Source organism: Heptranchias perlo, chromosome 1 (assembly GCF_035084215.1).
Source record: "Heptranchias perlo isolate sHepPer1 chromosome 1, sHepPer1.hap1, whole genome shotgun sequence".
Lineage (NCBI taxonomy): Eukaryota > Metazoa > Chordata > Chondrichthyes > Hexanchiformes > Hexanchidae > Heptranchias > Heptranchias perlo.
In genome coordinates this window covers 3,409,933-3,480,523 of record NC_090325.1, presented here as the reverse complement: position 1 = coordinate 3,480,523, position 70,591 = coordinate 3,409,933, and the positions used below count along the sequence as shown (strand labels likewise).

Here is a 70,591-nt window from a genome sequence, read left to right as displayed (position 1 = left end):
AGAGCCCGGCGCTCTCCTCGCCGTGCACCTTCCTGAGGAAGGCGATCTCCTCCACCAGCGAGCTGATGCCGCCGCCCAGCCCGGCGTTGGCCAGCGCCGCCCGGCCGGCCGCCTCCCTCGCCTTCAGCAGCCGCCCCTCGGCCTCCAGCCGCAGCCGCGCCTCCTCCTCGCAGCGGCCCTTGGCCCGGCCGTAGGCCTCCCGCAGCCGGTCCCGCTCGGCCTCCAGGCGGGCCTTGTCCCCGGCCTCCGCCTCCAGCAGGGCCCGCAGGCCGCGGATCTCCTGCTGGTAGAGGAGGTGGAGGCGGGAGGGGTCGGCCTGCCGCCGCCGCAGGGCCCCCAGCTCGGCCAGCAGCGCCGCGTTGCGCTGCTCCAGCCGCCGCACCTTGTCGATGTAGCTGGCGAAGCGGTCGTTGAGCTCCACCAGCTGCTCCCGCTCCCGGGCCCGCAGGGTCAGCAGCTCGGCGTTCAGGCTGCTCACCTGGCTCAGGTCCACCCGCTCCCCGGGCTCGGACCGGGCCTGGGCCTGGGCCTGGAGGGGGCGGTGGGCCGAGTACAAGGAGGGGAAGCCGGGCTTGGCGGGCCGCGGGCACCGGTACTCGTCCCAAGGCTTCCGCAGCGGGCTGAAGGGGTCGTAGGCGCTCATCTCGCAGGCCGCTGTGCTGTGGGGTTTTTATTTATTTTTGTTTTTATTTTTATTTTTTTTTTCCCCCCACTCACTCACACACCGGCACTGCGGTGAATCCGGCTCCGCAGTACGGTACGCCCCGCCCGGGCCGCCGTTTATATAAGGAGCCGAGGCCCAACCTCTTCTCCCTCCCTCCCTCCCCCTGGGCGGGCGGCGACTCCCACCAATCACAGGAAAACGCCGCAATCTCAGAGCCGGCCTCACAGGTTTTCTCCATCTTCACCCGCGGAGAAAAGCGGCGAGGGAGGGTGGTGGTGGGGGGAAAAAAAAAACACACACACAAAATTTTAACAAAAAAAGCAACTGGGAATCGAATCTCAGGCCGATCCCCCACCCCCACCCCCACACATACACGCCCGTCTGTTCTGGAAAAGGTAGAATGGGCGGTGCAGGGTGTCAGAATCAAGTGTAACAGGTTCGAGGGGCCGATTGGCCTCCTCCTGTTCAACAGGCTCAAGGGGCTGAATGGCCTCCTCCTGTTCCTGTGTAGCAGGCTCCAGGGGCTGAATGGCCTCCTCCTGTTCCTGTGTAACAGGCTCAAGGGGCTGAATGGCCTCCTCCTGTTCCTGTGTAGCAGGCTCCAGGGGCTGAATGGCCTCCTCCTGTTCCTGTGTAGCAGGCTCGAGGGGCTGAATGGCCTGTTCCTGTGTAGCAGGCTCCAGGGGCTGAATGGCCTCCTCCTGTTCCTGTGTAGCAGGCTCCAGGGGCTGAATGGCCTGTTCCTGTGTAGCAGGCTCCAGGGGCTGAATGGCCTCCTCCTGTTCCTGTGTAGCAGGCTCCAGGGGCTGAATGGCCTGTTCCTGTGTAGCAGGCTCCAGGGGCTGAATGGCCTCCTCCTGTTCCTGTGTAGCAGGCTCGAGGGGCTGAATGGCCTCCTCCTGCTCCTGTGTAACAGGCTCCAGGGGCTGATGTGGCAGTGATGGTGTCTGTGGTGATGTGCAGCCTCCAGCGCTCCCGCGTCAACCGTAGGCAGGAAGACAGAGCAGAACGAACCGCCAATCTAATCTAAGACTGTGGAAAGTGTGAATGTTAGGCCAGGACTGTGTGTTTCTCCTGCTGCCTGCACTGAATGCTCAGAGCCCTCTGATCTTGGAGATGCATTTAAGGAAAAAGCTGAGGGAGAAAGGAAAAGAAGGATATGTTGATAGGGTGAGATGAAATGTGGAGGGAAGAGGCTCACGTGGAGCATAAACACCGGCACAGACCTGTTGGGCCGAATGGCCTGTTTCTATGCTGTACATTCTACATAGAATATAGCACAGAAACAGGCCATTCAGCCCGACTGGTCTATGCCGGTGTTTATGCACCACAAGAGCTTACTTCATCTAACCCGATCAACATATCCTTCTATTCCTTTCTCCCTCGTGTGCTTATGAATGTAATTCTATGCGGTGCCTCTGTCAAACTCCACACGCTGAGATTCAGAGCAGAGCGGGAGGGAGCTGACAAACAAAGTATCTGTGCATCATCTCACACTCCTCACTGATGCTGCAGAGAGCCCAACCCCATCCCCACCTCAAAGGAATGCTGATTCTCCCGATTCCCACTGGCTGGCTTCTCACTGCGCTGTTCATTCCCTGGTCGCTCCCCTTGTTCCTCTGTGCTATTCATTAATAAAATGCAATGAGGCAAGGTGTCCAGTTCCCTGTGCTGCTTCATTCTGCTGAGTTCATCTCTATTGCTGTCTGTCTCTGTGCTTTCTGACCCTTCATCCTTCAATGGTCCTAAGCATCTCTCTCTCTCTCTCTCTCTCTCTGTCGCTGTCCATCTCTCAGTGCTGCACCCATGGATATTTCCACTTTCTCTTAATCTCTCGCTATCAATCCATCTATTTTCCTGTCTTCTATTTGTCTCTTTCTGTTTCCAGCTTTCTATTTATTCACCCAATTCAGTCCATTTCTATTTCTCTGCATCTAATTGTCACTCCTCTATCTCTCTATTTACATTCCATTCATCTCTGCATTTCTTCCTCCAATTTTTCCTCGTCTATTTTTCTCTCTGTTTCGTTCTTCCTCCTCTCTATATATTTCTGTCTCGCTATTGTCTCCCTCTTTCACTCTCACCATTTCATTCCCTTCAATCCCTGTTGACAATCAGATCCATTTTATATTCAGGTGAACAGACTGTACACAAGCAGATCTGGGTGATTCTGCAAAGCTGCCAACCCCGAGCAGAGCCATTTCCCCCTCGATTGGATTTTAATAATTCAGTCAGCGTCAGGGGGAACACAGTCTGCCAGCCTCGCTCTATGTCTGTGTCACACATTTAGAACACAGCTCGTTCAGGCCGGTCACACTGACCGCTGAGCAAGGTCCAGTGGGTGAAGGTGAGGCCAGTCTGCAACTGAGTCACGCAGACAGAAAGTTCCAGAAATCGGCACTGCTCAATTACTGACATCAGCTGTAATAGAAGAATATGCTGATAGGGTTAGACGAAGAGGGGCGAGAGGAGGCTCATGTGGAGCATAAACACCAGCATAGACCCATTGGGCTGAATGGTCTGTTTCTATGCTGTAAAATTCTATGTAATTCAATGTAATTGGCCACAATATCCTGGGCCTAGGGAGCAGGAACAAGCAAAGAAATCTGCCCCAATCACAGTAACAAGGGAAATAAGCATTAAGAAAGTGGCTTGGGAGTGTTTGATGGGACAGTGTAGAGCGAGCTTTACTCTGTATCTAACCCGTGCTGTACCTGCCCTGGGAGTGTTTGATGGGACAGTGTAGAGGGAGCTTTACTCTGTATCTAACCCGTGCTGTACCTGACCCTGGGAGTGTTTGATGGGACAGTGTAGAGGGAGCTTTACTCTGTATCTAACCCGTGCTGTACCTGCCCTGGGAGTGTTTGATGGGACAGTGTAGAGGGAGCTTTATTCTGTATCTAACCCGTGCTGTACCTGCCCTGGGAGTGTTTGATGGGACAGTGTAGAGGGAGCTTTACTCTGTATCTAACCCGTGCTGTACCTGCCCTGGGAGCGTTTGATGGGACAGTGTAGAGGGAGCTTTACTCTGTATCTAACCCGTGCTGTACCTGACCCTGGGAGTGTTTGATGGGGTGTGGAGCGGGTTTGAATGCGCGGACGCAAAACAATGGGCTCCCAATGGCGCAGGGCGGCCTTTAATTGAAAATCAATACCAGGAGTGTGGTGTCGGTGTGATCCTGGAGCTGGACGGTCAGTTTCAGAGCGGGTGAAGAATTAAACAATGTGGGGAGATTTGAGGCCTCCCTGTCAGCCTGGTGAGAATGGTGAGCGATCGACTTACTGCCTCGTGCCCAGTGTCACCGAGAATAGCAGGTAGGAAGGCAAATGGTATGTTGGCCTTCATTGCAAGAGGATTTGAATACAGGAGCAGGGATGTCTTACTGCAGTTATACAGGGCCTTGGTGAGACCACACCTGGAGCATTGTGTGCAGTTTTGGTCTCCTTACCTAAGAAAGGACATACTTGCCATGGAGGGAGTGCAGCGAAGGTTCACCAGACTGATTCCTGCGATGGCAGGACTGTCGTATGAGGAGAGATTGGGTCGACTCGGCCTGTATTCACTCGAGTTTAGAAGAATGAGAGGGGATCTCATTGAAACATATAAAATTCTGACAGGGCGAGACAGACTGGATGCAGAGAGGATGTTTCCCCTGGCTGGGGGGTTCAGAACGAGGGGTCACAGTCTCAGGATATGGGGTAGGACATTTAGGATTGAGATGAGGAGAAATTTCTTCACTCAGAGGGTGGTGAACCTGTGGAATTCTCTACCACAGAAGGCTGTGGAGGCCAAGTCACTGAATATATTTAAGAAGGAGCTGGATAGATTTATAGACACAGCGGGAATATGGTATTGAGATAGAGGATCAGCCATGATCATATTGAATGGCGGAGCAGGCTCAAAGGGCCGAATGGCCTACTCCTGCTCCTATTTTCTATGTTTCTATGAGAATGGTGAGGGATCGACTTACTGTCTCGTGCCCAGTGTCACTGAGAATGGTGAGGGATCGACTTCCTGTCTCCGTGCCCAGTGTCAGTGAGAATGGTGAGGGATCGACTTACTGTCTCGTGCCCAGTGTCAGTGAGAATGGTGAGGGATCGACTTACTGTCTCGTGCCCAGTGTCACTGAGAATGGTGAGGGATCGACTTACTGTCTCGTGCCCAGTGTCACTGAGAATGGTGAGGGATCGACTTACTGCCTCGTGCCCAGTGTCAGTGAGAATGGTGAGGGATCGACTTACTGTCTCGTGCCCAGTGTTACTGAGAATGGTGAGGGATCGACTTACTGTCTCGTGCCCAGTGTCACTGAAAATGGTGAGGGATCGACTTACTGTCTCGTGCCCAGTGTCACTGAAAATGGTGAGGGATCGACTTACTGTCTCCGTGCCCAGTGTCACTGAGAATGGTGAGGGATCGACTTACTGTCTCCGTGCCCAGTGTCAGTGAGGATGGTGAGGGATCGACTTACTGTCTCCGGGCCCAGTGTCACTGAGAATGGTGAGTGATCGACTTACTGTCTCCGTGCCCAGTGTCAATGAGAATGGTGAGGGATCGACTTACTGTCTCGTGCCCAGTGTCACTGAGAATGGTGAGGGATCGACTTACTGTCTCCGTGCTCAGTGTCAGCGAGAATGGTGAGGGATCGACTTACTGTCTCTGTGCCCAGTGTCACTGAGAATGGTGAGGGATCGACTTACTGTCTCCGTGCCCAGTGTCACTGAGAATGGTGAGGTATCGACTTACTGTCTCCGTGCCCAGTGTCACTGAGAATGGTGAGGGATCGACTTACTGTCTCCGTGCCCAGTGTCAGTGAGAATGGTGAGGGATCGACTTACTGTCTCCGTGCCCAGTGTCACTGAGAATGGTGAGGGATCGACATACTGTCTCCGTGCCCAGTGTCACTGAGAATGGTGAGGGATCGACTTACTGTCTCCGTGCCCAGTGTCACTGAGAATGGTGAGGGATCGACTTACTGTCTTGTGCCCAGTGTCAGTGAGAATGGTGAGGGATCGACTTACTGTCTCCGTGCCCAGTGTCACTGAGAATGGTGAGGGATCGACTTACTGTCTTGTGCCCAGTGTCAGTGAGAATGGTGAGGGATCGACTTACTGTCTCCATGCCCAGTGTCAGTGAGAATGGTGAGGGATCGACTTACTGTCTCCGTGCCCAGTGTCACTGAGAATGGTGAGGGATCGACTTACTGTCTCCGTGCCCAGTGTCACTGAGAATGGTGAGGGATCGACTAACTGTCTTGTGCCCAGTGTCACTGAGAATGGTGAGGGATCGACTTACTGTCTCCGTGCTCAGTGTCAGCGAGAATGGTGAGGGATCGACTTACTGTCTCCGTGCCCAGTGTCACTGAGAATGGTGAGGGATCGACTTACTGTCTCCGTGCCCAGTGTCACTGAGAATGGTGAGGGATCGACTTACTGTCTCCGTGCCCAGTGTCAGTGAGAATGGTGAGGGATCGACTTACTGTCTCCGTGCTCAGTGTCAGCGAGAATGGTGAGGGATCGACTTACTGTCTCCGTGCCCAGTGTCACTGAGAATGGTGAGGGATCGACTTACTGTCTCGTGCCCAGTGTCAGTGAGAATGGTGAGGGATCGACTTACTGTCTCCGTGCCCAGTGTCACTGAGAATGGTGAGGGATCGACTTACTGTCTCCGTGCCCAGTGTCAGTGAGAATGGTGAGGGATCGACTTACTGTCTCCGTGCCCAGTGTCACTGAGAATGGTGAGGGATCGACTTACTGTCTCGTGCCCACTGTCAGTGAGAATGGTGAGGGATCGACTTACTGTCTCCGTGCCCAGTGTCACTGAGAATGGTGAGGGATCGACTTACTGTCTCGTGCCCAGTGTCAGTGAGAATGCTGAGGGATCGACTTACTGTCTCGTGCCCAGTGTCACTGAGAATGGTGAGGGATCGACTTACTGTCTCCGTGCCCAGTGTCACTGAGAATGGTGAGGGATCGACTTACTGTCTCGTGCCCAGCGTCACTGAGAATGGTGAGGGATCGACTTACTGTCTCCGTGCCCAGTGTCACTGAGAATGGTGAGGGATCGACTTACTGTCTCGTGCCCAGTGTCACTGAGAATGGTGAGGGATCGACTTACTGTCTCCGTGCCCAGTGTCAGTGAGAATGGTGAGGGATCGACTTACTGTCTCCGTGCCCAGTGTCACTGAGAATGGTGAGGGATCGACTTACTGTCTCGTGCCCAGTGTCAGTGAGAATGGTGAGGGATCGACTTACTGTCTCGTGCCCAGTGTCACTGAGAATGGTGAGGGATCGACTTACTGTCTCGTGCCCAGTGTCACTGAGAATGGTGAGGGATCGACTTACTGTCTCGTGCCCAGTGTCAGTGAGAATGGTGAGGGATCGACTTACTGTCTTGTGCCCAGTGTCACTGAGAATGGTGAGGGATCGACTTACTGTCTTGTGCCCAGTGTCACTGAGAATGGTGAGGGATCGACTTACTGTCTCCGTGCCCAGTGTCAGTGAGAATGGTGAGGGATCGACTTACTGTCTTGTGCCCAGTGTCACTGAGAATGGTGAGGGATCGACTTACTGTCTCCCTGCCCAGTGTCACTGAGAATGGTGAGGGATCGACTTACTGTCTCCGTGCCCAGTGTCACTGAGAATGGTGAGGGATTGACTTACTGTCTTGTGCCCAGTGTCACTGAGAATGGTGAGGGATCGACTTACTGTCTCCGTGCCCAGTGTCACTGAGAATGGTGAGGGATCGACTTACTGTCTCCGTGCCCAGTGTCACTGAGAATGGTGAGGGATCGACTTACTGTGTCATGCCCAGTGTCACTGAGAATGGTGAGGGATCGACTTACTGTCTCCCTGCCCGGTGTCACTGAGAATGGTGAGGGATTGACTTACTGTCTTGTGCCCAGTGTCACTGAGAATGGTGAGGGATCGACTTACTGTCTCCGTGCCCAGTGTCACTGAGAATGGGGAGGGATCGACTTACTGTCTCCGTGCCCAGTGTCAGTGAGAATGGTGAGGGATCGACTTACTGTCTCCGTGCCCAGTGTCACTGAGAATGGGGAGGGATCGACTTACTGTCTTGTGCCCAGTGTCACTGAGAATGGTGAGGGATCGACTTACTGTCTCCGTGCCCAGTGTCACTGAGAATGGGGAGGGATCGACTTACTGTCTCCGTGCCCAGTGTCACTGAGAATGGTGAGGGATCGACTTACTGTCTCCGTGCCCAGTGTCACTGAGAATGGTGAGGGATCGACTTACTGTCTCCGTGCCCAGTGTCACTGAGAATGGTGAGGGATCGACTTACTGTCTCCGTGCCCAGTGTCACTGAGAATGGTGAGGGATCGACTTACTGTCTCCGTGCCCAGTGTGACTGAGAATGGTGAGGGATCGACTTACTGTCTCCGTGCCCAGTGTCACTGAGAATGGTGAGGGATCGACTTACTGTCTCGTGCCCAGTGTCAGTGAGAATGGTGAGGGATCGACTTACTGTCTCCGTGCCCAGTGTCACTGAGAATGGTGAGGGATCGACTTACTGTCTTGTGCCCAGTGTCACTGAGAATGGTGAGGGATCGACTTACTGTCTCCGTGCCCAGTGTCACTGAGAATGGGGAGGGATCGACTTACTGTCTCCCTGCCCAGTGTCAGTGAGAATGGTGAGGGATCGACTTACTGTCTCGTGCCCAGTGTCAGTGAGAATGGTGAGGGATCGACTTACTGTCTCCGTGCCCAGTGTCAGTGAGAATGGTGAGGGATCGACTTACTGTCTCCGTGCCCAGTGTCACTGAGAATGGTGAGGGATCGACTTACTGTCTCCGTGCCTGGTGTCACTGAGAATGGTGAGGGATCGACTTACTGTCTCGTGCCCAGTGTCACTGAGAATGGTGAGGGATCGACTTACTGTCTCCGTGCCCAGTGTCACTGAGAATGGTGAGGTATCGACTTACTGTCTCCGTGCCCAGTGTCACTGAGAATGGTGAGGGATCGACTTACTGTCTCCCTGCCCAGTGTCACTGAGAATGGTGAGGGATCGACTTACTGTCTCCGTGCCCAGTGTCACTGAGAATGGTGAGGGATCGACTTACTGTCTCCGTGCCCAGTGTCAGTGAGAATGGTGAGGGATCGACTTACTGTCTCCGCGCCCAGTGTCACTGAGAATGGTGAGGGATCGACTTACTGTCTCCGTGCCCAGTGTCAGTGAGAATGGTGAGGGATCGACTTACTGTCTCCGTGCCCAGTGTCACTGAGAATGGTGAGGGATCGACTTACTGTCTCGTGCCCAGTGTCAGTGAGAATGGTGAGGGATCGACTTACTGTCTCCGTGCCCAGTGTCAGTGAGAATGGTGAGGGATCGACTTACTGTCTCCGTGCCCAGTGTCAGTGAGAATGGTGAGGGATCGACTGACTGTCTCGTGCCCAGTGTCAGTGAGAATGGTGAGGGATCGACTTACTGTCTCCGTGCCCAGTGTCAGTGAGAATGGTGAGGGATCGACTTACTGTCTCCGTGCCCAGTGTCAGTGAGAATGGTGAGGGATCGACTTACTGTCTCCGTGCCCAGTGTCACTGAGAATGGTGAGGGATCGACTTACTGTCTCCGTGCCCAGTGTCACTGAGAATGGTGAGGGATCGACTTAATGTCTCCGTGCCCAGTGTCAGTGAGAATGGTGAGGGATCGACTTACTGTCTCGTGCCCAGTGTCACTGAGAATGGTGAGGGATCGACTTACTGTCTCCGTGCCCAGTGTCACTGAGAATGGTGAGGGATCGACTTACTGTCTCGTGCCCAGTGTCACTGAGAATGGTGAGGGATCGACTTACTGTCTCCGTGCCCAGTGTCACTGAGAATGGTGAGGTATCGACTTACTGTCTCCGTGCCCAGTGTCACTGAGAATGGTGAGGGATCGACTTACTGTCTCGTGCCCAGTGTCACTGAGAATGGTGAGGGATCGACTTACTGTCTCCGTGCCCAGTGTCACTGAGAATGGTGAGGGATCGACTTACTGTCTCCGTGCCCAGTGTCACTGAGAATGGTGAGGGATCGACTTACTGTCTTGTGCCCAGTGTCAGTGAGAATGGTGAGGGATCGACTTACTGTCTCCGTGCCCAGTGTCACTGAGAATGGTGAGGGATCGACTTACTGTCTTGTGCCCAGTGTCAGTGAGAATGGTGAGGGATCGACTTACTGTCTCCATGCCCAGTGTCAGTGAGAATGGTGAGGGATCGACTTACTGTCTCCGTGCCCAGTGTCACTGAGAATGGTGAGGGATCGACTTACTGTCTCCGTGCCCAGTGTCACTGAGAATGGTGAGGGATCGACTAACTGTCTTGTGCCCAGTGTCACTGAGAATGGTGAGGGATCGACTTACTGTCTCGTGCCCAGTGTCAGTGAGAATGGTGAGGGATCGACTTACTGTCTCCGTGCCCAGTGTCAGTGAGAATGGTGAGGGATCGACTTACTGTCTCCGTGCCCAGTGTCAGTGAGAATGGTGAGGGATCGACTTACTGTCTCCGTGCCCAGTGTCACTGAGAATGGTGAGGGATCGACTTACTGTCTCGTGCCCAGTGTCACTGAGAATGGTGAGGGATCGACTTAATGTCTCCGTGCCCAGTGTCAGTGAGAATGGTGAGGGATCGACTTACTGTCTCGTGCCCAGTGTCACTGAGAATGGTGAGGGATCGACTTACTGTCTCCGTGCCCAGTGTCACTGAGAATGGTGAGGGATCGACTTACTGTCTCGTGCCCAGTGTCACTGAGAATGGTGAGGGATCGACTTACTGTCTCCGTGCCCAGTGTCACTGAGAATGGTGAGGTATCGACTTACTGTCTCCGTGCCCAGTGTCACTGAGAATGGTGAGGGATCGACTTACTGTCTCGTGCCCAGTGTCACTGAGAATGGTGAGGGATCGACTTACTGTCTCCGTGCCCAGTGTCACTGAGAATGGTGAGGGATCGACTTACTGTCTCCGTGCCCAGTGTCACTGAGAATGGTGAGGGATCGACTTACTGTCTTGTGCCCAGTGTCAGTGAGAATGGTGAGGGATCGACTTACTGTCTCCGTGCCCAGTGTCACTGAGAATGGTGAGGGATCGACTTACTGTCTTGTGCCCAGTGTCAGTGAGAATGGTGAGGGATCGACTTACTGTCTCCATGCCCAGTGTCAGTGAGAATGGTGAGGGATCGACTTACTGTCTCCGTGCCCAGTGTCACTGAGAATGGTGAGGGATCGACTTACTGTCTCCGTGCCCAGTGTCACTGAGAATGGTGAGGGATCGACTAACTGTCTTGTGCCCAGTGTCACTGAGAATGGTGAGGGATCGACTTACTGTCTCGTGCCCAGTGTCAGTGAGAATGGTGAGGGATCGACTTACTGTCTCCGTGCCCAGTGTCAGTGAGAATGGTGAGGGATCGACTTACTGTCTCCGTGCCCAGTGTCAGTGAGAATGGTGAGGGATCGACTTACTGTCTCCGTGCCCAGTGTCACTGAGAATGGTGAGGGATCGACTTACTGTCTCGTGCCCACTGTCAGTGAGAATGGTGAGGGATCGACTTACTGTCTCCGTGCCCAGTGTCACTGAGAATGGTGAGGGATCGACTTACTGTCTCGTGCCCAGTGTCAGTGAGAATGCTGAGGGATCGACTTACTGTCTCGTGCCCAGTGTCACTGAGAATGGTGAGGGATCGACTTACTGTCTCCGTGCCCAGTGTCACTGAGAATGGTGAGGGATCGACTTACTGTCTCGTGCCCAGTGTCACTGAGAATGGTGAGGGATCGACTTACTGTCTCCGTGCCCAGTGTCACTGAGAATGGTGAGGGATCGACTTACTGTCTCGTGCCCAGTGTCACTGAGAATGGTGAGGGATCGACTTACTGTCTCCGTGCCCAGTGTCAGTGAGAATGGTGAGGGATCGACTTACTGTCTCCGTGCCCAGTGTCACTGAGAATGGTGAGGGATCGACTTACTGTCTCGTGCCCAGTGTCAGTGAGAATGGTGAGGGATCGACTTACTGTCTCGTGCCCAGTGTCACTGAGAATGGTGAGGGATCGACTTACTGTCTCGTGCCCAGTGTCACTGAGAATGGTGAGGGATCGACTTACTGTCTCGTGCCCAGTGTCAGTGAGAATGGTGAGGGATCGACTTACTGTCTTGTGCCCAGTGTCACTGAGAATGGTGAGGGATCGACTTACTGTCTTGTGCCCAGTGTCACTGAGAATGGTGAGGGATCGACTTACTGTCTCCGTGCCCAGTGTCAGTGAGAATGGTGAGGGATCGACTTACTGTCTTGTGCCCAGTGTCACTGAGAATGGTGAGGGATCGACTTACTGTCTCCCTGCCCAGTGTCACTGAGAATGGTGAGGGATCGACTTACTGTCTCCGTGCCCAGTGTCACTGAGAATGGTGAGGGATTGACTTACTGTCTTGTGCCCAGTGTCACTGAGAATGGTGAGGGATCGACTTACTGTCTCCGTGCCCAGTGTCACTGAGAATGGTGAGGGATCGACTTACTGTCTCCGTGCCCAGTGTCACTGAGAATGGTGAGGGATCGACTTACTGTGTCATGCCCAGTGTCACTGAGAATGGTGAGGGATCGACTTACTGTCTCCCTGCCCGGTGTCACTGAGAATGGTGAGGGATTGACTTACTGTCTTGTGCCCAGTGTCACTGAGAATGGTGAGGGATCGACTTACTGTCTCCGTGCCCAGTGTCACTGAGAATGGGGAGGGATCGACTTACTGTCTCCGTGCCCAGTGTCAGTGAGAATGGTGAGGGATCGACTTACTGTCTCCGTGCCCAGTGTCACTGAGAATGGTGAGGGATCGACTTACTGTCTCGTGCCCAGTGTCACTGAGAATGGTGAGGGATCGACTTACTGTCTCCGTGCCCAGTGTCACTGAGAATGGGGAGGGATCGACTTACTGTCTTGTGCCCAGTGTCACTGAGAATGGTGAGGGATCGACTTACTGTCTCCGTGCCCAGTGTCACTGAGAATGGGGAGGGATCGACTTACTGTCTCCCTGCCCAGTGTCAGTGAGAATGGTGAGGGATCGACTTACTGTCTCGTGCCCAGTGTCAGTGAGAATGGTGAGGGATCGACTTACTGTCTCCGTGCCCAGTGTCAGTGAGAATGGTGAGGGATCGACTTACTGTCTCCGTGCCCAGTGTCACTGAGAATGGTGAGGGATCGACTTACTGTCTCCGTGCCTGGTGTCACTGAGAATGGTGAGGGATCGACTTACTGTCTCGTGCCCAGTGTCACTGAGAATGGTGAGGGATCGACTTACTGTCTCCGTGCCCAGTGTCACTGAGAATGGTGAGGTATCGACTTACTGTCTCCGTGCCCAGTGTCACTGAGAATGGTGAGGGATCGACTTACTGTCTCCGTGCCCAGTGTCAGTGAGAATGGTGAGGGATCGACTTACTGTCTCCGTGCCCAGTGTCAGTGAGAATGGTGAGGGATCGACTTACTGTCTTGTGCCCAGTGTCACTGAGAATGGTGAGGTATCGACTTACTGTCTCCCTGCCCAGTGTCACTGAGAATGGTGAGGGATCGACTTACTGTCTCCGTGCCCAGTGTCACTGAGAATGGTGAGGGATCGACTTACTGTCTCCGTGCCCAGTGTCAGTGAGAATGGTGAGGGATCGACTTACTGTCTCCGTGCCCAGTGTCACTGAGAATGGTGAGGGATCGACTTACTGTCTCCGTGCCCAGTGTCAGTGAGAATGGTGAGGGATCGACTTACTGTCTCCGTGCCCAGTGTCACTGAGAATGGTGAGGGATCGACTTACTGTCTCGTGCCCAGTGTCAGTGAGAATGGTGAGGGATCGACTTACTGTCTCCGTGCCCAGTGTCAGTGAGAATGGTGAGGGATCGACTTACTGTCTCCGTGCCCAGTGTCAGTGAGAATGGTGAGGGATCGACTTACTGTCTCGTGCCCAGTGTCAGTGAGAATGGTGAGGGATCGACTTACTGTCTCCGTGCCCAGTGTCAGTGAGAATGGTGAGGGATCGACTTACTGTCTCCGTGCCCAGTGTCAGTGAGAATGGTGAGGGATCGACTTACTGTCTCCGTGCCCAGTGTCACTGAGAATGGTGAGGGATCGACTTACTGTCTCCGTGCCCAGTGTCACTGAGAATGGTGAGGGATCGACTTACTGTCTCCGTGCCCAGTGTCACTGAGAATGGTGAGGGATCGACTTACTGTCTCCGTGCCCAGTGTCAGTGAGAATGGTGAGGGATCGACTTACTGTCTTCGTGCCCAGTGTCACTGAGAATGGTGAGGGATCGACTTACTGTCTCCGTGCCCAGTGTCAGTGAGAATGGTGAGGGATCGACTTACTGTCTCCGTGCCCAGTGTCACTGAGAATGGTGAGGGATCGACTTACTGTCTCCGTGCCCAGTGTCACTGAGAATGGTGAGGGATCGACTTAATTTCTCGTGCCCAGTGTCACTGAGAATGGTGAGGGATCGACTTACTGTCTCCGTGCCTGGTGTCACTGAGAATGGTGAGGGATCGACTTACTGTCTCGTGCCCAGTGTCACTGAGAATGGTGAGCGATCGACTTACTGTCTCCGTGCCCTGTGTCAGTGAGAATGGTGAGGGATCGACTTACTGTCTCCGTGCCCAGTGTCACTGAGAATGGTGAGGGATCGACTTACTGACTCCGTGCCCAGTGTCACTGAGAATGGTGAGGGATCGACTTACTGTCTCCGTGCCCAGTGTCCTGAGAATGGTGAGGGATCGACTTACTGTCTCGTGCCCAGTGTCACTGAGAATGGTGAGGGATCGACTTACTGTCTCGTGCCCAGTGTCACTGAGAATGGTGAGGGATCGACTTACTGTCTCCGTGCCCAGTGTCAGTGAGAATGGTGATGGATCGACTTACTGTCCCCCTGCCCAGTGTCACTGAGAATGGTGAGGGATCGACTTACTGTCTCGTGCCCAGTGTCACTGAGAATGGTGAGGGATCGACTTACTGTCTCGTGCCCAGTGTCAGTGAGAATGGTGAGGGATCGACTTACTGTCTCCGTGCCCAGTGTCAGTGAGAATGGTGAGGGATCGACTTACTGTCTCGTGCCCAGTGTCACTGAGAATGGTGAGGGATCGACTTACTGTTTCCCTGCCCAGTGTCACTGAGAATGGTGAGGGATCGACTTACTGTCTCCGTGCCCAGTGTCACTGAGAATGGTGAGGGATCGACTTACTGTCTCGTGCCCAGTGTCACTGAGAATGGTGAGGGATCGACTGACTGTCTCCGTGCCCAGTGTCACTGAGAATGGTGAGGGATCGACTTACTGTCTCGTGCCCAGTGTCACTGAGAATGGTGAGGGATCGACTTACTGTGTCGTGCCCAGTGTCACTGAGAATGGTGAGGGATCGACTTACTGTCTCCGTGCCCAGTGTCACTGAGAATGGTGAGGGATCGACTTACTGTCTCCGTGCCCAGTGTCACTGAGAATGGTGAGGGATCGACTTACTGTCTCGTGCCCAGTGTCAATTAGAATGGTGGGGGATCGACTAACTGTCTCGTGCCCAGTGTCAGTGAGAATGGTGAGGGATCGACTTACTGTCTCCGTGCCCAGTGTCAGTGAGAATGGTGAGGGATCGACTTACTGTCTCCGTGCCCAGTGTCACTGAGAATGGTGAGGGATCGACTTACTGTCTCCGTGCCCAGTGTCAGTGAGAATGGTGAGGGATCGACTTACTGTCTCCGTGCCCAGTGTCAGTGAGAATGGTGAGGGATCGACTTACTGTCTCCGTGCCCAGTGTCACTGAGAATGGTGAGGGATCGACTTACTGTGTCGTGCCCAGTGTCACTGAGAATGGTGAGGGATCGACTTACTGTCTCCGTGCCCAGTGTCAGTGAGAATGGTGAGGGATCGACTTACTGTCTCCATGCCCAGTGTCACTGAGAATGGTGAGGGATCAACTTACTGTCTTGTGCCCAGTGTCACTGAGAATGATGAGGGATCGACTTACTGTCTCCGTGCCCAGTGTCACTGAGAATGGTGAGGGATCGACTTACTGTCTCCGTGCCCAGTGTCAGTGAGAATGGTGAGGGATCGACTTACTGTCTCGTGCCCAGTGTCAGTGAGAATGGTGAGGGATCGACTTACTGTCTCCGTGCCCAGTGTCAGTGAGAATGGTGAGGGATCGACTTACTGTCTCCGTGCCCAGTGTCACTGAGAATGGTGAGGGATCGACTTACTGTCTCCGTGCCCAGTGTCACTGAGAATGGTGAGGGATCGACTTACTGTCTCCGTGCCCAGTGTCAGTGAGAATGGTGAGGGATCGACTTACTGTCTCCGTGCCCAGTGTCACTGAGAATGGTGAGGGATCGACTTACTGTCTTGTGCCCAGTGTCACTGAGAATGGTGAGGGATCGACTTACTGTCTTGTGCCCAGTGTCAGTGAGAATGGTGAGGGATCGACTTACTGTCTCCGTGCCCAGTGTCACTGAGAATGGTGAGGGATCGACTTACTGTCTTGTGCCCAGTGTCAGTGAGAATGGTGAGGGATCGACTTACTGTCTCCGTGCCCAGTGTCACTGAGAATGGTGAGTGATCGACTTACTGTCTCCGTGCCCAGTGTCAGTGAGAATGGTGAGGGATCGACTTACTGTCTCGTGCCCAGTGTCACTGAGAATGGTGAGGGATCGACTTACTGTGTCGTGCCCAGTGTCACTGAGAATGGTGAGGGATCGACTTACTGTCTCCGTGCCCAGTGTCACTGAGAATGGTGAGGGATCGACTTACTGTCTCCGTGCCCAGTGTCACTGAGAATGGTGAGGGATCGACTTACTGTCTCGTGCCCAGTGTCAATTAGAATGGTGGGGGATCGACTAACTGTCTCGTGCCCAGTGTCAGTGAGAATGGTGAGAGATCGACTTACTGTCTCCGTGCCCAGTGTCAGTGAGAATGGTGAGGGATCGACTTACTGTCTCCGTGCCCAGTGTCACTGAGAATGGTGAGGGATCGACTTACTGTCTCCGTGCCCAGTGTCAGTGAGAATGGTGAGGGATCGACTTACTGTCTCCGTGCCCAGTGTCAGTGAGAATGGTGAGGGATCGACTTACTGTCTCCATGCCCAGTGTCACTGAGAATGGTGAGGGATCAACTTACTGTCTTGTGCCCAGTGTCACTGAGAATGATGAGGGATCGACTTACTGTCTCCGTGCCCAGTGTCAGTGAGAATGGTGAGGGATCGACTTACTGTCTCGTGCCCAGTGTCAGTGAGAATGGTGAGGGATCGACTTACTGTCTCCGTGCCCAGTGTCAGTGAGAATGGTGAGGGATCGACTTACTGTCTCCGTGCCCAGTGTCACTGAGAATGGTGAGGGATCGACTTACTGTCTCCGTGCCCAGTGTCACTGAGAATGGTGAGGGATCGACTTACTGTCTCCGTGCCCAGTGTCAGTGAGAATGGTGAGGGATCGACTTACTGTCTCCGTGCCCAGTGTCACTGAGAATGGTGAGGGATCGACTTACTGTCTTGTGCCCAGTGTCACTGAGAATGGTGAGGGATCGACTTACTGTCTTGTGCCCAGTGTCAGTGAGAATGGTGAGGGATCGACTTACTGTCTCCGTGCCCAGTGTCACTGAGAATGGTGAGGGATCGACTTACTGTCTTGTGCCCAGTGTCAGTGAGAATGGTGAGGGATCGACTTACTGTCTCCGTGCCCAGTGTCACTGAGAATGGTGAGTGATCGACTTACTGTCTCCGTGCCCAGTGTCAGTGAGAATGGTGAGGGATCGACTTACTGTCTCGTGCCCAGTGTTACTGAGAATGGTGAGGGATCGACTTACTGTCTCCATGCCCAGTGTCACTGAGAATGGTGAGGGATCGACTTACTGTCTCGTGCCCAGTGTCACTGAGAATGGTGAGGGATCGACTTACTGTCTCCGTGCCCAGTGTCACTGAGAATGGTGAGGGATCGACTTACTGTCTCGTGCCCAGTGTCACTGAGAATGGTGAGGGATCGACTTACTGTCTCCGTGCCCAGTGTCACTGAGAATGGTGAGGGATCGACTTACTGTCCCGTGCCCAGTGTCACTGAGAATGGTGAGGGATCGACTTACTGTCTCGTGCCCAGTGTCAGTGAGAATGGTGAGGGATCGACTTACTGTCTCCGTGCCCAGTGTCACTGAGAATGGTGAGGGATCGACTTACTGTCTCCGTGCCCAGTGTCACTGAGAATGGTGAGGGATCGACTTACTGTCTCCGTGCCCAGTGTCAGTGAGAATGGTGAGGGATCGACTTACTGTCTCGTGCCCAGTGTCACTGAGAATGGTGAGGGATCGACTTACTGTGTCGTGCCCAGTGTCACTGAGAATGGTGAGGGATCGACTTACTGTCTCCGTGCCCAGTGTCACTGAGAATGGTGAGGGATCGACTTACTGTCTCCGTGCCCAGTGTCAGTGAGAATGGTGAGGGATCGACTTACTGTCTCCGTGCCCAGTGTCAGTGAGAATGGTGAGGGATCGACTTACTGTCTCCGTGCCCAGTGTCACTGAGAATGGTGAGGGATCGACTTACTGTCTCCGTGCCCAGTGTCACTGAGAATGGTGAGGGATCGACTTACTGTCTCGTGCCCAGTGTCACTGAGAATGGTGAGGGATCGACTTACTGTCTCCGTGCCCAGTGTCAGTGAGAATGGTGAGGGATCGACTTACTGTCTCGTGCCCAGTGTCACTGAGAATGGTGAGGGATCGACTTACTGTCTCCCTGCCCAGTGTCACTGAGAATGGTGAGGGATCGACTTACTGTCTCCGTGCCCAGTGTCACTGAGAATGGTGAGGGATCGACTTACTGTCTCCCTGCCCAGTGTCAGTGAGAATGGTGAGGGATCGACTTACTGTCTCCGTGCCCAGTGTCACTGAGAATGGTGAAGGATCGACTTACTGTCTCCGTGCCCAGTGTCACTGAGAATGGTGAGGGATCGACTTACTGTCTCCGTGCCCAGTGTCACTGAGAATGGTGAGTGATCGACTTACTGTCTCCGTGCCCAGTGTCAGTGAGAATGGTGAGGGATCGACTTACTGTCTCGTGCCCAGTGTCACTGAGAATGGTGAGGGATCGACTTACTGTCTCCATGCCCAGTGTCACTGAGAATGGTGAGGGATCGACTTACTGTCTCGTGCCCAGTGTCACTGAGAATGGTGAGGGATCGACTTACTGTCTCGGTGCCCAGTGTCACTGAGAATGGTGAGGGATCGACTTACTGTCTCGTGCCCAGTGTCACTGAGAATGGTGAGGGATCGACTTACTGTCTCCGTGCCCAGTGTCACTGAGAATGGTGAGGGATCGACTTACTGTCTCGTGCCCAGTGTCACTGAGAATGGTGAGGGATCGACTTACTGTCTCGTGCCCAGTGTCAGTGAGAATGGTGAGGGATCGACTTACTGTCTCGTGCCCAGTGTCACTGAGAATGATGAGGGATCGACTTACTGTCTCGTGCCCAGTGTCACTGAGAATGGTGAGGGATCGACTTACTGTCTCGTGCCCAGTGTCACTGAGAATGATGAGGGATCGACTTACTGTCTCCGTGCCCAGTGTCACTGAGAATGGTGAGGGATCGACTTACTGTCTCCGTGCCCAGTGTCACTGAGAATGGTGAGGGATCGACTTACTGTCTCCGTGCCCAGTGTCAGTGAGAATGGTGAGGGATCGACTTACTGTCTCGTGCCCAGTGTCACTGAGAATGGTGAGGGATCGACTTACTGTGTCGTGCCCAGTGTCACTGAGAATGGTGAGGGATCGACTTACTGTCTCCGTGCCCAGTGTCACTGAGAATGGTGAGGGATCGACTTACTGTCTCCGTGCCCAGTGTCAGTGAGAATGGTGAGGGATCGACTTACTGTCTCCGTGCCCAGTGTCAGTGAGAATGGTGAGGGATCGACTTACTGTCTCCGTGCCCAGTGTCACTGAGAATGGTGAGGTATCGACTTACTGTCTCCGTGCCCAGTGTCACTGAGAATGGTGAGGGATCGACTTACTGTCTCGTGCCCAGTGTCACTGAGAATGGTGAGGGATCGACTTACTGTCTCCGTGCCCAGTGTCAGTGAGAATGGTGAGGGATCGACTTACTGTCTCGTGCCCAGTGTCACTGAGAATGGTGAGGGATCGACTTACTGTCTCCCTGCCCAGTGTCACTGAGAATGGTGAGGGATCGACTTACTGTCTCCGTGCCCAGTGTCACTGAGAATGGTGAGGGATCGACTTACTGTCTCCGTGCCCAGTGTCAGTGAGAATGGTGAGGGATCGACTTACTGTCTCCGTGCCCAGTGTCACTGAGAATGGTGAAGGATCGACTTACTGTCTCCGTGCCCAGTGTCACTGAGAATGGTGAGGGATCGACTTACTGTCTCCGTGCCCAGTGTCACTGAGAATGGTGAGGGATCGACTTACTGTCTCCGTGCCCAGTGTCAGTGAGAATGGTGAGGGATCGACTTACGGTCTCCGTGCCCAGTGTCAGTGAGAATGGTGAGGGATCGACTTACTGTCTCCGTGCCCAGTGTCAGTGAGAATGGTGAGGGATCGACTTACTGTCTCCGTGCCCAGTGTCACTGAGAATGGTGAGGGATCGACTTACTGTCTCCGTGCCCAGTGTCACTGAGAATGGTGAGGGATCGACTTACTGTCTCCGTGCCCAGTGTGACTGAGAATGGTGAGGGATCGACTTACTGTCTCCGTGCCCAGTGTCAGTGAGAATGGTGAGGGATTGACTTACTGTCTCGTGCCCAGTGTCACTGAGAATGGTGAGGGATCGACTTACTGTCTCCGTGCCCAGTGTCACTGAGAATGGTGAGGGATCGACTTATTGTCTCCGTGCCCAGTGTCAGTGAGAATGGTGAGGGATCGACTTACTGTCTCCGTGCCCAGTGTCACTGAGAATGGTGAGGGATCGACTTACTGTCTCCGTGCCCAGTGTCACTGAGAATGGTGAGGGATCGACTTACTGTCTCGTGCCCAGTTTCACTGAGAATGGTGAGGGATCGACTTACTGTGTCGTGCCAAGTGTCACTGAGAATGGTGAGGGATCGACTTACTGTCTCCGTGCCCAGTGTCACTGAGAATGGTGAGGGATCGACTTACTGTCTCCGTGCCCAGTGTCAGTGAGAATGGTGAGGGATCGACTTACTGTCTCCGTGCCCAGTGTCAGTGAGAATGGTGAGGGATCGACTTACTGTCTCCGTGCCCAGTGTCACTGAGAATGGTGAGGGATCGACTTACTGTCTCCGTGCCCAGTGTCACTGAGAATGGTGAGGGATCGACTTACTGTCTCGTGCCCAGTGTCACTGAGAATGGTGAGGGATCGACTTACTGTCTCCGTGCCCAGTGTCACTGAGAATGGTGAGGGATCGACTTACTGTCTCGTGCCCAGTGTCACTGAGAATGGTGAGGGATCGACTTACTGTCTCCCTGCCCAGTGTCAGTGAGAATGGTGAGGGATCGACTTACTGTCTCCGTGCCCAGTGTCACTGAGAATGGTGAGGGATCGACTTACTGTCTCCGTGCCCAGTGTCACTGAGAATGGTGAGGGATCGACTTACAGTCTCCGTGCCCAGTGTCACTGAGAATGGTGAGGGATCGACTTACTGTCTCGTGCCCAGTGTCACTGAGAATGGTGAGGGATCGACTTACTGTCTCCGTGCCCAGTGTCAGTGAGAATGGTGAGGGATCGACTTACTGTCTCGTGCCCAGTGTCACTGAGAATGGTGAGGGATCGACTTACTGTCTCCCTGCCCAGTGTCACTGAGAATGGTGAGGGATCGACTTACTGTCTCCGTGCCCAGTGTCACTGAGAATGGTGAGGGATCGACTTACTGTCTCCCTGCCCAGTGTCAGTGAGAATGGTGAGGGATCGACTTACTGTCTCCGTGCCCAGTGTCACTGAGAATGGTGAAGGATCGACTTACTGTCTCCGTGCCCAGTGTCACTGAGAATGGTGAGGGATCGACTTACTGTCTCCGTGCCCAGTGTCACTGAGAATGGTGAGTGATCGACTTACTGTCTCCGTGCCCAGTGTCAGTGAGAATGGTGAGGGATCGACTTACTGTCTCGTGCCCAGTGTCACTGAGAATGGTGAGGGATCGACTTACTGTCTCCATGCCCAGTGTCACTGAGAATGGTGAGGGATCGACTTACTGTCTCGTGCCCAGTGTCACTGAGAATGGTGAGGGATCGACTTACTGTCTCCGTGCCCAGTGTCACTGAGAATGGTGAGGGATCGACTTACTGTCTCGTGCCCAGTGTCACTGAGAATGGTGAGGGATCGACTTACTGTCTCCGTGCCCAGTGTCACTGAGAATGGTGAGGGATCGACTTACTGTCTCGTGCCCAGTGTCACTGAGAATGGTGAGGGATCGACTTACTGTCTCGTGCCCAGTGTCAGTGAGAATGGTGAGGGATCGACTTACTGTCTCCGTGCCCAGTGTCACTGAGAATGGTGAGGGATCGACTTACTGTCTCCGTGCCCAGTGTCACTGAGAATGGTGAGGGATCGACTTACTGTCTCCGTGCCTGGTGTCACTGAGAATGGTGAGTGATCGACTTACTGTCTCCGTGCCCAGTGTCAGTGAGAATGGTGAGGGATCGACTTACTGTCTCGTGCCCAGTGTCACTGAGAATGGTGAGGGATCGACTTACTGTGTCGTGCCCAGTGTCACTGAGAATGGTGAGGGATCGACTTACTGTCTCCGTGCCCAGTGTCACTGAGAATGGTGAGGGATCGACTTACTGTCTCCGTGCCCAGTGTCAGTGAGAATGGTGAGGGATCGACTTACTGTCTCCGTGCCCAGTGTCAGTGAGAATGGTGAGGGATCGACTTACTGTCTCCGTGCCCAGTGTCACTGAGAATGGTGAGGTATCGACTTACTGTCTCCGTGCCCAGTGTCACTGAGAATGGTGAGGGATCGACTTACTGTCTCGTGCCCAGTGTCACTGAGAATGGTGAGGGATCGACTTACTGTCTCCGTGCCCAGTGTCAGTGAGAATGGTGAGGGATCGACTTACTGTCTCGTGCCCAGTGTCACTGAGAATGGTGAGGGATCGACTTACTGTCTCCCTGCCCAGTGTCACTGAGAATGGTGAGGGATCGACTTACTGTCTCCGTGCCCAGTGTCACTGAGAATGGTGAGGGATCGACTTACTGTCTCCCTGCCCAGTGTCAGTGAGAATGGTGAGGGATCGACTTACTGTCTCCGTGCCCAGTGTCACTGAGAATGGTGAAGGATCGACTTACTGTCTCCGTGCCCAGTGTCACTGAGAATGGTGAGGGATCGACTTACTGTCTCCGTGCCCAGTGTCAGTGAGAATGGTGAGGGATCGACTTACTGTCTCCGTGCCCAGTGTCAGTGAGAATGGTGAGGGATCGACTTACTGTGTCGTGCCCAGTGTCACTGAGAATGGTGAGGGATCGACTTACTGTCTCCGTGCCCAGTGTCACTGAGAATGGTGAGGGATCGACTTACTGTCTCCGTGCCCAGTGTCAGTGAGAATGGTGAGTGATCGACTTACTGTCTCCGTGCCCAGTGTCAGTGAGAATGGTGAGGGATCGACTTACTGTCTCCGTGCCCAGTGTCACTGAGAATGGTGAGGGATCGACTTACTGTCTCCGTGCCCAGTGTCACTGAGAATGGTGAGGGATCGACTTACTGTCTCCGTGCCCAGTGTCACTGAGAATGGTGAGGGATCGACTAACGGTCTCCGTGCCCAGTGTCAGTGAGAATGGTGAGGGATCGACTTACTGTCTCCGTGCCCAGTGTCAGTGAGAATGGTGAGGGATCGACTTACTGTCTCCGTGCCCAGTGTCACTGAGAATGGTGAGGGATCGACTTACTGTCTCCGTGCCCAGTGTCACTGAGAATGGTGAGGGATCGACTTACTGTCTCCGTGCCCAGTGTCACTGAGAATGGTGAGGGATCGACTTACTGTCTCCGTGCCCAGTGTCAGTGAGAATGGTGAGGGATCGACTTACTGTCTCGTGCCCAGTGTCACTGAGAATGGTGAGGGATCGACTTACTGTCTCCGTGCCCAGTGTCACTGAGAATGGTGAGGGATCGACTTACTGTCTCGTGCCCAGTTTCACTGAGAATGGTGAGGGATCGACTTACTGTGTCGTGCCAAGTGTCACTGAGAATGGTGAGGGATCGACTTACTGTCTCCGTGCCCAGTGTCACTGAGAATGGTGAGGGATCGACTTACTGTCTCCGTGCCCAGTGTCAGTGAGAATGGTGAGGGATCGACTTACTGTCTCCGTGCCCAGTGTCAGTGAGAATGGTGAGGGATCGACTTACTGTCTCCGTGCCCAGTGTCACTGAGAATGGTGAGGTATCGACTTACTGTCTCCGTGCCCAGTGTCACTGAGAATGGTGAGGGATCGACTTACTGTCTCGTGCCCAGTGTCAGTGAGAATGGTGAGGGATCGACTTACTGTCTCCGTGCCCAGTGTCAGTGAGAATGGTGAGGGATCGACTTACTGTCTCGTGCCCAGTGTCACTGAGAATGGTGAGGGATCGACTTACTGTCTCCCTGCCCAGTGTCAGTGAGAATGGTGAGGGATCGACTTACTGTCTCCGTGCCCAGTGTCACTGAGAATGGTGAGGGATCGACTTACTGTCTCCGTGCCCAGTGTCACTGAGAATGGTGAGGGATCGACTTACAGTCTCCGTGCCCAGTGTCACTGAGAATGGTGAGGGATCGACTTACTGTCTCCGTGCCCAGTGTCACTGAGAATGGTGAGGGATCGACTTACTGTCTCCGTGCCCAGTGTCACTGAGAATGGTGAGGGATCGACTTACTGTCTCCGTGCCCAGTGTCACTGAGAATGGTGAGGGATCGACTTACTGTCTCCCTGCCCAGTGTCACTGAGAATGGTGAGGGATCGACTTACTGTCTCCGTGCCCAGTGTCAGTGAGAATGGTGAGGGATCGACTTACTGTCTCGTGCCCAGTGTCACTGAGAATGGTGAGGGATCGACTTACTGTCTCCCTGCCCAGTGTCACTGAGAATGGTGAGGGCTCGACTTACTGTCTCCGTGCCCAGTGTCACTGAGAATGGTGAGGGATCGACTTACTGTCTCCCTGCCCAGTGTCAGTGAGAATGGTGAGGGATCGACTTACTGTCTCCGTGCCCAGTGTCAGTGAGAATGGTGAGGGATCGACTTACTGTCTCCGTGCCCAGTGTCAGTGAGAATGGTGAGGGATCGACTTACTGTCTCCGTGCCCAGTGTCACTGAGAATGGTGAGGGATCGACTTACTGTCTCCGTGCCCAGTGTCAGTGAGAATGGTGAGGGATCGACTTACTGTCTCCGTGCCCAGTGTCAGTGAGAATGGTGAGGGATCGACTTACTGTCTCCGTGCCCAGTGTCACTGAGAATGGTGAGGGATCGACTTACTGTCTTGTGCCCAGTGTCACTGAGAATGGTGAGGGATCGACTTACTGTCTCCGTGCCCAGTGTCACTGAGAATGGTGAGGGATCGACTTACTGTCTCCGTGCCCAGTGTCAGTGAGAATGGTGAGGGATCGACTTACTGTGTCGTGCCCAGTGTCACTGAGAATGGTGAGGGATCGACTTACTGTCTCCCTGCCCGGTGTCACTGAGAATGGTGAGGGATCGACTTACTGTCTCCGTGCCCAGTGTCACTGAGAATGGTGAGGGATCGACTTACTGTCTCCGTGCCCAGTGTCAGTGAGAATGGTGAGGGATCGACTTACTGTCTCCGTGCCCAGTGTCAGTGAGAATGGTGAGGGATCGACTTACTGTCTCCGTGCCCAGTGTCACTGAGAATGGTGAGGGATCGACTTACTGTCTTGTGCCCAGTGTCACTGAGAATGGTGAGGGATCGACTTACTGTCTTGTGCCCAGTGTCAGTGAGAATGGTGAGGGATCGACTTACTGTCTCCGTGCCCAGTGTCACTGAGAATGGTGAGGGATCGACTTACTGTCTTGTGCCCAGTGTCAGTGAGAATGGTGAGGGATCGACTTACTGTCTCCGTGCCCAGTGTCACTGAGAATGGTGAGGGATCGACTTACTGTCTTGTGCCCAGTGTCAGTGAGAATGGTGAGGGATCGACTTACTGTCTCCGTGCCCAGTGTCACTGAGAATGGTGAGGGATCGACTTACTGTCTCCGTGCCCAGTGTCACTGAGAATGGTGAGGGATCGACTTACTGTGTCGTGCCCAGTGTCACTGAGAATGGTGAGGGATCGACTTACTGTCTCCGTGCCCAGTGTCAGTGAGAATGGTGAGGGATCGACTTACTGTCTCCGTGCCCAGTGTCACTGAGAATGGTGAGGGATCGACTTACTGTCTCCGTGCCCAGTGTCACTGAGAATGGTGAGGGATCGACTTACTGTCTCCGTGCCCAGTGTCAGTGAGAATGGTGAGGGATCGACTTACTGTCTCGTGCCCAGTGTCACTGAGAATGGTGAGGGATCGACTTACTGTGTCGTGCCCAGTGTCACTGAGAATGGTGAGGGATCGACTTACTGTCTCCGTGCCCAGTGTCACTGAGAATGGTGAGGGATCGACTTACTGTCTCCGTGCCCAGTGTCAGTGAGAATGGTGAGGGATCGACTTACTGTCTCCGTGCCCAGTGTCAGTGAGAATGGTGAGGGATCGACTTACTGTCTCCGTGCCCAGTGTCACTGAGAATGGTGAGGGATCGACTTACTGTCTCCGTGCCCAGTGTCACTGAGAATGGTGAGGGATCGACTTACTGTCTCGTGCCCAGTGTCACTGAGAATGGTGAGGGATCGACTTACTGTCTCCGTGCCCAGTGTCAGTGAGAATGGTGAGGGATCGACTTACTGTCTCGTGCCCAGTGTCACTGAGAATGGTGAGGGATCGACTTACTGTCTCCCTGCCCAGTGTCACTGAGAATGGTGAGGGATCGACTTACTGTCTCCGTGCCCAGTGTCACTGAGAATGGTGAGGGATCGACTTACTGTCTCCCTGCCCAGTGTCAGTGAGAATGGTGAGGGATCGACTGACTGTCTCCGTGCCCAGTGTCACTGAGAATGGTGAAGGATCGACTTACTGTCTCCGTGCCCAGTGTCACTGAGAATGGTGAGGGATCGACTTACTGTCTCCGTGCCCAGTGTCACTGAGAATGGTGAGTGATCGACTTACTGTCTCCGTGCCCAGTGTCAGTGAGAATGGTGAGGGATCGACTTACTGTCTCGTGCCCAGTGTCACTGAGAATGGTGAGGGATCGACTTACTGTCTCCATGCCCAGTGTCACTGAGAATGGTGAGGGATCGACTTACTGTCTCGTGCCCAGTGTCACTGAGAATGGTGAGGGATCGACTTACAGTCTCCGTGCCCAGTGTCACTGAGAATGGTGAGGGATCGACTTACTGTGTCGTGCCCAGTGTCACTGAGAATGGTGAGGGATCGACTTACTGTCTCCGTGCCTAGTGTCACTGAGAATGGTGAGGGATCGACTTACTGTCTCGTGCCCAGTGTCACTGAGAATGGTGAGGGATCGACTTACTGTCTCGTGCCCAGTGTCAGTGAGAATGGTGAGGGATCGACTTACTGTCTCCGTGCCCAGTGTCACTGAGAATGGTGAGGGATCGACTTACTGTCTCCGTGCCCAGTGTCACTGAGAATGGTGAGGGATCGACTTACTGTCTCCGTGCCCAGTGTCAGTGAGAATGGTGAGGGATCGACTTACTGTCTCGTGCCCAGTGTCACTGAGAATGGTGAGGGATCGACTTACTGTGTCGTGCCCAGTGTCACTGAGAATGGTGAGGGATCGACTTACTGTCTCCGTGCCCAGTGTCAGTGAGAATGGTGAGGGATCGACTTACTGTCTCCGTGCCCAGTGTCACTGAGAATGGTGAGGGATCGACTTACTGTCTCCCTGCCCAGTGTCAGTGAGAATGGTGAGGGATCGACTTACTGTCTCCGTGCCCAGTGTCACTGAGAATGGTGAAGGATCGACTTACTGTCTCCGTGCCCAGTGTCACTGAGAATGGTGAGGGATCGACTTACTGTCTCGTGCCCAGTGTCACTGAGAATGGTGAGGGATCGACTTACTGTCTCCGTGCCCAGTGTCAGTGAGAATGGTGAGGGATCGACTTACTGTCTCCGTGCCCAGTGTCACTGAGAATGGTGAGGGATCGACTTACTGTCTCCGTGCCCAGTGTCACTGAGAATGGTGAGGGATCGACTTACTGTCTCCGTGCCCAGTGTCACTGAGAATGGTGAGGGATCGACTTACGGTCTCCGTGCCCAGTGTCAGTGAGAATGGTGAGGGATCGACTTACTGTCTCCGTGCCCAGTGTCAGTGAGAATGGTGAGGGATCGACTTACTGTCTCCGTGCCCAGTGTCATTGAGAATGGTGAGGGATCGACTTACTGTCTCCGTGCCCAGTGTCACTGAGAATGGTGAGGGATCGACTTACTGTCTCCGTGCCCAGTGTCACTGAGAATGGTGAGGGATCGACTTACTGTCTCCGTGCCCAGTGTCAGTGAGAATGGTGAGGGATCGACTTACTGTCTCGTGCCCAGTGTCAGTGAGAATGGTGAGGGATCGACTTACTGTCTCCGTGCCCAGTGTCACTGAGAATGGTGAGGGATCGACTTACTGTCTCCGTGCCCAGTGTCACTGAGAATGGTGAGGGATCGACTTACTGTCTCGTGCCCAGTTTCACTGAGAATGGTGAGGGATCGACTTACTGTGTCGTGCCAAGTGTCACTGAGAATGGTGAGGGATCGACTTACTGTCTCCGTGCCCAGTGTCACTGAGAATGGTGAGGGATCGACTTACTGTCTCCGTGCCCAGTGTCAGTGAGAATGGTGAGGGATCGACTTACTGTCTCCGTGCCCAGTGTCAGTGAGAATGGTGAGGGATCGACTTACTGTCTCCGTGCCCAGTGTCACTGAGAATGGTGAGGGATCGACTTACTGTCTCCGTGCCCAGTGTCACTGAGAATGGTGAGGGATCGACTTACTGTCTCCGTGCCCAGTGTCACTGAGAATGGTGAGGGATCGACTTACTGTCTCCGTGCCCAGTGTCACTGAGAATGGTGAGGGATCGACTTACTGTCTCGTGCCCAGTGTCAGTGAGAATGGTGAGGGATCGACTTACTGTCTCCGTGCCCAGTGTCACTGAGAATGGTGAGGGATCGACTTACTGTCTCGTGCCCAGTGTCACTGAGAATGGTGAGGGATCGACTTACTGTCTCCGTGCCCAGTGTCAGTGAGAATGGTGAGGGATCGACTTACTGTCTCCGTGCCCAGTGTCACTGAGAATGGTGAGGGATCGACTTACTGTCTTGTGCCCAGTGTCACTGAGAATGGTGAGGGATCGACTTACTGTCTCCGTGCCCAGTGTCACTGAGAATGGTGAGGGATCGACTTACTGTCTCCCTGCCCAGTGTCAGTGAGAATGGTGAGGGATCGACTTACTGTCTCCGTGCCCAGTGTCACTGAGAATGGTGAGGGATCGACTTACTGTCTCCGTGCCCAGTGTCACTGAGAATGGTGAGGGATCGACTTACTGTCTCCGTGCCCAGTGTCACTGAGAATGGTGAGGGATCGACTTACTGTCTCCGTGCCCAGTGTCACTGAGAATGGTGAGGGATCGACTTACTGTCTCCGTGCCCAGTGTCACTGAGAATGGTGAGGGATCGACTTACTGTCTCCCTGCCCAGTGTCAGTGAGAATGGTGAGGGATCGACTTACTGTCTCCCTGCCCAGTGTCACTGAGAATGGTGAGGGATCGACTTACTGTCTCCCTGCCCAGTGTCAGTGAGAATGGTGAGGGATCGACTTACTGTCTCGTGCCCAGTGTCACTGAGAATGGTGAGGGATCGACTTACTGTCTCCGTGCCCAGTGTCACTGAGAATGGTGAGGGATCGACTTACTGTCTCGTGCCCAGTGTCACTGAGAATGGTGAGGGATCGACTTACTGTCTCCGTGCCCAGTGTCACTGAGAATGGTGAGGGATCGACTTACTGTCTCCGTGCCCAGTGTCACTGAGAATGGCCGATTATCCTCGTACGTAGGACCCCGTTAGCCTTTTTCGGACGGATTGTGTCGCTCCGCCCAGTATCAGCCAGCGGTCCATCGCCCGCTCCGAATGGGGCGGGGGGCGCCGGGGGAATCTCTGCTCAGTACCCCTGAGCTCTGTCGCCACTAACAGGGTTCGGAGGAGGAGGGCTGGGTTCAGTGAGGACTGAGAGGGCCAGAGAACGTAGGGTGTGATGCTCTCCAGGACCAAGCTGTGAAAGGAAGAAAGGACTTGCATTTATATAGGGCCTTTCACATCCTCCAGACCCCCAATAAAAAAGAAACAAGTCTGTGGTATGGAGAAGCGAGGAGGGGGCAGGCATGGATGCAGAGCGAGGACTGAGGAGCTGGGTCGGAGCAGAGGCTGAGGGTGGACGGGTGATTACATCCTCCATTTGGGGGATTCTGTCCTGTCAGAAACCAATACCCACTGGTGACTTGGTGGGTGGATGCAGTGCCCAGTCTGATACTTACATTGAATTACATAGAATGTCTGGCACAGAAACAGGCCATTCGGCCCATCTGGTCCACGCCGGTGTTTATGCTCCACACGAGCCTCCTCCCTCCCTACTTCATCTCACCCTATCAACATTTCCTTCTATTCCTTTCTATCTAGCCTTCCCCTTAAGCTTCCCCATGGTACTGAGCAATACAGAGCAAGAAGGCCCAACGAGGGGCAGGGCTGTAGGGACTACATTTGGCCACAGAGGAGAATAGTCAGCCAGGCTGCCCGCTCCTGATCCCCTCCTAACGACCCCGGCTGACAACGGGTTCGGGCTCGGGGCGGTGGCCTCATGGTCGAACAGAAACTAACCTGAACCAGCCACATAAATACTGTAGCTACAAGAGCAGGTCAGAGGCTGGGTATTCTGCGGCGAGTGACTCACCTCCTGACTTTCCACCATCTACAAGGCATAAGTCAGTAGTGTGATGGAATACTCTCCACTTGCCTGGATGAGTGCAGCTCCAACAACACTCAAGAAGCTCGACACCATCCAGGACAAAGCAGCCCGCTTGATTGGCACCCCATCCACCACCCTAAACATTCACTCCCTTCACCACTGGCGCACCGTAGCTGCGGTGTGTACCATCCACAGGATGCACTGCAGCAACTCGCCAAGGCTTCTTCGACAGCACCTCCCAAACCCGTGACCTCTACCACCTAGAAGGACAAGGGTAGCAAGTGGATGGGAACAACACCACCTGCACGTTCCCCTCCAAGTCACACGCCATCCCGACTTGGAAATATATCGCCGTTCCTTCATCATCGCTGGGTCAAAATCCTGGAACTCCCTTCCTAACAGCACAGTGGGAGAATCTTTACCACACGGACTGCAGCAGTTCAAGAAGGCGGCTCACCACCACCTTCTCCGGGGCAATTAGGGATGGGCAATAAATGCCGGCCTCACCAGCGATGTCCACTTCCCATGAACGAATAAAAGTTAACGGGGTTGTGAGACGTTTGTGGGTCGGCGCCTTTAGGGGAGGAGGGGGCTCCTTGTCTGATCCCTGGGGGATGCCACTAAACCCTTCCCTACCTAACCCTTCTGCTGACCCCTGACCTGTCTCTTTGACCCCTGGTTATTACCCTGACCTGTCTATGACACCCACAGATCTCCTGTCCCTAACCCCTGATCCATCCCTCCTACCCTGGAGATCTCCTGTTCCTAATCCCTGACCCTGTACATCTCCCTGTCCCTAACCCCTGACTCTGGAGATCTCCTGTCCCCAATCCCTGATCCATCCCTCTGACTCTGGAGATCTCCTTGTCCCTAACCCCTGGCCTTGGAGATCTCCTGTCCCTTATCCCTGACCCTGGAGATCTCACTGTCCCTTATCCCTGACCCTGGAGATCTCCCTGTTCCTAAACCATAGAATCTTACACCACAGAAGGAGGCCATTTGGCCCATCGTACCTGTGCTGGCTCTTGGAAAGAGTTGTCCAATTAGTCCTGTATCCCTGCTTTTACCGCATAACCCTGCAAATTAGTTCTCTTCAAGGACACATCCAATTGCCTTTTGAAAGTTCCTATGGAATTTGATTCCACCACTCAGACCGTTTCCAACCTCGGCGTCCTATTTGACCTTAAGATGAGCTTCCGACCCCATATCCGCTCCATCACCAAGACCGCCTACTTCCACCTCTGTAATATCGCCCGTCTCCGCCCCTACCTCAGCTCATCTGCTGCTGAAACCCTCATCCATGCCTTTGTTATCTCTAGGCTCGACTATTCCATTGCTTTCCTGGCCGGCCTCCCATCTTCCACCCTCCATAAACTTGAGCTCATCCATAACTCTGCTGCCCGTATCCTAACTCGCACCAAGTCCCGTTCTCCCATCACCCCCTGTGTTCACTGACCTACATCGACTCCCGGTCCGGGAACGCCTCGATTTTAAAATTCTCATCCTTGTTTTCAAATCCCTCCGTGGCCTCACCCCTCTCCCTATCTCTGTAACCTCCTCCAGCCCTACAACGCCCCGAGATCTCTGCGCTCCTCCAATTCTGGCCTCTTGCGCATCCCCGATTTTAATCGCTCCCCCATTGGCGGCCGTGCCTTCAGCTGCCTGGGCCCTAAGCTCTGGAATTCCCTCCCTAAACCTCTCAGCCTCTCTCTCCTCCTTTAAGTCGCTCCTTAAAACCTCCTTCTTTTGGTCACCTGTCCAAATATCTCCTTATGCGGGTCGGTGTCAAATTTTGTTTGATAATCGCTCCTGTGAAGCGCCTTGGGACATTTTACGACATTAAAGGCGCTATATAAATGCAGGCTGTTGTACTGCGTTCCAGAACTTAACCTTCTGTGTGAAAACATTTCTCCTCAATTCCCCTCTAGATCTCTTGCCAATTATTTTAATTTTAGGTCTGTGCCCTCTGGTTACTGACCCCCCCCCCCCTGACCTCTGACCCACCCCTTTATGTTGATAAAGTTTCTCCTTGTTTCCAAGATGGCGGCGCCCATGGCCCGCGGTCTCTGGCGGGCTGTCCGTCGCTCTCCGGCCGGGCTCCGGGCCCTGGGGAGCGGGGCGGGTTCACGGGGACAGGCCGGGGAGGAGGCGCGGCCTGGAGCCGGGGCCTGTGCGCTCGGCCTGGGCCTGGGTTCGGTGGCGGCGCTGCTGCTGTGGCGAAGCCGGGAGAAGGAAGCGGCGCCGGCGGCGGCGGGCGGCCGGACCCCAGGCCCAGGCCTCGGGCTCTCCGCGTTCCTCACCCCAGTCCGGGCCGCCCAGCCCGTCCCGCCCGACAGCCCCCGGTTCAGGTTCAACTTCATCGCGGACGTGGTGGAGAAAACGGGGCCCGCGGTGGTTTACATCGAAATACTCGGGAGGTAAATGGAGAGAGAGGGGAGACAGTAAGGGCAGACAGGAAGGGGAGAGGGCAGACAGGAAGGGGAGAGGGCAGACAGGAAGGGGAGAGGGCAGACAGGAAGGGGAGAGGGCAGACAGGAAGGGGAGACAGGAAGGGGAGAGGGCAGACGGGAAGGGCAGAGGGCAGACGGGAAGGGGAGAGGGCAGACGGGAAGGGGAGAGGGCAGACGGGAAGGGGAGAGGGCAGACGGGAAGGGGAGAGGGCAGACGGGAAGGGGAGAGGGCAGACAGGAAGGGGAGAGGGCAGACAGGAAGGGGAGAGGGCAGACAGGAAGGGGAGACAGGAAGGGGAGAGGGCAGACGGGAAGGGCAGAGGGCAGACGGGAAGGGGAGAGGGCAGACGGGAAGGGGAGAGGGCAGACGGGAAGGGGAGAGGGCAGAGGGGAAGGGGAGAGGGCAGAGGGGAAGGGGAGAGGGCAGCAGGGGAGAGGGCAGCAGGGGAGAGGGCAGCAGGGGAGAGGGCAGCAGGGGAGAGGGCAGCGGGGAAGGGCAGCGGGGAAGGGCAGAGGGGAAGGGCAGAGGGGAAGGGCAGAGGGGAAGGGCAGAGGGGAAGGGCAGACGGGAAGGGGAGACGGGAAGGGGAGAGGGCAGACGGGAAGGGGAGACGGGAAGGGGAGAGGGCAGACGGGAAGGGGAGACGGGAAGGGGAGAGGGCAGACGGGAAGGGGAGAGGGCAGACGGGAAGGGGAGAGGGCAGACGGGAAGGGGAGAGGGCAGACGGGAAGGGGAGAGGGCAGACGGGAAGGGGAGAGGGCAGACGGGAAGGGGAGAGGGCAGACGGGAAGGGGAGAGGGCAGACGGGAAGGGGAGAGGGCAGACGGGAAGGGGAGAGGGGGAGAGAAATGGGGAGAGAGAGAGGGAGACAGAAAGAGGCAAGACAGAGAGAGAGACACACACAGACAGATACCTGAAGAGTGGACAGTTATGGGGAGCGAGCAGACGACTGGGATAAGACTTGGGGGGGCTCTGAGGAAACACAGCAGTACAGAGTCGATGGGCTGAGCTGGAACATTCTATAATTCTCTGATTCTGGGCTTTGGGGGGTGGATAGAATAGACCTCGGAGCAAGCGTATGAGCAGATCGGGTGGTTCCTGACCGCACCAGATGGGTAGTAAGACTCGGGTCAGTGTCACCTGTGGAAGTGGGGGAGAGGCTGTTCCCGGGGAGGTGAGATGAACTGTTAGACTGAGGCAATATAAACTTAATGGTACAATTTTAAAGGGGGTGCAAGAACAGGGAGACCTGGGGGTGTGTGTACACAAATCATTGAAGGTGGCAGGACAAGTTGAGAAGGATGTTAAAAAATGGTAACAGGGATATGAGACTTCAGTTCTGTGGAGAGACTGGAGAAGCTGGGATTGTTCACCTTAGAACAGAGAAGGTTAAGGGGAGATTTGATAGAGGTGTTCAAAATCATGAAGGGTTTTGATAGAGTAAATAAGGAGAAACTTTCCAGTGGCAGAAGGGTCGGTAACCAGAGGACACAGATTTAAGGTGATCGGCAAAAGAGCCAGAGGTGACATGAGGAAACATTTTTTTAGGCAGTGAGTTGTGATGATCTGGAATGCTCTGCCTGAAAGGGCGGTGGAAGCAGATTCAATAATAACTTTCAAAAGGGAATTGGATAAATATTTGAAGGGAAAACATTTACAGGGCTATGGGGAAAGAGCAGGGGGGTGGGACTAATTGGATAGCTCTTTCAAAGAGCCAGCACAGGGACAATGGGCCGAATGGCCTCCTGTGCTGTACCTACCATGATACTATGATACGGTGGTGAGTAACCGCGGGCGGAGGCGATTAACCCAGACGGGGTGAGTAACCGGCTAATCTCCGTGTTCATTCCCCAGGCACCCGTTCAGCGGTCGGGAGATTGCGATCTCCAATGGCTCGGGATTCGCGGTAACGCCAGACGGGCTGATCGTGACCAACGCCCACGTGGTGGCCAATAAGCGCAGGGTGCGGGTGAAGCTGGCCAATGGGGAGATATACGAGGCATCGGTTCAGGCCGTGGACCAGGTGGCTGACATCGCCACCATCAAAATCAACCCCAGGGTGAGCGGCGGGGGGGGGGGGGGAGAGGGGAGGTGTCTCTTGTGGGAGGAGGGCGGAGCCACTTGCCGGGGAAGGAGCGGAGTTGATGAAAGTCAGTCTGTCAGTGTTTGGGGTGTTAATAATGGTGTCATTTTGGGGTGATATTGACTGTGTTATTTGGGGGTTTGGGGTGATATTGACTTATTATAGGGTGTAGATGTTTGGGGTGATATTGACTTATTATAGGGTGTAGATGTTTGGGGTGATATTGACTTATTATAGGGTGTAGATGTTTGGGGTGATATTGACTTATTATAGGGTGTAGATGTTTGGGGTGATATTGACTTATTATAGGGTGTAGATGTTTGGGGTGATATTGACTTATTTTGGAGTGTAGATGTTTTGGGGTGATATTGACTTATTTTGGAGTGTAGATGTTTTGGGGTGATATTGACTTATTTTGGGGTGTAGATGTTTGGGGTGATATTGACTGTTATTATAGGGTGTAGATGTTTTGGGGTGATACTGACTTATTTTGGAGTGTAGATGTTTTGGGGTGATATTGACTTATTATAGGGTGTAGATGTTTTGGGGTGATATTGACTGTTATATTTACTGTATCAGGAACCTCTGCCCACTCTTCCCCTGGGCATATCAGCTCAGATCAGGCACGGAGAGTTTGTGGTGGCCATGGGCAGTCCCTTCGCTCTCCAGAACACCATCACCTCCGGGATAGTCAGCTCTGTGCAGCGAGGGAGTCGAGAACTGGGGATGGCTCATTCGAACATGGAGTATATCCAGACTGACGCCTCCATCGATGTGAGTACAGACACTGTGTGGACACAGAAACAGCCCTCCAATTAACTTGCAACAACTTGCATTTATATCATTCATTCTCAGGATCCGGGTGTTGTTGGCCGTTGGCCAGGCCGCCATTTATTGATCATCCCTAGTTGCCCTGATGGTGAAGGTGGTGAGCCACCTTCTTGAACCGCTGCAGTCCGTGTGGCTCTTAGTAGAGATTTTGATACAAGAGTCTTTTGCTAGACCACTTCAGAGGGCACTCGAGTCAGTCACGTTGGTGTGGGGACTGGAGTCACCTATAGGCCCAGACTGGGCAAGGACGGCAGGTTTCCTTCCCTAAAGGACATTAGTGAACCAGTTGGGTTTTTAACCACAATCCGACAGCTCCACGGTCACTTTTACTGAGACCAGCTTTTTATTTCCAGGTATTTGTTTTTTTAAACTGAATTTGAATTCTCACACTGCCGCGGTGGGATTTATATCATTCAATCGATAAAACCTCCCGAAACGCTCCACCATCGGGAAGGAGAAACTCCCAACTCACTTCCTAGTGGGGAGCGACTGACAGCAGAAACCGGCCCCCAGGGTCGGCACTGAGTTGGTGGTCAGGCTCTGAGGGAGTGGGAGATGAAGGGTGCTACGCTGGCGTCATGGGGAGTGCTGTTCTCAATTTGTTGTAGATGGGGAAGTGGGCAGTTTGACCAGGGGGTGCATCATGCACTTAAGCACAGATTTTGCACCAGTAAGAAGTGTGGGTTTCCCTACTGATGCCTGTGTGAATGCACTGTCCTGTGAATTTTTTTTTTCTCTATTCGTTCATGGGATGTGGGCGTCACTGGCGAGGCCGGCATTTATTGCCCATCCCTAATTGACCATTGAGAAGGTGGTGGTGAGCCGCCTTCTTAAACTGCTGCAGTCCGTGTGGTGAAGGTTCTCCCACAGTGCTGTTAGGAAGGGAGTTCCAGGATTTTGACCCAGCGACAATGAAGGAACGGCGATATATTTCCAAGTCGGGATGGTGTGTGACTTGGAGGGGAACGTGCAGGTGGTGTTGTTCCCATGTGCCTGCTGCTCTTGTCCTTCTAGGTGGTAGAGATCGCGGGTTTGGGAGGTGCTGTCGAAGAAGCCTTGGCGAGTTGCTGCAGTGCATCCTGTGGATGGTACTCACTGCAACCACAGTGCGCCGGTGGTGAAGGGAGTGAATGTTTAGGGTGGTGGATGGGGTTCCAATCAAGCGGGCCGTTTTGTCCTGGATGGTGTTGAGCTTCTTGAGTGTTGTTGGAGCTGCACTCATCCAGGCAAGTGGAGAGTATTACATCACACTCCTGACTTGTGCCTTGTCGATGGTGGAAAGGCTTTGGGGAGTCAGGAGGTGAGCCACTCGCCGCAGAATACCCAGCCTCTGACCTGCTCTTGTAGCCGCAGTATTTATATGGCTGGTCCAGTTAAGTTTCTGGTTAAGTTGATGACCCCCAGGATGTTGATGGTGGGGGATTCGGTGATGGTAATGCCGTTGAATGTCAAGGGGAGGTGGTTGGACTCTCTCTTGTTGGAGATGGTCATTGCCTGGCACTTGTCTGGCACAAATGTTACTTGCCACTTATGAGCCCAAGCCTGGATGTTGTCCAGGTCTTGCTGCATGGGGGCACAGACTGTCCGGCGTCCAGGTCTTGCTGCATGTCGGCACACACTGTCCGGCGTCCGTGCCCTGTCCGGCATCCGTGCCCTGTCCAGCGTGATACTGAGGCACACAGGAAGGTCCTGGGTCTGTGCTGAATCAGCTGATCTCAGCCAATCTTAAGTGTCAGTCGTGGCCCTCTCACCTAGGAGTCAGCAGGTCGTGGGTTCAATTCCCACTCCAGAGACTTGAGCACATAATCCAGGCTGACACTCCCAGTGCAGTATTGAGGGAGTGCTGCACTGCCAGAGGTGCCATCTTTCGGGTTAAATCGAGACTCCGTCTGCCCTCTCGGGTGAATGTGAATGATCCCTGACACTATTTTTGACGAAGAGCAGGGGGGAGTTCTCCCCGGTGTCCTGGGACCAATATTTATCCCTCAACCAACATCACTTTTAAAAAAAAAACAGATTTCTGCTCTATCACATTGCTGTTTGTGGGATCTTGCTGTGCGCAAATTGGTTGCTGCGTTTCCTACATTACAACAATGACTACACTTCTAAAAAGTAATTCATTGGCTATAAAGTGCTTTGGGATGTCATGAGGTCGTTAAAGGCGCTGTAGAAATGGGAGTTCTTTTCTTTGCAATCCGCTTGGGCCAGTAATTAGCTGAGAGGTGGGAGACAGAGAGTGAGGATAAAGGGAACGTTCTCTGATTGGGAGGATGTGAAAGTGGTGTTCCCCAGGGATCTACTGGGGCCTCAGCTTTTCCCCATATTTATCGATGACTTGGATGAAGGAATAGAGAATTGTATATCCAAGATTGCAGATGATACTGTTATGGGTACAGAAAGTTGTGTAGATGGGAGCAGGAGTTTACAAAGGGACAGACAGACAGACTGAGTGAGTGGGCAAAACCACAGCAGATGGAGTTCAATGTGGGGAAGTGTGAGGTCATCCACTTTGGATCAGAGAAAGACAAATCGGAATCTTTCCTAATGGTGAGAGACCCGGAGCTGTGGAGGAGTCGAGGGATTTCGGGGTCCAGGTACGCAAATCACTAAAAGCTAGTGGACAGGTACAAAAAGCAATCAAAAAGGCCAGTGGAATGTTGGCCTTTATCTCGAGGGGGCTGGAATACAAAGGGGGTGGAAGTGATGTTCCAGCTGTACAGAGCTCTGGTCAGACCACATCTGGAGATACTGAGTTCAGTTCTGGGCACCGAACATTTCCTCTGGTGGGAAATCTAGAACAAGGGGGCACAATTTTAAAATTAGAGCCAGGCCGTTCAGGAGTGAAATCAGGAAGTACTTTTTTACACAAAGGGGAGTGGAAATCTGGAACTTTCCCCCCCCCCCCCCCCCCCCCACCTCCTTCCACAGGCTGCGGATGCTGGGGGTCAGTTGGAGCTTTCAAGACTGAGATCGATAGATTTTTGGGTATCGAGGGATATGGAGCAAAGGCGGGTAAATGGAGTTGAGGTACAGATCAGGCAGTGATCTAATTGAATGACGGAACAGGCTCGAGGGGCTGAATGGCCTCCTTCTGCTTTCAAAAAAAAAACACTAGTTCGGCCACAACTGGAATATTGTGTCCAGTTCTGGACACCGCACTTTAGGAAGGATGCGAAGGCCTTAGAGAGGGTGCAGAACAGATTTACTAGAATGAGTCCAGGGATGAGGGACTTCAGCTAGGTGGATAGACTGGAGAAGCTGGGGTTGTTCAAGTAGGGGGAGTAAAAAGGAAGGTGGTTGTAGTAGGCGACAGTATAGTTAGGGGGATAGACACTGTTCTCTGCAGCCAGGAGCATGAGTCCCGAAGGCCGTGTTGTCTACCCAGTGCCAGGGTTAAGGACATCTCCTCTGGGCTGGAGAAGAACTTGGAGTGGGAGGGGGAGGATCCAGTTGTCGTGGTCCACGTAGCTACCAACAACATAGGTAGAACTAAGAGAAAGGTTCTGCTGAGAGTGTTTGAGCAGCTAGGGACTAAATTAAAAAGCAGAACCACAAAGGTAATAATATTACCTGAGCCACGAGCAAATTGGCACAGGGTCAGTAAGATCAGAGAGATGAATGCGTGGCTCAAAGATTGGTGTGTGAGAAGTGGGTTTCGATTTGTGGGACACTGGCACCAGTACTGGGGAAAGAGAGAGCTGTTCGTTGGGACGGACCACACCTGAACCATGCTGGGATCAGAGTTCGAGCGAATCGAATAACAGGGAGGTAGATTGGGCTTTAAACTAAATAAGGTGGGGGGGGAGGGGGAGAAATCTAGAATGCTAAAGAGAAAAGACAAGGAAGCAGTGCAGGAAAGTGATTGGGGTAAGGATAACCAGATTGTGTCAGGAAGGGACAGAGCGGACAAACAAAGGACAACCAATAGGGTCCGGGTAAGAAAAAATGGTAATAAGACAAATAGGGCCATAGTACAAAAAAATGTTAAGATGTCTAAAAATGTTAAAAAGACAAATCTAAAGGCACTGTATCTGAATGCACGAAGCATTCGTAATAAGGGAGATGAATTAACAGCGCAAATAGATGTAAACGGATATGATATAATAGCAATTACAGAGACATGGCTGCAGGGTGACCAAGGCAGGGAGCTGAATATCCAAGGGTATTCGATATTTAGGAAGGACAGCCAAAAAGGAGGTGGGGTGGCGTTGTTAGTAAAGGATGAAATCAGAGCAATAGTGAGAAAGGATATTGGCTCAGAAAATCAAGATGTAGAAACAGTCTAGGTGGAGTTAAGAAGCACCAAGGGGCAGAAAACACTGGTGGGAGTTGTCGATAGGCCTCCAAACAGTAGTGGTAATGTAGGGGATGGAATCAAACCGGAAATTCGAGATGCATGTAACAGGGGTACTACAGTAATCATGGGTGACTTTAATCTACATATAGACTGGCCAAACCAAATTAGCAATAATACTGTGGAGGATGAATTCCTGGAGAGTGTACGAGATGGTTTTTTAGACCAGTACGTTGAGGAGCCAACCAGGGAACAGGCTATCCTAGATTGGGGATTGTGCAATGAGAAGGGGTTAATTAATAATCTTGTTGTGCGGGGTCCTTTAGGACAGAGTGACCATAACATGATAGAATTCTTCATTAAGATGGAAAGTGAAGTAGTCCAATCTGAAACTAGGGTCCTGAATCTAAACAAAGAAAACTACAAAGGTATGAGGAGTGAGTTGGCTATGACAGATTGGGAAGCTTCATTAAAAGGCATGATGGTGGAGAGGCAATGGCTAACATTTAAGGAACGAATGCATGAATTGCAATAATTATACATTCCTTTCTGGCACAAAAAAACAAAAGGAAATGTGGCCCAACCATGGCTAACACAAGAAATTAAGGATACTATTAGATCCAGAGAGGAGTCATATAAAGTTGCCAGAAAAAGTAGCAAGCCTGAGGATTGGGAGCAGTTTAGAATTCAGCAAAAAAGGACCAAGGGATTGATTAAGAGGGAAAAATAGAGTATGAGAATGGACTTTAAAAGCTTCTAAAAGTATGTAAAAAGAAAAAGATCAGTGAAGACAAATGTAGGTCCCTTACAGTCAGAAACGGGAGAATTTATAATGGGGAACAAGGAAATAGCAGAGCAATTAAACAAATACTTTCGTTCTATCTTCATGGAAGAGGACACAAATAACTTCCCAGAAATGCTAGGGAACCAAGTGACTAGTGAGAAGGAGGAATTAAAGGAAATTAGTATTAGTAAAAAAAATAGTGCTGGAGAAATTAATGGGACTGAAAGCCGATAAATCCCCAGGACCTGATAATCTGCATCCCAGAATACTAAAAGAGGTAGCCATGGAAATAGTGGATGTATTAGTTGTCATCTTCCAAAATTCTATAGATTATGGAACAGTTCCTGCAGATTGGAGGGCGGCAAATGTAACCCCACTATTTAAAAAAGGAGGGAGAGAGAAAACAAGGAACTACAGACCGGTTAGTCTAACATCAGTAGTAGGGAAAATGCTAGAGTCTATTATAAAGGATGTGATAACAGGACACTTAGAAAATATCAATGGGATTAGACAAAGTCAACATGGATTTATGAAAGGGAAATCATGTTTGACAAACCTCCTGGAGTTTTTTGAGGATGCAACTGGTAGAATAGATAAGGGAGAACCAGTGGATGTGGTTTATTTGGATTTTCAGAAGGCCTTTGATAAAGTCCCACATAAGAGGTTAGTGTGCAAAATTAAAGCACATGGGATTGGGGGTAACATACTGGCATGGATTGAAAATTAGTTAACAGACAGGAAACAGAGAGTAGGAATAAACGGGTCTTTTTCGGGGTGGCAGGCAGTGACTAGTGGGGTACCGCAGAGATCAGTGCTTGGGCCCCAGCTATTCACAATATATATCAATGATTTGGATGAGGGAACCAAATATAACATTTCCAAGTTTGCTGACGACACAAAACTAGGTGGGATTGTGAGTTGTGAGGAGGATGCAAAGAGGTTTCAAGGCAATTTAGACAAGTTGAGTGAGTGGGCAAATACATGGCAGATGCAGTATAATGTGAATAAATGTGAAGTTATCCACTTCAGAAGGAAAAACAGAAAGGCAGAGTATTATTTAAATGGTGATAGATTGGGAAATGTTGATGTACAAAGGGACCTGGGTGTCCTTATACACCAGTCACTGAAAGCAAACATGCAGGTGCAGCAAGCAGTTAGGAAGTTAAATGGTATGTTGGCCTTCATTGCAAGAGGATTTGAGTACAGGAGCAGGGATGTCTTACTGCAGTTATACAGGGCCTTGGTGAGACCACACCTGGAGTATTGTGTGCAGTTTTGGTCTCCTTACCTAAGAAAGGATATACTTGCCATAGAGGGAGCACAGTGAAGGTTCACCAGACCGATTCCTGGGATGGCAGGACTGTCGTATGAGGAGAGATTGGGTCGACTCGGCCTGTATTCACTGGAGTTTAGAAGAATGAGAGGGGATCTTATTGAAACATAAAATTCTGACAGGGCTAGACAGACTGGATGCAGGGAGGATGTTTCCCCTGGCTGGGGGGTCCAGAACGAGGGTTCACAGTCTCAGGATATGGGGTAGGACATTTAGGACTGAGATGAGGAGAAATTTCTTCACTCAGAGGGTGGTGAACCTGTGGAATTCTCTACCACAGAAAGCTGTTGAGGCCAAGTCACTGAATATATTTAAGAAGGAGCGAGATAGATTTCTAGACACAAAAGGCATCAAGGGGTATGGGGAGAGAGCGGGAATATGGTATTGAGATCGAGGATCAGCCATGATCATATTGAATGGCGGAGCAGGCTCGAAGGGCCGAATGGCCTACTCCTCCTATTTTCTATGTTTCTATGTTCTCCTTGGAACAGAGGCGGTTGAGAGGAGATTTGATCGAGGTATTCAAAATCATGAAGGGTCTGGACAGAGTGGATAAAGAGAAACTGTTCCCATTGGTGGAAGGGTCAAGAACCAGAGGACATAGATTTAAGGTGATTGGCAAAAGAATCAAAGGTGACATGAGGAAAAACTTTTTACACAGCGAGTGGTTAGGATCTGGAATGCACTGCCTGAGGGGGTGGTGGAGGCAGATTCAATCATGGCCTTCAAAAGGGAACTGGATAAGTACTTGAAAGGAAAAAATTTGCAGGGCTACGGGGATAGGGCGGGGGAGTGGGACTAGCTGGATTGCTCTTACACAGAGCCAGCCTGAACTTGATGGGCCGAATGGCCTTCTGTGCGGTAACCTTTCTATGATTCCTGCGTAACAGGATCGAGGGGCTGAATGGCCTCCTCCTGTTCCCGCGTAACAGGATCGAGGGGGCTGAATGGCCTCCTCCTGTTCCCGCGTAACAGGATCGAGGGGGCTGAATGGCCTCCTCCTGTTCCCGCGTAACAGGATCGAGGGGGCTGAATGGCCTCCACCTGTTCCCGCGTAACAGGATCGAGGGGGCTGAATGGCCTCCTCCTGTTCCCGCGTAACAGGATCGAGGGGGCTGAATGGCCTCCTCCTGTTCCCGCGTAACAGGATCGAGGGGGCTGAATGGCCTCCTCCTGTTCCCGCGTAACAGGATCGAGGGGGCTGAATGGCCTCCTCCTGTTCCCACGTAACAGGATCGAGGGGGCTGAATGGCCTCCTCCTGTTCCCGCGTAACAGGATCGAGGGGGCTGAACGGCCTCCTCCTGTTCCCGCGCAACAGGATCGAGGGGGCTGAATGGCCTCCTCCTGTTCCCGTGTTTGATGCCCGAAGGTTATGGAGAGGACGAATTGGCTAGGCTGACTGGAATGTGAGACGGTGCAGGTCAGAGAGGGCACTGCATCGTAGACAGGAATAATCGAAGAACCGTGGCTAATTACAGGGACTGCGTGGACCCTGAGGTCAAGGACTATAAAGGGATAAAGGAAATGACAGTCTGCTGTTACAGACTGTTCCGACTGATCGAGGAGATCTGCGATGCTGCCAGAACCCTACACCAAGGGATTTCAGTCACTCAGAGAGCGACGGGCAAAACAGCAGAGAAGAAAGAATTTGGATTTATATAACTCCTTGTGTGACCTCAGGACATCCCAAGGAGGCCATGTTATACTCGGGCGCACTTGATCACGACACCTGTTATAAGCTGGAGATGGACTGTCTCAGGGGCATAGAGTGTAAGAGTGAAGAAGTTATGATTAATTTGAATAAATCAATGCTAGGCCACAGTTAGAGTACTGGGTGAAGTTTTGGGAGCCCCGTTATAGAAAGCACATCGAATGTACAGCACAAAACAGGCCATTTGGCCCAACATGTCTGTGCTTCTCACGAGTCTCCTCGCACTCTGTTTACTCCATCTCACCCTATCAACATATCCTTCTATTTCTTTCTCCCTCGTGCACTTACCTAGTGTCCCCCTATAGAAAGGCGATTGAGAGCGTACAGCGTAGATTCCAGCGATGGGAAACTATCGTTATGAGGACACATTCGAGATACTGGGACTATTTACAACGGAGCAGAGAAGGCCAAGAGGAGATTTAATAGAGGTTTAAAAAATTACGAAGGGTTTTGATGGTGAATGGGGACAGACTATTTCCTCTGATTGGAAAGTCAGTGATTTAAAATAATCACTGAGCGAGGAGAGGGGTTTGGAGAAATTTCTTTACACAGAGGGTTGTTGGAGCATGGAATGGTTTGCCACAGGGAGTGGTTGAGGCAAAGATCACTGCACCTTTTAAGGGAAAACTGGATAAATGTTTGAAGCAGTGAAAAATACAGGGCTATGGGGAGAGTGTGGGGCAGTGGGATTAGTTTGGGATTGGTACAGGGCTATGGGGAGAGAGTGGGGCAGTGGGATTAGTTTGGGATTGATACTGGGCTATGGGGAGAGAGCGGGGCAGTGGGATTAGTTTGGGATTGATACAGGGCTATGGGGAGAGAGTGGGGCAGTGGGATTAGTTTGGGATTGATACAGGGCTATGGGGAGAGAGTGGGGCAGTGGGATTAGTTTGGGATTGATACAGGGCTATGGGGAGAGAGTGGGGCAGTGGGATTAGTTTGGGATTGATACAGGGCTATGGGGAGAGAGCGGGGCAGTGGGATTAGTTTGGGATTGATACAGGGCTATGGGGAGAGAGTGGGGCAGTGGGATTAGTTTGGGATTGATACAGGGCTATGGGGAGAGAGTGGGGCAGTGGGATTAGTTTGGGATTGATACAGGGCTATGGGGAGAGAGTGGGGCAGTGGGATTAGTTTGGGATTGATACAGGGCTATGGAGAGAGAGTGGGGCAGTGGGATTAGTTTGGGATTGATACAGGGCTATGGGGAGAGAGTGGGGCAGTGGGATTAGTTTGGGATTGATACAGGGCTATGGGGAGAGAGTGGGGCAGTGGGATTAGTTTGGGATTGATACAGGGCTATGGGGAGAGAGTGGGGCAGTGGGATTAGTTTGGGATTGGTACAGGGCTATGGGAGAGAGTGGGGCAGTGGGATTAGTTTGGGATTGGTACAGGGCTATGGTGAGAGAGTGGGATTAGTTTGGGATTGATACAGGGCTATGGGGAGAGAGTGGGGCAGTGGGATTAGTTTGGGATTGATACAGGGCTATGGGGAGAGAGTGGAGCAGTGGGATTAGTTTGGGATTGATACAGGGCTATGGGGAGAGAGTGGGGCAGTGGGATTAGTTTGGGATTGATACAGGGCTATGGGGAGAGAGTGGGGCAGTGGGATTAGTTTGGGATTGGTACAGGGCTATGGGAGAGAGTGGGGCAGTGGGATTAGTTTGGGATTGGTACAGGGCTATGGTGAGAGAGTGGGATTAGTTTGGGATTGATACAGGGCTATGGGGAGAGAGTGGGGCAGTGGGATTAGTTTGGGATTGATACAGGGCTATGGGGAGAGAGTGGGGCAGTGGGATTAGTTTGGGATTGGTACAGGGCTATGGGAGAGAGTGGGGCAGTGGGATTAGTTTGGGATTGGTACAGGGCTATGGTGAGAGAGTGGGATTAGTTTGGGATTGATACAGGGCTATGGGGAGAGAGTGGGGCAGTGGGATTAGTTTGGGATTGATACAGGGCTATGGGGAGAGAGTGGGGCAGTGGGATTAGTTTGGGATTGATACAAGGCTATGGGGAGAGAGTGGGGCAGTGGGATTAGTTTGGGATTGAAACAGGGCTATGGGGAGAGAACATAAGAACATAAGAAATAGGAGCAGGAGTAGGCCAATCGGCCCCTCGAGCCTGCTCCGACATTCAATAAGATCATGGCTGATCTGATCCCAACCACAAAACTAAAGAACACACGAAGTAGGAGCAGGACCCGGCCACTCAGCCCCTGGGCCCTCTCCACCACCCACAGGGCCTTGACCGATCCGAACTCAGCTTCATGTCCAATTTCCTGCCCGCTCCCCATAACCCCTAATTCCCTTTACTTCTAGAAAACTGTCTATTTCTGTTTTAAATTTATTTAATGATGTAGCTTCCACAGCTTCCTGGGGCAGCAAATTCCACAGACCTACTACCCTCTGAGTGAAGAAGTTTCTCCTCATCTCAGTTTTGAAAGAGCAGCCCCTTATTCTAAGATTATGCCCCCTAGTTCTAGTTTCACCCATCATTGGGAACATCCTTACCGCATCCACCCGATCAAGACCCTTCACAATCTTATATGTTTCAATAAGATCGCCTCTCATTCTTCTGAACTCCAATGAGTAGAGTCCCAATCTACTCAACCTCTCCTCATATGTCCACCCCCTCATCCCCGGGATTAGCCGAGTGAACCTTCTTTGTACTGCCTCGAGAGCAAGTATGTCTTTTCTTAAGTATGGAGACCAAAACTGTATGCAGTATTCCAGGTGCGGTCTCACCAATGGGGCAGTGGGATTAGTTAGAGAATTATAGAAAATTTACGGCACAGAAGGAGGCCATTCGGCCCATCGTGTCCGCGCCGGTTGGAAACGAGCCACCCAGCCTAATCCCACTTTCCCGCACTTGGTCCGTAGCCCTGCAGGTCACGGCTCTTCAGGTGCACATCCAGGTATTTTTTAAATGAGTTGAGGGTTTCTGCCTCTACCACCCTCTCAGGCAGTGAGTTCCAGACCCCCACTACCCTCTGGATGAAAGAAAATCTCCTCATTTCCGCTCTAAGCCTTCTACCAATCACTTTAAATCTATGCCCCCTGGTTATTGATCCCTCTGCTAAGGGAAATAGGTCCTTCCTGTCCACTCTATCTAGGCCCCTCATAATTTTATACACCTCAATCAAATCTCCCCTCAGCCTCCTCTGTTCCAAGGAAAACAACCCCAGCCTATCCAATATATCATCATAGCTAAAATTCTCCAGTCCTGGCAACATCCTCGTAAATCTCCTCTGCACCCTCTCTAGTGCAATTACATCCTTCCTGTAATGTGGTGACCAGAACTGTACACAGTACTCAAGCTGTGGCCTAACTAGTGTTTTATACAGTTCCAGCATAACCTCCCTGCTCTTATAGTCTATGCTTTGGCTAATAAAGGAAAGCATTCCATATGCCTTCTTAATCACCTTATCTGACTGTCCTGCTACCTTCAGGGATCTGTGGACATGCACTCCAAGGTCCCTCTCTTCCTCTACACCTCTCGGTATCCTCCCATTTATTGTGTATTCCCTTGCCTTGTTTGCCCTCCCCAAATGCATTACCTCACACTTCTCCGGATTGAACTCCATTTGCCTCTTTTCTGCCCACCTGACCAGTCCGTTGATATCTTCCTGCAGTCTACAGCTTTCCTCCTCACTATCAACCACACGGCCTATCTTTGTGTCATCCACAAACTTCTTAATCATGCCCCCTACGTTTAAGTCCAAATCGTTAATGTATACCACAAAAAGCAAAGGACCTAGTACCGAGCCCTGCGGCACCCCACTGGAAACAGCCTTCCAGTCGCAAAAACACCCATTGACCATTTCCCTTTGCTTCCTGCCACTGAGCCAATTTTGGATCCAATTTACCACATTCCCTTGGATTCCATGGGCCTTTACTTTTTTGACCAATTTGCCATGTGGGACCTTGTCAAAAGCCTTGCTAAAATCCAAGTAGACTACATCAAATGCGCTACCCTCATCGACCCTCATTGTCACCCCCTCGAAAAATTCAATCAAGTTCGTCAGACACGACCTCCCCTTAACAAATCCGTGCCTTTCTAAGTGACGCTTTATCCTGTCCCTCAGAATTGATTCCAATAATTTGCCCACCACTGAGGTTAGACTGACTGGCCTGGAATTAACTTAGTCTATCCCTTTCTCCCATTTTAAACAACGGTACAACGTTAGCAGTCCTCCAATCCTCTGGCACTCCGCCTGTATCCAGTGACGCTTGGAAAATGATTGTTAAAGCCTCCGTTATTTCCTCCCTGGCTTTTTTTAACAGCCTGGGATACATTTCATCCGGCCCTGGTGATTTATCCACGTTCGAAGATGCTAATCCCCTTAATACCTCCCCTCTCACTATGTTTATCCCATCCAATATTTCACAGTCCTCCTCCTTAACTTCAATCCCTGCATCATCCCTCTCCTTTGCGAAGACCGAAGCAAAGTATTCATTAAGAACCACACCCACATCTTCCACCTCCACACATAGTTTACCATTTTGGTCTCTAATAGTCCCTACTCTTTCCTTAGTTATCCTCTTGCTCTTAATGTATTTATAAAACATCTTTGGGTTTTCTTTGATTTTACCTGCTAATATTTTTTCATGCCCGCTCTCTGCTTTCCTAATTTCCTTTTTAACTTCACCCCTGCACTTTCTATACTCCTAAGCTTTCTATAGTATTGAGTTCCCGGTGTCTATCATAGGCTTCCTTTTTCTGCCTTATCTTACCCCGAATGCTTCTTAACATCCAGGGGGCTCTAGAATTGGCAGCCCCTCCCTTTTTCTTTGTGGGAACATGTTTACTCTGAACCCCTTGAGTTTTGGATTGCTGTAGCGCAGCTGGCACAGACACGATGGGCCGAAGAGCCTCCTTTTATGCTGTATGAAATGGAGAGGGACTGATGTGACACCTGGTTTTGAAAGGTTCTTAAGATGTACATGGAAATGATAGAGCAGGCGTTTAACATCTGCTGTGGGGACCGTGTTTGAAACGATTTTTGAGAGATCGAGTTCATTAACACTGAGAAAAGCAGAACTTGTTGAAGGTGAGTTAACGTGGATCCAGGAGAGAGAGGCCCTGTTGGATTATTCCGCTGGAGTTTTTAAACATATTACTGACCTGGAGCGTAGGGGGGGTTGTCCTGTGATGGCGTTGAATTTTCAGAAAGCTTTTCACAAACTTCCACATCAGAGATTAGTGGAAGAGGTGAGGAGACATGAATTGGAGCTGATGTTTGGAGCTCATTGGTCAAATCCAGGACATCGTGGCTATAATCAGGAGCTCTTCAGACTGCAAGAGGACACCACAGGGCTTGGCTTTAGGACCCCGGCCATTTCTAATGCCTGTTCGTGATTCAGCCAAGGTCTCATAAGGAAGGTCCAATTTTACAATTGACACACAAATAGGAGATGGGGGGAATGATGTGGTTCAGGATCGATCACAGAATCGTACAGTACAGAAGGAGGCCATTTGGCCCATCGTGTCTGTGCTGGCACTTGGAAAGGGCTATCCAATTAGTCCCATTCCCCTGCTCTTTCCCCATATCCCTGTAAATTTTTCCTTTTCAAGTATTTATCCAATTTCCCTTTTGAAAGTTATTATTGAATCTGCTTCCACCGCCCTTTCAGGCAGCGAATTCCAGATCATCACAACTCGCTGCACAAAAAAAATTCTCCTCATCTCCCTCTCTGGCTCCTTTGCCGATCACCTTAAATCTTTGTCCTCTGGTTACCGACCCTTCTGCCACTGGAAACAGTTTCTCCTTATTTACTCTGTCAAAACTGTTCCGATCTATTGGGCAAATGCAGTTCAAAGTGATTAAACCTAAAATAAGTAGGATGGAACCACGAGAGAGATTGGATCCCTGTTACAGTGTGCTGATGGACGATCTCAGGACACAGCGAATGAATCCAGACGCTTGCCTTTTCTTCATGTTTTACGATTAATTATTTTTTTAACTCATTTCCTTTCTCTTTCCCTCTGTTATAGTTTGGAAACTCTGGAGGCCCACTTGTCAATTTGGTAAGCTGTATTCTTTTCTCTGTATTTTTTTTGCTCCCCCCCCCCCCCCCCCCCCCCCACCCCCGCGCCCCAGGGACCTATTTATTGGGTGGTGAATTTCCCCGTCACAGTGCAGAGTTGTGCCATCTCCCGCCACCAGATGTCACCGTGGTCCCAACGCACAGTGAGTCGGCTACGGCCATCGACTGGTCATCGAAGGTGCTGCAGATACTCGGTGACTGGACATCGTCTCAATAAGAGTTTTCACCAAAAGCATTGAGCCCATCAGGCCCTAACCATCCGTCCCATTTTTGGTGGGACAATTCCAGCAACTGAGTTCCTCACCGTGTCTCTCAATCCCCCCCCCTCACAATATCCCTCAACCCCCCCCTCTCCGTGTCCCTCGATTCCCCCCCCCCACAACGTGTCCCGCAATTCCCCCCCCCCCCCCACCGTGTCCCTCGATTTCCCTCCCACCGTGTCCCTCGATTTTCCCCCCCCCCACCATAACTCTGGCGGGAGACGGTGCCTGTCTGCGCACAGACCTGTAACCTCACTCATGTCTCAATCTCCCTCCGCCTCTTGTGTTAACAGGACGGTGAGGTGATCGGGATCAACACCATGAAGGTGACGGCGGGAATCTCGTTTGCTATTCCGTCCGACCGCGTGCGCCAATTTCTCGTCCAGGCGGAGCAGAAGAAAAGTGAGTTACTGCGTGAGGTCGGAGCCTCGCAGGGTCATGGGGGTCGCTGGACGGAAAAAGACCAGGTTCCATCTCATTCACCGTTCGCCATTAATTAGTCAAAAGATAGAACAAACTTGCATTTATATAGCGCCTTTCACAATCTCAGGACTTTTTTGAAGTGTTGTCACTGTTGTAATGTAGGAAACATGGCAGCCAGTCTGTGCACAGCAAGATCCCACAAACAGCAATGAGATGACCAGATAATCTGTTTTCGTAATGTTGTTTGAGGGATAAATGGTGCCCAGGACACTGGGGAGAGCTCCCCTGTTCTTCTAATAGTGCCGTTGGATCTTTTACGTGCACCCGAGGGGCAGACGGGGCCTTGATCTAACGTCTTATCCAAAAGACATCAACGACTCTGTTGTTTCGTACGACTAGCGGAGTGGGGGAAGGTGAACTGGATGGACCTTGGTCTTTTTCCATCTACAACAGACCCCAGACATGAGGCGATGAAAACCCCCAGTGGTGGAGAGCTTTGGGAACCATAGTCCAAAGTCACCGGTTCCTCCCAAGCCTGTTACACTCGCCACATGTCACGGCTCAAATTACTTAAAGCAATAATTACACCTTGGAAGGCTGGGTGATGTGGAAGAGCAGAGGGATTTGGGGGTTCAGGTTCACAGGATGTTAACGGCAGCACCTCAAGTGGATCAGGCCATGAATATAGGTAATGAAGCATTGGGTTTTATGGCTTGGTGAGCCAATAGTGTACTGTTGTGGGCTCCATACGATAGGAAGGGTGTTGAGGCAACAGAGGGGGAACAGCACAGATTCACTCGGATGCTGCCAGGGATGAGGAAATAAAAATATGGAGAGAGATTTGATAAACCAGGGCTGTTTTCATCAGAACAGAGGAGATTACGAGCTGATTTGTTAGATGTGTTTAACGTTACAAAGAGACAGGACGGGTAGATGGGAACAGACCCTTTCCAGTGGTTGAGGGTCCAGATCGAGGGGACGTAGATAGAACATTAAATGTGGTTTAGGACAGGGAGCAGGAAAAAGCCTTTTTCACACGAGCGATGTGAGGCTGTGGATGCACTAGGGGAGCCCGCATGTTATCCAGACCCTGCTGTAGGCTGGCATGGGCTGCTTCATGAGCTGAGGAGCTGAACACTGTGCAGTCATCAGCGAGCAGTCCCACTCCTGATCTTATGATGGAGGGAAGGTCATTGATGAAGCAGCTGAAGATGGTGGGGCCGAGGACACTGCCCCGAGGAACTCCTGCAGCAATGTCCTGGGGCTGAGATGATTGGCCTCCCAACAGCCACGACGATTTGTGTGGGGAAAGGCTCCACCTCTGGAGGGTTTCCTCATTGATCCCCATTGACCAGTTTCACTGGAGCTCCTCCACCAGATGCTGCCCTGAGGGCAGTCACTCTCACTCTCACTCTCACCTCACCTCACCTCTGGAATTCAGCACTTGTGTCCACATCTGGAGTGAGAACTGTAACGGCAGGTGTCTTACCAGTTTGTCCCTGGTCCTTCGCACTAGGATACTGGGAGAGAATCGTACGGTGTGAAGATTCATGGACAGTGTCTGACCCACTGTCCCAGAGTGTGAAAGGACAGCGTCTGACCCACTGTCCCAGAGTGTGAAAGGTCAGTGTCTGACCCACTGTCCCAGAGTGTGAAAGGTCAGTGTCTGACCCACTGTCCCAGAGTGTGAAAGGACAGTGTCTGACCCACTGTCCCAGAGTGTGAAAGGTCAGTGTCTGACCCACTGTCCCAGAGTGTGAAAGGTCGGTGTCTGACCCACTGTCCCAGAGTGTGAAAGGTCAGTGTCTGACCCACTGTCCCAGAGTGTGAAAGGACGGTGCCTGGCCCACTGTCCCAGAGTGTGAAAGGACGGTGCCTGGCCCACTGTCCCAGAGTGTGAAAGGACGGTGCCTGGCCCACTGTCCCAGAGTGTGAAAGGACGGTGCCTGGCCCACTGTCCCAGAGTGTGAAAGGACGGTGCCTGGCCCACTGTCCCAGAGTGTGAAAGGACGGTGCCTGGCCCACTGTCCCAGAGTGTGAAAGGACGGTGCCTGGCCCACTGTCCCAGAGTGTGAAAGGACGGTGCCTGGCCCACTGTCCCAGAGTGTGAAAGGACGGTGCCTGGCCCACTGTCCCAGAGTGTGAAAGGACGGTGCCTGGCCCACTGTCCCAGAGTGTGAAAGGACGGTGCCTGGCCCACTGTCCCAGAGTGTGAAAGGACGGTGCCTGGCCCACTGTCCCAGAGTGTGAAAGGACGGTGCCTGGCCCACTGTCCCAGAGTGTGAAAGGACGGTGCCTGGCCCACTGTCCCAGAGTGTGAAAGGACGGTGCCTGGCCCACTGTCCCAGAGTGTGAAAGGACGGTGCCTGGCCCACTGTCCCAGAGTGTGAAAGGACGGTGCCTGGCCCACTGTCCCAGAGTGTGAAAGGACGGTGCCTGGCCCACTGTCCCAGAGTGTGAAAGGACGGTGCCTGGCCCACTGTCCCAGAGTGTGAAAGGACGGTGCCTGGCCCACTGTCCCAGAGTGTGAAAGGACGGTGCCTGGCCCACTGTCCCAGAGTGTGAAAGGACGGTGCCTGGCCCACTGTCCCAGAGTGTGAAAGGACGGTGCCTGGCCCACTGTCCCAGAGTGTGAAAGGACGGTGCCTGGCCCACTGTCCCAGAGTGTGAAAGGACGGTGCCTGGCCCACTGTCCCAGAGTGTGAAAGGACGGTGCCTGGCCCACTATCCCAGAGTGTGAAAGGACGGTGCCTGGCCCACTGTCCCAGAGTGTGAAAGGACGGTGCCTGGCCCACTGTCCCAGAGTGTGAAAGGACGGTGCCTGGCCCACTGTCCCAGAGTGTGAAAGGACGGTGCCTGGCCCACTGTCCCAGAGTGTGAAAGGACGGTGCCTGGCCCACTGTCCCGGAGTGTGAAAGGACGGTGCCTGGCCCACTGTCCCAGAGTGTGAAAGGACGGTGCCTGGCCCACTGTCCCAGAGTGTGAAAGGACGGTGCCTGGCCCACTGTCCCAGAGTGTGAAAGGACGGTGCCTGGCCCACTGTCCCGGAGTGTGAAAGGACGGTGCCTGGCCCACTGTCCCGGAGTGTGAAAGGACGGTGCCTGGCCCACTGTCCCGGAGTGTGAAAGGACGGTGCCTGGCCCACTGTCCCGGAGTGTGAAAGGACGGTGCCTGGCCCACTGTCCCAGAGTGTGAAAGGACGGTGCCTGGCCCACTGTCCCAGAGTGTGAAAGGACGGTGCCTGGCCCACTGTCCCAGAGTGTGAAAGGACGGTGCCTGGCCCACTGTCCCAGAGTGTGAAAGGACGGTGCCTGGCCCACTGTCCCAGAGTGTGAAAGGACGGCGCCTGGCCCACTGTCCCAGAGCGTGAAAGGACGGCGCCTGGCCCACTGTCCCAGAGCGTGAAAGGACGGCGCCTGGCCCACTGTCCCAGAGCGTGAAAGGACGGCGCCTGGCCCACTGTCCCAGAGCGTGAAAGGACGGCGCCTGGCCCACTGTCCCAGAGCGTGAAAGGACGGCGCCTGGCCCACTGTCCCAGAGCGTGAAAGGACGGCGCCTGGCCCACTGTCCCAGAGCGTGAAAGGACGGCGCCTGGCCCACTGTCCCAGAGCGTGAAAGGACGGCGCCTGGCCCACTGTCCCAGAGCGTGAAAGGACGGCGCCTGGCCCACTGTCCCAGAGCGTGAAAGGACGGCGCCTGGCCCACTGTCCCAGAGCGTGAAAGGACGGCGCCTGGCCCACTGTCCCAGAGCGTGAAAGGACGGCGCCTGGCCCACTGTCCCAGAGCGTGAAAGGACGGCGCCTGGCCCACTGTCCCAGAGTGTGAAAGGACGGCGCCTGGCCCACTGTCCCAGAGTGTGAAAGGACGGCGCCTGGCCCACTGTCCCAGAGTGTGAAAGGACGGCGCCTGGCCCACTGTCCCAGAGTGTGAAAGGACGGCGCCTGGCCCACTGTCCCAGAGTGTGAAAGGACGGCGCCTGGCCCACTGTCCCAGAGTGTGAAAGGACGGCGCCTGGCCCACTGTCCCAGAGTGTGAAAGGACGGTGCCTGGCCCACTGTCCCGGAGTGTGAAAGGACGGCGCCTGGCCCACTGTCCCGGAGTGTGAAAGGACGGCGCCTGGCCCACTGTCCCGGAGTGTGAAAGGACGGCGCCTGACCCACTGTCCCGGAGTGTGAAAGGACGGCGCCTGGCGCACCGTCCCAGAGTGTGAAAGGACGGCGCCTGGCCCACCGTCCCAGAGTGTGAAAGGACGGCGCCTGGCCCACCGTCCCAGAGTGTGAAAGGACGGCGCCTGGCCCACCGTCCCAGAGTGTGAAAGGACGGCGCCTGGCCCACTGTCCCAGAGTGTGACCCGACGGCGCCTGACCCACTGCCCCAGAGTGTGACCCACTGTCCCAGAGTGTGAAAGGACGGCGCCTGGCCCACTGTCCCAGAGTGTGACCCGACGGCGCCTGACCCACTGCCCCAGAGTGTGACCCACTGTCCCAGAGTGTGAAAGGACGGCGCCTGGCCCACTGTCCCAGAGTGTGAAAGGACGGCGCCTGGCCCACTGTCCCAGAGTGTGAAAGGACGGCGCCTGGCCCACTGTCCCAGAGTGTGAAAGGACGGCGCCTGGCCCACTGTCCCAGAGTGTGAAAGGACGGCGCCTGGCCCACTGTCCCAGAGTGTGAAAGGACGGCGCCTGGCCCACTGTCCCAGAGTGTGAAAGGACGGCGCCTGGCCCACTGTCCCAGAGTGTGAAAGGACGGCGCCTGGCCCACTGTCCCAGAGTGTGACCCGACGGCGCCTGACCCACTGTCCCAGAGTGTGACCCGACGGCGTCTGACCCACTGCCCCAGAGTGTGACCCACTGTCCCAGAGTGTGAAAGGACAGCGTCTGACCCACTGTCCCAGAGTGTGAAAGGACAGCGTCTGACCCACTGTCCCAGAGTGTGAAAGGACAGCGTCTGACCCACTGTCCCAGAGTGTGAAAGGACAGCGTCTGACCCACTGTCCCACCCAGTCCCAGATTCTAATTAAACAACTCCAATCGGACAAGGATTTGATTCTGGAGATTTTTCCTCACTCTGGGAGTGTTTGCCGCACGGGATGAATTCTGGGGAGTCGAGTAAAGCCACAAACACCGCAGTTATTTGAGAATCGGTGAATCCCCTTGACGGGGATGCTGTCGGTTCAGAAGTATGAACTTGGGCCATCGCGGGCCCGCCTGCGGTGAGTCGATCGCGGGCCCGTCTGCGGTGCGTGTGTCGATCGCGGGCCCGTCTGCGGTGCGTGTGTCGATCGCGGGCCCGTCTGCGGTGCGTGTGTCGATCGCGGGCCCGTCTGCGGTGCGTGTGTCGATCGCGGGCCCGTCTGCGGTGCGTGTGTCGATCGCGGGCCCGTCTGCGGTGCGTGTGTCGATCGCGGGCCCGTCTGCGGTGCGTGTGTCGATCGCGGGCCCGTCTGCGGTGCGTGTGTCGATCGCGGGCCCGTCTGCGGTGCGTGTGTCGATCGCGGGCCCGTCTGCGGTGCGTGTGTCGATCGCGGGCCCGTCTGCGGTGCGTGTGTCGATCGCGGGCCCGTCTGCGGTGCGTGTGTCGATCGCGGGCCCGTCTGCGGTGCGTGTGTCGATCGCGGGCCCGTCTGCGGTGCGTGTGTCGATCGCGGGCCCGTCTGCGGTGCGTGTGTCGATCGCGGGCCCGTCTGCGGTGCGTGTGTCGATCGCGGGCCCGTCTGCGGTGCGTGTGTCGATCGCGGGCCCGTCTGCGGTGCGTGTGTCGATCGCGGGCCCGTCTGCGGTGCGTGTGTCGATCGCGGGCCCGTCTGCGGTGCGTGCGTCGATCGCGGGCCCGTCTGCGGTGCGTGCGTCGATCGCGGGCCCGTCTGCGGTGCGTGCGTCGATCGCGGGCCCGTCTGCGGTGCGTGCGTCGATCGCGGGCCCGTCTGCGGTGCGTGCGTCGATCGCGGGCCCGTCTGCGGTGCGTGCGTCGATCGCGGGCCCGTCTGCGGTGCTTGCGTCGATCGCGGGCCCGTCTGCGGTGCGTGCGTCGATCGCGGGCCCGTCTGCGGTGCGTGCGTCGATCGCGGGCCCGTCTGCGGTGCGTGCGTCGATCGCGGGCCCGTCTGCGGTGCGTACGTCGATCGCGGGCCCGTCTGCGGTGCGTGCGTCGATCGCGGGCCCGTCTGCGGTGTGTCGATCGCGGGCCCGTCTGCGGTGTGTCGATCGCGGGCCCGTCTGCGGTGTGTCGATCGCGGGCCCGTCTGCGGTGCTTGCGTCGATCGCGGGCCCGTCTGCGGTGCGTCGATCGCGGGCCCGTCTGCGGTGCGTCGATCGCGGGCCCGTCTGCGGTGCGTCGATCGCGGGCCCGTCTGCGGTGCGTCGATCGCGGGCCCGTCTGCGGTGCGTCGATCGCGGGCCCGTCTGCGGTGCGTCGATCGCGGGCCCGTCTGCGGTGAGTCGATCGCGGGCCCGTCTGCGGTGCGTGCGTCGATCGCGGGCCCGTCTGCGGTGCGTGGATCGCGGGCCCGTCTGCGGTGCGTGGATCGCGGGCCCGTCTGCGGTGCGTGGATCGCGGGCCCGTCTGCGGTGCGTGGATCGCGGGCCCGTCTGCGGTGCGTGGATCGCGGGCCCGTCTGCGGTGCGTCGATCGCGGGCCCGTCTGCGGTGCGTCGATCGCGGGCCCGTCTGCGGTGCGTCGATCGCGGGCCCGTCTGCGGTGCGTCGATCGCGGGCCCGTCTGCGGTGCGTGGATCGCGGGCCCGTCTGCGGTGCGTCCATCGCGGGCCCGTCTGCGGTGCGTCCATCGCGGGCCCGTCTGCGGTGCGTCCATCGCGGGCCCGTCTGCGGTGCGTCCATCGCGGGCCCGTCTGCGGTGCGTCGATCGCGGGCCCGTCTGCGGTGCGTCGATCGCGGGCCCGTCTGCGGTGCGTGCGTCGATCGCGGGCCCGTCTGCGGTGCGTGCGTCGATCGCGGGCCCGTCTGCGGTGCGTGCGTCGATCGCGGGCCCGTCTGCGGTGCGTGCGTCCATCGTGGGCCTCACTGACACAAATCTGCCCCTCTTCTGCTCTGTTGTAATATTTTTGTTTTTTTTGCAGAATCCTGGTTTGGGACCGAAACAAAGCGTCGTTATATCGGAGTTATGATGCTGACCCTCACCCCCCAGTAAGTCCGACGGGCGAGGGGGGTGGGCGTGTAGTACGTGTGACGGGCGAGGGGGTGGGCGTGTCGTATGTGTGAAGGGCGAGGGGGTGGGCGTGTAGTACGTGTGACGGGCGAGGGGGTGGGCGTGTCGTATGTGTGATGGGCGAGGGGGTGGGCGTGTAGTACGTGTGACGGGCGAGGGGGTGGGCGTGTAGTATGTGTGACGGGCGAGGGGGTGGGCGTGTCGTATGTGTGATGGGCGAGGGGGTGGGCGTGTCGTACGTGTGACGGGCGAGGGGGTGGGCGTGTAGTATGTGTGACGGGCGAGGGGGTGGGCGTGTCGTATGTGTGATGGGCGAGGGGGTGGGCGTGTAGTATGTGTGACGGGCGAGGGGGTGGGCGTGTCGTACGTGTGACGGGCGAGGGGGTGGGCGTGTCGTACGTGTGACGGGCGAGGGGGTGGGCGTGTCGTACGTGTGACGGGCGAGGGGCTGGGCGTGTCGTACGTGTGAAGGGCGAGGGGGTGGGCGTGTCGTAAGTGTGACGGGCGAGGGGGGTGGGCGTGTAGTATGTGTGACGGGCGAGGAGTTGGGCGTGTCGTACGTGTGACGGGCGAGGGGGTGAGCGTGTGGTACGTGTGACGGGCGAGGGGGTGGGCGTGTGGTACGTGTGACGGGCGAGGGGGTGGGCGTGTCGTATATGTGACGGGCGAGGGGGTGGGCGTGTAGTATGTGTGACGGGCGAGGGGCTGGGCGTGTCGTACGTGTGACGGGCGAGGGGGTGGGCGTGTAGTATATGTGACGGGCGAGGGGGTGGGCGTGTAGTACGTGTGACGGGCGAGGGGGAGGGCGTGTCGTACGTGTGACGGGCGAGGGGGTGGGCGTGTAGTACGTGTGACGGGCGAGGGGGCGGGCGTGTCGTACGTGTGACGGGCGAGGGGGTGGGCGTGTAGTATATGTGACGGGCGAGGGGGTGGGCGTGTAGTACGTGTGACGGGCGAGGGGGAGGGCGTGTCGTACGTGTGACGGGCGAGGGGGTGGGCGTGTAGTACGTGTGACGGGCGAGGGGGCGGGCGTGTAGTATATGTGACGGGCGAGGGGGTGGGCGTGTAGTACGTGTGACGGGCGAGGGGGAGGGCGTGTCGTACGTGTGACGGGCGATGGGGTGGGCGTGTAGTATGTGTTACGGGCGAGGGGGAGGGCGTGAAGTATGTGTGACGGGCGAGGGGGTGGGCGTGTAGTATGTGTGACGGGCGAGGGGGGTGGGCGTGTGGTATGTGTGACGGGCGAGGGAGTGGGCGTGTCGTATGTGTGACGGGCGAGGGGGTGGGCATGTAGTATGTGTGACGGGCGAGGGGTGGGCGTGTCGTACGTGCGACGGGCGAGGGGGGTGGGCGTGTAGTACGTGTGACGGGCGAGGGGGTGGGCGTGTCATATATGTGACGGGCGAGGGGGTGGGCGTGTAGTATGTGTGACGGGCGAGGGGGTGGGCGTGTCGTATGTGTGACGGGCGAGGGGGTGGGCGTGTAGTACGTGTGACGGGCGAGGGGGTGGGCGTGTCGTACGTGCGACGGGCGAGGGGCTGGGCGTGTCGTACGTGCGACGGGCGAGGGGCTGGGCGTGTCGTACGTGCGACGGGCGAGGGGGTGGGCGTGTCGTATGTGTGACGGGCGAGGGGGTGGGCGTGTCGTATGTGTGACGGGCGAGGGGGTGGGCGTGTCGTACGTGCGACGGGCGAGGGGGTGGGCGTGTCGTACGTGCGACGGGCGAGGGGGTGGGCGTGTAGTACGTGTGACGGGCGAGGGGGTGGGCGTGTAGTACGTGCGACGGGCGAGGGATTGAGGGGTCTCAGAAGCTCTGAACTGTTTGTTCTGATCTTCATTCCTTCTTTACAGAATCCTGAGTGAGCTGAAACTTCGTGATCCCAGATTCCTGAATGTTTCCTCTGGAGTTCTGATCCACAAGGTGATCACAGGATCTCCAGCGTATCTGTGAGTACCTGGGTGGGGGGGGTTCTGGAATGGGAGACGGGGTCCGGTGCCTCACCGGTCTGAGGGTGTCTCGTGTTGGGGACATGTTCCACATTCAGTGCCTTGTGTCACAGGTGCTGTTTACGGGACTGGGTGCTGTAGGGGTTAATACTCAGTCCTTGAATCTCTGGGACCAGCACCAGACCCTGGCACGAGTCCCCTCTTTACAAAATCAGTCGGACCGAGTGTTGGACAACAACAGGACTGTTGTAATATTTAACCAAAGAAGCCGGCTTTTTACCTGGACAGTGGAGGGGGGGTGCTTTTTTTTATTCGTTCATGGGATGTGGGCATCGCTGGCGAGGCCGGCATTTATTGCCCATCCCTAATTGCCCTTGAGAAGGTGGTGGTGAGCCGCCTTCTTGAACCGCTGCAGTCCGTGTGGTGAAGGTTCTCCCACAGTGCTGTTAGGAAGGGAGTTCCAGGATTTTGACCCGGCGACAATGAAGGAACGGCGATATATTTCCAAGTCGGGAAGGTGTGTGACTTGGTGGGGAACGTGCAGGTGGTGTTGTTCCCATGTGCCTGCTGCCCTTGTCCTTCTAGGTGGTAGAGGTCGCGGGTTTGGGAGGTGCTGTCGAAGAAGCCTTGGCGAGTTGCTGCAGTGCATCCTGTGGATGGTGCACACTGCAGCCACGGTACACCGGTGGTGAAGGGAGTGAATGTTTAGGGTGGTGGATGGGGTGCCAATCAAGCGGGCTGCTTTGTCCTGGATGGTGTTGAGCTTCTTGAGTGTTGAGGGGGGGGGGGCGTGTTTGAGGGGTCAGTGTTGGGGGGGGTGTTTGAGGGGTCAGTGTTGGGGGGAGGGGGTGTTTGAGGGGTCAGTGTTGGGGGGAGGGGGTGATTGAGGGGTCAGTGTTGGGGGGAGGGGGTGATTGAGGGGTCAGTGTTGGGGGGAGGGGGTGATTGAGGGGTCAGTGTTGGGGGGAGGGGGTGATTGAGGGGTCAGTGTTGGGGGGAGGGGGTGATTGAGGGGTCAGTGTTGGGGGGAGGGGGTGATTGAGGGGTCAGTGTTGGGGGGAGGGGGTGATTGAGGGGTCAGTGTTGGGGGCGGGGTTTGAGGGGTCAGTGTTGGGGGGAGGGGGGGTTTGAGGGGTCAGTGTTGGGGGGCGGTGGGTGTTTGAGGGGTCAGTGTTGGGGGGAGGGGGTGTTTGAGGGGTCAGTGTTGGGGGGAGGGGGTGTTTGAGGGGTCAGTGTTGGGGGGAGGGGGTGTTTGAGGGGTCAGTGTTGGGGGGAGGGGGTGTTTGAGGGGTCAGTGTTGGGGGGAGGGGGTGATTGAGGGGTCAGTTTTGGGGGGAGGGGGTGTTTGAGGGGTCAGTGTTGGGGGGAGGGGGTGTTTGAGGGGTCAGTGTTGGGGGGAGGGGGTGATTGAGGGGTCAGTGTTGGGGGGAGGGGGTGTTTGAGGGGTCAGTGTTGGGGGGAGGGGGTGTTTGAGGGGTCAGTGTTGGGGGGAGGGGGTGTTTGAGGGGTCAGTGTTGGGGGGAGGGGGTGTTTGAGGGGTCAGTGTTGGGGGGAGGGGGTGTTTGAGGGGTCAGTGTTGGGGGGAGGGGGGTGTTTGAGGGGTCAGTGTTGGGGGGAGGGGGTGTTTGAGGGGTCAGTGTTGGGGGGGAGGGGGTGATTGAGGGGTCAGTGTTGGGGGGAGGGGGTGTTTGAGGGGTCAGTGTTGGGGGGAGGGGGTGTTTGAGGGGTCAGTGTTGGGGGAGGGGGTGTTTGAGGGGTCAGTGTTGGGGGCGGGGTTGAGGAGTTGATTTACTGGGAGTTTTACTCTGCTTGAGTTTCTCTCTCACTCCAGGTACCTGTGTTTCGGGCGGGTGCTGAGCTCTCTCTCCGTCACTCCCTCCGACCCGTTCCTTCTGATCGTTGCCTCTCTCTTTCTCGGCACAGAGCTGGTGTGAGACCGGGGGACATCGTCCTGGAGATAAACGGCCAAGCGGTGAAGACAGCTGAGGATATTTACCGGGCCGTTCTCCGAGAGAACTCTCTGACCGTGGTGGTACACAGAGGCATCGAGGAACTGATGATCAACATTGTCCCTGAAACCCCTGAGTAATGGCAGGGGGCAACGGGACACCGGGGACCACAGGGAATCGGGCAGATCTCACCCCACAACCCAACGAGTCCATTAGTTTGTACTTTCTGTTCTGAAGGGCAGGGATCATGAGCTGGAGCCCAGCTTATCTGTTTGAATATAATTTTAATTTGCGATTAAGCTTGTTGGAGAGAGGGAGGGGGGACGGACGGGGAGGGAGAGGGAGGGGGAGGGGGAGTGGGGAGTGTTCCCTGATCACGGCCTGAGTCTCGTTATTTTAATGCACCAGACTGGATGGTATAATTATGTGACAGCCCAATCTTCAAGGTGAACAGATACAAAAATTACTGATTAAAGTCGGGCCTTGGTATGTAACCCCGCTGGGACGGGCACAGTGTGTCGGGGGGGCAGGGGAGAGGGTCAGCGCCCAGTGTCGTGCTCGTATTTAATAATAAAATTAAATCTGCAGTGACCGTCTCCTGTGAACAGTGAGCGTTTGTTTAATGGGCCAGTCCCATGGGTTTACAGTGAGATTCACCAGGACCCCAGCTGCCCCTCACACTTCCTGTTCCTGTGTAACGGGCCCGAGGGGCTGAATGGCCTCCTCCTGTTCCTGTGTAACGGGCCCGAGGGGCTGAATGGCCTCCTCCTGTTCCTGTGTAACGGGCCCGAGGGGCTGAATGGCCTCCTCCTGTTCCTGTGTAACGGGCCCGAGGGGCTGAATGGCCTCCTCCTGTTCCTGTGTAACGGGCCCGAGGGGCTGAATGGCCTCCTCCTGTTCCTGTGGGTGAGAACTACCATCCGATTGAACATTAGCACAAACCTATCTCCAGGTAGAATGTTCCTCAGCAGCAGTAAAATAAAATGCTGACCACTAAACATACTAATTATTCACAATTGTGAACTTATTCTTAATCCTAGAAAGGTTACAGCACGGAAGGAGGCCATTCAGCCCATCGAGTCCGTGCTGGCTCTGTGCATGAGCAATCCAGCTAGTCCCACTCCCCCGCCCTATCCCTGTAGACCTGCACATTGTTTCCTTTCAAGTACTTATCCAGTTCCCTTTTGAAGGCCATGATTGAATCTGCCTCCACCACCCCCTCGGGCAGTGCATTCCAGATCACAACCACTCGCTGTGTAAAAATGTTTTTCCTCATGTCACCTTTGGTTCTTTTGCCAATCAGCTTAAATCTATGTCCTCTGGTTCTTGACCCTTCCGCCAATGGGAACAGTTTCTCTCTATCTACTCTATCCAGACCCTTCATGATTTTGAATACCTCGATCAAATCTCCTCACAACCGTCTCTGTTCCAAGGAGAACAACCCCAGCTTCTCCAGTCTATCCACGTAACTAAAGTCCCTCATCCCTGGAATCATTCTAGTAAATCTCTTCTGCACCCTCTCTAAGGCCTTCACACCTTTCCTAAAGTGCGGTGCCCAGAACTGGACACAATACTCCAGTTGTGGTCGAACCAGTGTTTTATAAAGGTTCATTGTGACTTCCATACTTTTGTACTCTATGCCTCTATTTATAAAGCCCAGGATCCCGTATGCTTTTTTAACCACTTTCTCAACCTGCCCTGCCACCTTCAATGATTTGTGCACATATACCCACAGATCTCTCTGTTCCTGTACCCCTTTTAGAGTTGTGCCCTCTAGTTTATATTGCCTCTCCTCGTTCTTCCTACCAAAATGTATCACTTCGCAATTTTCTATGTTGAATTTCATCTGCCATGTGTCCGCCCATTCCACCAGCCTGTCTATATCCTCTTGAAGTCTATCACTATCCTCCTCGCTGTTTACTACCTTGCCAAGTTTTGTGTCAACTGCAAATTTTGAAATTGTGCACCCAAGTCCTCCCATCTCTGTGGGGTTTGATCATGAAACTTGCTGTTATTTTGTTGGGTGCCAGTAAAAGGGAGCAGTTGATTTGACTGCAGTTCAGTCCGGCCCCAGCAGGTGGTGGTGTTGGCCAGGTTAAGACAGCAGGCTGGCTCCATACAATGAATGCGGGAGCCATGTGTGATCTGTGTGTTCAGGCCCAGTTCCAACACAGGGAGCTAGCAAGAAAGGGAGCTCGAAGCAGGACGTTGGACTTTAACGTGTACAAACACACGTGTGTGCATGTGTTTGTGTGTGTGTGTGTGTTTGTGTGCGCATCCTTAGAATGATAGTGTCGAAGCAGGCCATTCTGCCCATCGTGCCTGTGCCGGCTCTTTGAAAGAGCTGTCCAATTAGTCCCACTCCCCCTGCTCTTTCCCTGTAACTCTGCAAATTTTTCCACTTAAAATATTTATCTAATTCCCTTTTGAAAGTTATTATTGAATCTGCTTCCACCGCCCTTTCAGGCAGCGCATTCCAGATCATCACAACTCGCTGCCTAAAGAAATTTCTCCTCATCTCACCCCTTATTCTTTTGCCAATCAACTTAAATCTGTGTCCTCTGGTTACCGACCCTTCTGCCACTGGAAACAGTTTCTCCTTATTTACTGTGTCAAAACCCTTCATGATTTTGAACACCTCGATCAAATCTCCCCTTAACCTTCTCTGTTCTAAGGAGAACAACCCCAGATTCTCCAGTCTCTCCACATAACTGAAGTCCCTCATCCCTGGTACCATTCTAGTAAATCTCCTCTGCACCCTCTCTAAGGCCTTGACATCCTTCCTAAAGTGTGGTGCCCAGAATTGAACACAATACTCCAGCTGAGGCCTAACCAGTGTTTTATAAAGGTTTGAAATAACTGCCTTGCTTTTGTACTCTATGCCTCCAATAATAAAGCCCAGGATCCCGTATGCATTTTTTAACAGCCTTATCGACTTGTCCTGCCACCTTCAATGATTTGAGTACACACACCCCCAGGTCTCTCTGTTCCTGCACCCCCTTTAAAATTGTACCATTTAGTTTATGTTGCCTCTCCTCATTCTTCCCACCAAAATATATCACTTCACATTTCTCTGTGTTAAATTTCATCTGCCATGTGTAGTCTGCCCATTTCACCAGTCTGTCTCTGTCCTCCTGAAGTCTGTTAGTATCCTCCACATTGTTTACTACATTTGAGTTTTGTGTCATCTGCAAACTTTGAAATTTTTCCCTCTCCCCAAGTCCAGGTCATTAATATATATCAAAAAGAGCAGAGTTCCTAATACTGACCCCTGGGGAACACCACTGTAAACTTCCCTCCAGTCTGTAAAACAACCGTTCACCACTACTCTCAGCTTTCTGCCCCTTAGTCAATTTTATATCCACGCTGCCACTGTCCCTTTAATCCATGGACTTCAGTTTTGCTAACAAGTCTATTATGTGGTAGTTTACCAAACACCTTTTGAAAGTCCATATTCACAACATCAACTGCACTACCCTCATCAACCCTCTCCGTTACCTCATCAAAGAACTCAATCAAATTCGTCAAACACAATTTGCTTTTAACAAATCCATGCTGACTTTCATTTATGAGCCCATACTTTTCCAAGTGCCAATTAATTTTGTCCCTGATTATTGTCTCTAAAAGTTTCCCCCCCACCGACATTACATGGGTAAGATGGGTATCGAGGGATATGGGCCAAGTGCAGGCAACTGGGACCAGCTTAGTGGTATAAACTGGGCAACATGGACATGTTGGGCCGAAGGGCCTGTTTCCATGTTGTAACTTCTATGATTCTATGATTAGACTGACTGGGGCGGCGACCATGAGCCTCAGTGCTCTTGAGTTTAGTTAAACACATCCCAGTTGGATGGAGACTTCAGTGCTCCCTGCCAGACGGTCTCTTCTGCCCCACCTCCCCGACGTTCCCCCTCTACCCCTCTTTCCCCCCCCCCCCCCCCCCCCCGGGACGCTCCCTCTCTTCCTCCCCCCCTCCCCCCTCCCCCCTCCCCCCGACGCTCCCTCTCTTTCTTCACTCCCCCCCCCCCCCCGACGCTCCCTCTCTTTCCTCCCCCCGTGAATGTCTGCAGTCTCAGCCTGGTGTCTGGCCAACAGGTGATGAGTCTCCGTGTTCCCGAGATAAGAACATAAGGAATAGGAGCAGGAGTCGGCCATTCAGCCCCTCGAGCCTGCTCCTCCATTCAATAAGATGATGGCTGATCTTCGACCTCAACTCCACTTTCCCGCCCAATCCCCATATCCCTTGATTCCCCGAGAGTCCAAAAATCTATTGATCTCAGCCTTGAATATATTCAATGGACTCAGCATCCACAGCCCTCTGGGGTAGAGAATTCCAAAGATTCACAACCCTCTGAGTGAAGAAATTCCTCCTCATCTCAGTCTTAAATGGCCGACCCCTTATCCTGCGACTTATGCCCATCTATGTTCTAGACTCTCCAGCCAGGGAAACAACCTCTCAGCCATCTACCCTGTCAAGCCCCCTCAGAATCTTACATGTTTCAATGAGATTCACCTCTCATTCTTTAAAACTGCAGAGAGTATAGGCCCATTCTACTCAATCCTCTCCTCATAGGACAACACTCTCATCCCAGGAATTAATCTAGTCAACCTTTGCTGCACTGCCTCTAAGGCAAGTATATCCTTCCTTAGAAACAGAAAAATAGGAGCAGGAGTAGGCCATTCGGGCCCTTCGAGCCTGCTCCGCCATTCAATATGATCATGGCTGATCCTCTATCTCAATACCATATTCCCGCTCTCTCCCCATACCCCTTGATGCCTTTTGTGTCTAGAAATCTATCCAGCTCCTTCTTAAATATATTCAGTGACTTGGCCTCCACAGCCTTCTGTGGTAGAGAATTCCACAGGTTCACCACCCTCTGAGTGAAGAAATTTCTCCTCATCTCAGTCCTAAATGTCCTACCCCGTATCCTGAGACTGTGACCCCTCGTTCTGGACTCCCCAGCTAGGGAAATATCCCTCCCTGCATCTAGTCTGTCTAGCCCTGTCAGAATTTTATATGTTTCAATGAGATCTCCTCTCATTCTTCTAAACTCGAGTGAATACAGGCCGAGTCGACCCAATCTCTCCTCATTGACAGTCCTGCCATCCCAGAAATCAGTCTGGTGAACCTTTGCTGCACTCCCTCTATGGCAAGTATGTCCTTTCTTAGGTAAGGAGACCAAAACTGCACACAATACTCCAGGTGTGGTCTCACCAAGGCCCTGTATAACTGCAGTAAGACATCCTTGCTCCTGTACTCAAATCCTCTTGCAATGAAGGCCAACATACCCTTCCATAGAAGCATAGAAAATAGGAGCAAGAATAGGCCATTCGGCCCTGCTCCGCCATTCAATAATGATCATGGCTGATCGTCTAACTCAGTTCCCTGTTCCTGCTTTTTCCCCATATCCCTTGATCCCCTTTAGCATTAAGAAATATATCTATTTCCTTCTTGAATACATCTAATGACTTGCCCCTCCACTGCCTTCTGTGGTAGAGAATTCCACAGGTTCACCACCCTCTGAGTGAAGAAATTCTCCTCATCTCGGTTCTAAATGGCATACCCCATATCCTGAGACTGTGACCCCTGGTTCTGGACTCCCCAGCCATCGGGAACATCCTCCCTGCATCTAGTCTGTCTAGTGCTGTTAGAATTTTATATGTTTCGATGAGATCACCTCTCATTCTTCTAAACTCTAGTGAATATAGGCCTAGTCGACCCAATCTCTCCTCATACGTCAGTCCTGCCATCCCAGGAATCAGTCTGGTAAACCTTCGTTGCACTCCCTCCATGGCAAGGATATCCTTCCTCAGATAAGGAGACCAAAACTGCACACAATACTCCAGATGTGGTCTCACCAAGGGCCCTGTACAACTGCAGTAAGACATCCCTGCTCCTGTACTCAAATCCTCTTGCAATGAAGGCCAACATACCATTCGCCTTCCTAACTGCTTGCTGCACCTGAATGCTCGCTTTCAGCGACTGGTGTACAAGGACACCCAGGTCTTGTTGCACCTCCCCTTTTCCCAATCTGTCACCATTCAGATAATCTGTCTTTCTGTTTTTACAACCAAAGTGGATAACCTCACATTTATCCACGTTATACTGCATCTGCCATGTTCTTGCCACTCACCCAACTTGTCTAAATCACATTGGAGCCTCTTTGCATCCTCCTCACAGCTCACATTCCACCCCAGCTTTGTGTCGTCTGCAAACTTGGAAATGTTACATTTAGTTCCCTCATCCAAATCATTGATATATATTGTGAATAGCTGGGGCCCAAGCACTGATCCCTGCAGTACCCCACTAATCACTGCCTGCCACCCGGAAAAAGACCCCGTTTATTCCTACTCTGTTTCCTGTCTGTCAACCAATTCTCAATCCATGCAGTATATTCCCCCCAATCCCATGTGCTTTAATTTTGCACACAAACCTCTTGTGTGGGACCTTATCAAAAGCCTTCTGAAAATCCAAGTACACCACATCCACTGGTTCTCCCCTATCTATTCTACTAGTTACATCCTCAAAAAAAACTCCAGTGGATTTGTTAAGCATGATTTCCCTTTCATAAACCCATGCTGACTTTGTCCAATCCCGTTAATGCCTTCCAAGTGTTCTGTTATCACGTCTTTTATAATAGACTCCAGCATTTTCCCCACTACTGATGTTAGACTAACTGGTCTGTAATTCCCTGTTTTTTCTCTCCCTCCTTTCTTAAATAGTGGGGTTACATTTGCCACCCTCCAATCTGTAGGAACTGTTTCCAAAGTCTATAGAATTTTGGAAGATGATCACCAATGCATCCACTATTTCCAGGGCCACTTCCTTTAGTACTCTGGGATGTAGATTATCAGGCCCTGGGGGATTTGTCAGCCTTTCGCCCATTAATTTCCCTGGTACTATTTTTTTACTAATACTGGTTTCCTTCAGTTCCTCCCTCTTACTAGACCCTTGGTTCCCTAACATTCCTGGGAGGTTATTTGTGTCCTCCTTTGTGAAGACAGAACCAAAGTATGTGTTTAATTGTTCTGCCATTTCTTTGTTCCCCATTATAATTTCCCCCATTTCTGACTGTAAAGGACCTACATTTGTCTTCACTAATCTTTTTCTCTTGACATATTTATGGAAGCTTTTACAGTCAGTTTTTATGTTCCCTGCTAGTTTACTCTCATATTCTATTTTTCCCCTCTGAATCAATCTCTTTGTCCTCCTTTGCTGAATTCTGAGCTGCTCCCAATCCTCAGGCTTGCCGCTTTTTCTGGCAATTTTATATGTCTCCTCTTTGGATCTAATACTATCCCTAATTTCTTTCGTAAGCCACAGTTGAGCCACCTTTCCTGTTTTATTTTTGCGTCAGACAGAAATGAATACTTGTTGTAATTCCTGCACACGTTCTTTAAATATTAGCCATTGCCTATCCACCATCATCCCTTTTAGTAAAGTTCCTCAATCTATCATAGTCAATTCACACCTCATACTTTCCTAACTGCTTGCTGCACCTGCATGTTTGCTTTCAGTGACTGGTGTACAAGGACACCCAGGTCCCTTTGTACATCGTGATGTGGAGATGCCGGTGATGGACTGGGGTTGACAATTGTAAACAATTTTACAACACCAAGTTATAGTCCAGCAATTTTATTTTAAATTCACAAGCTTTCGGAGACTTCCTCCTTCCTCAGGTAAATGTTTACCTGAGGAAGGAGGAAGTCTCCGAAAGCTTGTGAATTTAAAATAAAATTGCTGGACTATAACTTGGTGTTGTAAAATTGTTTACCTTTGTACATCAACATTTCCCAATCTATCACCATTTATATAATACTCTGCCTTTCTGTTTTTCCTTCCGAAGTGGATAACTTCACATTTATCCACATTTTACTGCATCTGCCATGTATTTGCCCACTCACTCAACTTATTTAAATCCCCTTGAAGCCTCTTTGCATCCTCCTCACAACTCACAATCCCACCTAGTTTTGTGTCGTCAGCAAACTTGGAAATATTACATTTGGTTCCCTCATCTAAATCATTGATATATATTGTGAATAGCTGGGGCCCAAGCACTGATCTCTGCGGTACCCCACTAGTCACTGCCTGCCACCCCAAAGTCAGCATGGGTTTATTCCTACTCTCTGTTTCCTGTCTGTTGACCAATTTTCAATCCATGCCAGAATTTTGGAAGATCACAACCAATGCATCCACTGTCTCTGCAGCCTCCTCTTTTAGAACCCTCAGATGTAGGCCATCAGGTCCAGGGGATTTATCAGCTTATAGTCCCATTAATTTCTCACGTACTTTTTCTTTACTAATATTAATTATTTAAGTTCCTCACTCTCATTAGACCCTTGGTTCACCACTATTTCTGGTATGTTTTTTGTATCTTCTACTGTGAAGACAGATATAAAATATTTGTTTAATGTCTCTGCCATTTCCTGACTCACCCTCTAAGTGACCAGCATTTACTTCTGCTACTCTCTTCCTTTTTACATACGTGTAGAAGCTCTTACAATCCGTTTTTATATTTCTTGCTAGTTTACTCTCAAATTTGATTTTCTCTCTTCTCATCAATTTTTTGGTCATCCTTTGCTGTTTTCTAAAACTCTCCCAATCCTCAGGGTTACTACTCTTCCTGGCAATGTTATCGGCCTCTTCTTTTAATTTAATACTATCCTTCTTTAGTTAGCCACAGATGGATCACTTTTCCCGTGGAGTTATTATTACTCAATGGAATGTATAT

At 53.1% G+C, this 70,591-nt stretch overlaps 2 protein-coding genes across 2 annotated transcripts in view; one reads left to right on the top strand and one right to left on the bottom strand.

The window, feature by feature from the left end:
• neff2 (neuronal intermediate filament family member 2) overlaps window positions 1-763 on the bottom strand; it is a 9,272-nt gene extending 8,509 nt beyond the window's left edge. The window contains exon 1 of the mRNA XM_067978826.1: window positions 1-763. This exon is cut by the window's left edge and continues 365 nt beyond it. Within this exon, the coding sequence (XP_067834927.1) occupies window positions 1-643 (643 nt within the window). The 5' untranslated portion in view covers window positions 644-763.
• Window positions 764-32,609: 31,846 nt separating this feature from the next.
• LOC137311854 (serine protease HTRA2, mitochondrial-like) lies at window positions 32,610-62,451 on the top strand. Its single transcript, XM_067978772.1, has 8 exons — window positions 32,610-32,999; window positions 34,888-35,092; window positions 35,696-35,890; window positions 50,065-50,097; window positions 50,671-50,779; window positions 57,875-57,941; window positions 59,815-59,910; window positions 61,834-62,451. The coding sequence occupies exons 1-8, from the start codon at window positions 32,623-32,625 to the stop codon at window positions 61,997-61,999; spliced, it is 1,248 nt and encodes a 415-aa protein (XP_067834873.1). The 5' UTR covers window positions 32,610-32,622; the 3' UTR covers window positions 62,000-62,451.
• Window positions 62,452-70,591: the final 8,140 nt, after the last annotated feature.

Coding starts and splice junctions, on each gene's coding strand:
- LOC137311854 (XM_067978772.1), top strand. CDS start 32,623: ATGGCGGCGCCCATGGCCCGCGGTCTCTGGCGGGCTGTCCGTCGCTCT. Junction 35,093..35,695: donor CCATCAAAATCAACCCCAGG/GTGAGCGGCGGG, acceptor TTACTGTATCAG/GAACCTCTGCCCACTCTTCC. Junction 50,098..50,670: donor GAGGCCCACTTGTCAATTTG/GTAAGCTGTATT, acceptor TTGTGTTAACAG/GACGGTGAGGTGATCGGGAT.